This window comes from Canis aureus, chromosome 27 (assembly GCF_053574225.1).
Source record: "Canis aureus isolate CA01 chromosome 27, VMU_Caureus_v.1.0, whole genome shotgun sequence".
NCBI classification, from domain to species: domain Eukaryota; kingdom Metazoa; phylum Chordata; class Mammalia; order Carnivora; family Canidae; genus Canis; species Canis aureus.
Window position 1 is genome coordinate 27,195,798 of NC_135637.1, and position 69,631 is coordinate 27,265,428.

A 69,631-nucleotide genomic window follows, 5' to 3' on the forward strand; every position below is an offset into this window, starting at 1 on the left:
TCTGCCCCTCTCTCTCTCTCTGTGACTATCATAAATAAATACAAATTTTAAAAAAATAAATAAAAGGACAAAGTGTATTAAAACATCCTCAGTTGGACAAATCTGCAAGCCATACATATTGTCTAATGAAAAGAGCATGTTGCAGAATAATTCGTACAATATACTAAATCATGTACCCTAGGTATTTCTAGTTTATTATATTGCTTATATTTTACATATTTATATATTTATATATCTATTTCTGTGTGTATTCATGGAATTACATTGAAAAAATCTGCAAGACACACAGAAACTGGTGACAGTGTTCACTTTGGGGGGCTCAGGAAGCTTCCATGTTATCAATAAGGTTTAGATTTTTTTATAATATGTCCAGATATTCCTTACGTTATTAAGTTAAAGAAAATAACAATAGAGCTTTTCATCACTGCCAACCACTCTTCAGTCCTCAGATTTATAATTCAAGAGGTTCATGGAGCAGATGGAACTAGCTCTGAACAACTGAGAAAGTAGGGCTGCCAGGAAGAGGATATTTAAGTCATTCATATAGAACCATTTCCCTGGAACATTCTGCAGCCTTACAACTACACTAGACAAGAAGAAATTTTTTAAAAAAATATTCTATTTATTTATTTGAGAGAAGCAAGAGGGAGAGGGATCACAGAGAGAGAGGGAAAAGCAGGCTCCCAGCTGAGCAGAGAGCCTGACGTGGGGCTTGATTCCAGAACCCCAGATCATGACCTGAGCTGAAGGCAGACGTTTAACTGACTGAGTCACCCAGACGCCTCAAGAAGAAATTTTTTAATGACCTGGGGAAATGTTCCTGAAATTATTAGTAAACAAAACAGTTTATCATGTATGAGCTCACTTGTGTTTTAAAAAGTTATGTAAAGTAACCTCATGATATGGTGGGATTACAGGTAATTTCTATAACTCTCATGGTACTTTCCTCTGTCTACACTTTCCAGATTTTTCCATGATGACCGTGCCCTGATATTATAATCAGAAAAACACCCAGTGGATGTCATAAACAAGTAGGCTGGCAACAGCAGTCCTCTGCCCAAGGCCACACCCAGCTCCCCGGGCCATTCCCCAGATCTCCTGGAACTGGCATTGTTCCTCCGAGCTAACACTCCACTGCTCATCTGCTTCTACAGCAATTCTGCTAAGTGCTCCTGGCTACTGAGAACTGAGTGGTTTCCCTCAGTTTTTAGGGCCCCAGAGCTGGTCTCTGCATTGACTTCAGACAGGCCTCATGACAACTCTGCAAGATGGCCAGAAGAGTCTAGTTTCCCATGAACAGGCAAGGAAACTGAGGCCCAGCAGAAGGATGTTGCCTGCCCCAGGTTCCACCCCAGCTAGTAAGAGGCATAGATGGGATCAGACTGGGTCTTTAGGACTCCAGGTAGGAATCTTTTCTGCTTTGGTGACAGTGTGAGGGGCATTGTAACAGGTGGAGAGAACTGTCCGAGCAGATGCTTTGAGCTGGGAAAGTGTCATAACTTGTATAAACTACACACCACGTTCAGAAGCAAGTTGCCTTCACAGATTTACAAAAGCTGTTCATCACCTATTAAGTATTCTGTGCTCTCTCTCCATTCAGGCATATGAATTCCTGTGTACTCTGCACTAGTTGGGGTATGCGTGATCATCAACACTTTATTTAGTTGGTTATTTTCTAAAGATCTTATTTAGTTGAGAGAGAGAGAGAGAGTATGAGCAGGAGGGCTGAGGTGGGAAGCAAGGAGTCTGAAACAGGACTCAATCCCAGAACCCCAGGATTATGACCTGAGCCAAAGGCAGATGCTTAACCAACTGAGCCACCCAGGCTCCCATCAACATGTTTTTTTTTTTTTTTAAGATTTTATTTATTTATTCATGAGAGACACAGAGAGAGAGGGAGAGACATAGGCAGTGGGAGAAGCAGGCTTCCTATGGGGACCCCAATGCAGGACTCAATCCCAGGACCCCAGGATCATGACTCGAGCCAAAGGCAGATGCTCAACCAGTGAGCCACCCAGGTGCCCCTCAACATGATTTTAAATTGGTTGCCTCACAGCAGCCAAAATGGATTCCAGCCTTAGCCCACTGAGAAGCAGTCTGAGTGTGGGAACTCCAGCCACATTCTCAGGGCCATGGAAAAGCGGTTTCCTGTATGTGCAGGCAGTTTCCAACACTTATCTCAAGAGCAAAGCCTTTTCCCCAAGTTTTTTCTCTGGGTAGATGTTTAACTGTTGGCCTTTAAAGTCAGACTGACTTGGCTTGGCCACTTGCTACCTGAATGGCTTCAGTCACGTGGTTTAACTTCTCTGACCAGTTTCCTCCAATGCAGAATGGAGCTGATAATAGTGCCTACCTCACTGTGTTGTGAAAAAGAAAAACAAGGCAATGATAAATACAGATTATCTTAGTGCCTGGCACAGAATGAGTGCTCAAAAGATAGTAGTAATTATTATTCCTCCTGGCAACAGCCACCTCAAAAATGGCCCCCAATGATCCACACCTCCTGGTTTTCACCCCTTTGTTTAGTCCCCTCTGACACCAAGAAGGGCTGATCTGTGTAATCAAGAGGATATTGCAGGAATGATGGGGTATGACTTACAAGGCTTGGTCATTATGGTGTTGCCACTTCTTCCTTGCTCTTTAGAATCACTTGCTCTGGGAAAGCCAACTGCCATGTTGTAAGGACACAAGCAATCTAGAGAGCTCCCTGCGGAAGAGGAGGAATGGAGACCTCCTACCAACAGCCAGCACTGACTTGCTGGGCACATAGGACAGCTTGGAAGCAGACCCTCCAGCCCTACTCAAGCCTTCAGATGACTGCAGTCCTGGCTGAAATCTCAACTGTAACTGCATGAGAGATCCTGAGTCCAAACAAGCCAACTGTATCACTCCATAATTCCTGACCAGAGACTGGGAGATAAGAAATGTTTATAGTTGTTTTAGGGGCGCCTGGGTGGTTGAGTGTCTGCCTTTGGCTCAGGTTGTGACCCTGGGATCCTGGGATCGAGTCCTGCATTGGGCTCCTCGCAGGGAGCCTGCTTCTCCCTCTTGCCAATGTCTCTGTCTCTGTGTGTGTGTGTGTCTTATGAGTAGATAGATAAAATCTTTTTAAAAAATGTTTACAGTTGTTTTAAATAGCTATATTTTGGAGTAATCTGTTATAATAAATACAGAGGTAGTAATAGATACCTAATGCACTCCTCTTTCTGCCCTTGACCTTTTCCCACTCCACCCTCTATCCTCACTTTAAGCTGTAATAGGAGGCAGTAATATTCAGAAGAGAGGTGGGCAGGACAGATAGTGCATCTTGGATACTGGCCCAGAACAAAGGACAGAGTGGGGAAAGATCCAGGTCAGAGGGCCTCCATCAGGGAATTGGCCAACCACCCTCAGGCCTGTAGATCTCACCTGCCCTTAGGAGAGGACCTGCTAGTGGCTAGAGGAGCCAGGGCTTGAAGCAAGTCAGGCAGTTAGCTTTCTCCTTCTGGGAAATGAGAGAATACCAAGCCAGTTGCCCAAAGCTTTGGAAAGGATTAAACATGGATTAAATGTAGTTTGGGAGTTAAATGCCAGACTCTTCCCTCAGGCCTGTAGCGGCAGTCAGGAGCCCTTTTCAGATGCTTGATCTCCATCCTCAGAGCCAAGTCTCGTGGGAGGGTAAGCTGCATGCAATCTGAGGCTCAGAGAGGTTGAGCAATTTGTCTGGCATCACACAGCCAGCAAGCGTCAGAGTTGGGAGGCAAATGACATATCTGGCTCAGAGCCCATTGTCCAGGCCCAAGTGTAGGGTAGCTTGACCTAGCCTGAGAGGGGATCTTCCACAGGCAGCCTCAAGAGTTGCTGACTGTGGGTCAAAGCCAAACTTCAATAATGATGAATGTAGCAGAGGAAAGAGCACTGGACAAGGAGTCAGCAGCCCCAGTGTAGCCTCGATTGGGTCACTTCCTCTTTCTCTCTGGGTCTCAGTTTGCTCAGCCTCCAAAAGAGGGCTCAAAGAGCTTTCTCTGGGGCCCCCACCTCCAAATGAGCTGTTAATATTTGTCTTCAAGGACATAAGAGAATGTTTGGCTCTGGGCTAAGCATTAAGTTAATCCCAATATGATACTGTTATTATACCCGTTCGCCAGGTGAGGAAATTGAGGCTTGAACTCATGACCTTATTTGTACAACCCAGATCTGAACCACCCAGTGTGTCAGGAGCAACTGCCCATGATTTATACAGCTGTTAGAGCATTTGGCTTTGGGGTGAGGAGAGACTTCTCAGGTCCAGATGCAGCAGGTGGGTGTATAATCTGGCTTTCAGGTGAGGGGAGATGGGGGGACTCCTGGCCACAGTCTGCCTCCATACCCTCTGGACAAGCAAAAAGAGCCAAAGGCAAGGATACATAAGATCATCACTGGCGATCCCCTCCCCACCCCCGACTCCCTGAATTCAGGAAACTCCTAGAAGCTTCTGCCTAACTCTCAATTTCATATTTTGGAAACTAACAAAGTGCTGGGACAGGAAAAGAAACACTCGAGGATGGTTGCCTGTGCAGGTGAATTATAAAGTTCCCAACAGTTAGCTTCATTATAAATGTTAAAATCCCCCTCTGATTATTCATCCCAAGCCCTAATAAAAGGAGCCTGTTTGCCCCTGTTCAGGGAGGCACAGCTTTGGAAATTATTCCCCGAGATCTTCCTATTTGCTGCAAATAAAAATAATTTTGATTGGGCAACCCAGGTGGCTTAGTGGTTTAGTGCCGCCTTCAGCCGAGGATGTGATGATCCTGGAGACCTGGGATGGAGTCCCACGTCGGGCTCCCTGTGTGGAGCCTGCTTCCCTCTCTGTCTATGTCTCTGCTTGTCTCTCTGTGTCTCTCATGAATAAATAATAAACATCTTTTAAAAATAACTATTATTATTTTTTATTTTTATTAGTTTTTAAAGATTTTATTTACTTATTCACGAGAGACACACAGAGAGAGAGGCAGAGACACAGGCAGAGGGAGAAGCAGGCTCCATGCAGGGAGCCCGATGTGGAACTCGATCCCGAGTTCCCAGGATCAGGCCCCTGGCCGAAGGTGGCGCTAAACCCCTGAGCCACTGGGGCTGCCCAAAAAATAATAATAATAATTTTGAGAGGCAATGTCACCTAGCCTAGTCTCTGCCTGTAGCTCACCAAGGAGCAGGCCCCTTTTGGTCTGATAACAAGATCATGCTGTGTGTATGGGGCCTTGCACACAGTAAGTATTTGTCTTAGTCTGGTTCATCCAGAGCCAGACTCAGAGACCAGGACTCTAGTGCAGGGAGTTTATTCCAGAGGTGATCCCAGAAAACCCAAGTAGGAGAGAGTGGGGAAGTGAGATGGAAGATGGGAGGCAGCTGTCCAGGGAGAGGATTCACACACCAGCTTCACACAGTCTGCGGTCCAGGGCCACTCTGGGGGCCATCAGTCCTGCAGGCACTTCTGGCCCGCTGGGCGCATGGCTCTGGAGGCTGGAGAAGGGCCTCGGGAGTGGTGAGGTTGAGGGGATACGGGCAGGGCACCAGCAGCTTGGGCTGTAATCAAGAACCGCATGTTGGGCTTCGTTCCTGGTTCGAGGCCAAAGGCTTCACGTGTTCTGGGAGCCCAGACTCTTCCTCTCCACCTGACAGAGCCTAGAAGAGGGCAGTGGAAGGCCCGAGGCCGTGCAGCAATTGAGGGACAATCGGGACTGTCTGAGCCTGATGCTTGCTCGGGTCACTGAATCACACATGCCCAGCCCCAGGCAGAGCACACACCTGGGTGGCCTGGCTGAGCCCCGGAATGGTCCTCCCTTGGTCCTGCCTGGGGGGTAACTGGAGTGGATCTGCCTCTCCTGCAGGACCAGACCTTCCCAGCACCCCCACAGACCCACAGACTAGAGATTTAGTCACTGGGGCAAACGCAGGCACCCTCCCCTGCTCCTTCCCTGGTCCCCCAGCCCTCCCAGCTCCTCCCCTTGGTTTCCTACCCCCAGCATCTCTGGCCCATCCTCCTGCAGCCTGCCTCCTAGGACACCTTGCCCCTGCTCTAAAACCCCCCTTGGCTCCTTGCCGCCATCGAGAAAAATTGAAAACCCCTTAGCCTGAAGTGCCAGAGCATTTGGGGTTCTTCTGGAGCTGATTTTACCTGCTTGACTCCCCCTTGCCTCTCCGCCAGCTTTTTCATGGGCTGTTTCCCCTCCCTACAAAGGCTTTCCTTGCATCATCACCCTGCATCTAATATCTGCCTCACTCAAGGCCTATTTCAAATGCCTGGTCTTCTCCCTTTTCTGATTTATTTGCTGGCAGGTGAGTTCCCCCTCCCTGAAGTCCTATCTAGACCTCATTGACGTCTTCTATCTGCCAGCTGTTGTGAGCCTCTCCCAGGTCCCTGCCTCAGGCTCCTTGACAGTCTGGTTCATTTCTCTATATTCCCAGATGAGCACCCAGCATGGTGCTTTGTACACAGAAGATGCTCGATAAGAGATTACCAGGTGCGCCTGGGTGGCTCAGTGGTTGAGTGTCTACCTTTCGCTCAGGGTGTGATCCCGGGGTCCTGAGATCGAGTCCCGCATTGGGCTCCCTGCAGGGAGCCTGTTTCTCCCTCTGGCTATGTCTCTGCCTCTTTCTGTATGTCTCTTATGAATGAATAAACAAAATCTTAAAAAATAAAAGCTTACCAAAGATGTGATGGCAAGGGAGGTTGGCAAAGGCTACCCGTCCTTTCTTAGTTTCTCTACTGCTCTCTAGCACCCCGGGCTTGTCCCCAGCCTTCCCAGGGCCTGCCTACTCCCCAAGCAAGCATTGCCCAGGTTCCCTGCCTCTACCCACCCCTGTCAGAGCTTATGTATCCTGCATCCCATCCCAGGGATGTGTGACTTTTCACCTTGTGAACTCATTCTTGCACTTGCGTTCATTGGCCAATGTGTTACCTTCCTGGGAAGGTGGGGGCTGGGTCACTTAAGGCAAATATGCTCTGAAAGGCCCCCTATGTGGAAGTGCCTTTCTCCATACCTACTGCCCTATTTTCACACTCCCTTTTCTGTTTCCTCTCTTCATTCTTCTTCTCTTCTCTCTCTCTCTTTCTCTCTGTCTTTTTTTTTTTTTTAGAGAGAGCAGATGGGGAGAGGCAGAGGGAGAGAGACAGAGAATTCCAAGCAGATTCCTCACAGAGCATGGACCCTGATGCAAAGCTCCATCCCACGACCCTGAGATCATGACCTGAGCCAAGATCAAGAGTTGGACGCTTAACTGACTATACCATCCAGGGCGCCTCTCCTGTCTTCCCTCCTCCCTCCCTCCTTTTTCTTTCTTTCTTTCTTTCTTTCTTTCTTTCTTTCTTTCTTTCTTTCTTTCTTTCTTTCTTTCTTTTTCTTTCTTTCTTTCTTTCTTTCTTTCTTTCTTTCTTTCTTTCTTTCTTTCTTTCTTTCTTTCTTTCTTTCTTTCTCTTTTTCTTTCCTGTCTTAACATTTATTTAAAACTGGGATGCCTGGGTGGTTCAGTGGTTGAGCATCTGCTTTCGGCTCAGGGCTTGATCCCGGAGTCCTGGGATTGAGTCCTGCATCAGGCTCCCTGTGAGGAGCCTGCTTCTCCCTCTGCCTGTGTCTCTGCCTCTCTCTGTGTGTCTCTCATGAATGAATAAATCTTTTTAAAAATCTTAAAAAAAAAAAAAGAAAACATTTATTAAAAACTGACTGTGTGCCCAGCACTGGCCTGGGCACTAGAGATCGATTGGGTCAGGACAAATGAAGATCGTGTCCTAGACAGGCATACCGTCAGGGCCTCACAGTCAAGCATATCCACAGTTGTGGGCCTTGGTGAGCAGAACTGAGATGGGGGCCCAGAGGCCCTAAGCTAGCTTGTGAGTGGGGCTCTCAGGGCAGAATGTCCAGAGGAGGTGGCAGACCTTGTTTGAAGTCACTTAGCAATGTTAGGCATGTAACGGGAAGGGGGCCTTATGGTAGAGGGAACAACATGTGCAAAGCCGCAGATGTGTGTAGCTGCATGGCTTCTCCCCAAGTGTGAGGGAGACTATGGAGGACTCAGAGCAGAGGATGACCTCTGGCTGCAGATGGGTCACAGGGGCAAGCCTGGGGAAGGGAGTCCAGGCAAGGGACAGAGACCTGACCCAGAGCTAGGACTGGGCACAGAGGATACGTTCGTGTCCTGGGGCTGCTGTAACAAAGTGCCACAAACTGGATGGCTTAAAACAACAGAAATTTATTCTTTCACAGTTCTGCAGGCTGGAGGTCTGAAATCAAGGTGTCAGCGGGGGCATGTTCCCTCTGAGACTCTGGGTAGAATCCTTCACTGCCTCTTCTTGGCTTCTGGAGGTCATTGTCGGCCCTTGGCATTCCTTGGCTTGTTACTGCATCATGCCGACCTTTGCCCATCTTCACGTGGCGTTGTGTCTGTGTGCCTGCATCTACACAGGACATCGCCACTTCTTATGACACCGGCCGGCCGTATTGGATTAGGACCCACCCTAATGACTTCATCTAAACTTGATTACATGTACAAAGACCCTATTTCCAAATAAGATCAGTCATAGGGAACTGGGGGTTAGGACTTCAACATATCATGTAGAGGTTACAATTCATCCCATAACAGAGAGAAACAGGTAGTTCCACTGAATTTCTCCCAGGGGACAGCTGTGACCTTTGCCCTGGCTTTCACCTGTAGGCTCGGGCCCAACTATGGGTGCCTCCAGCCCTCCAGCAGCAGGGAATGTCCTGACCAGTTAAGACCAAACTTTGCACCATGGCACCCTCTGCTGCCCAGGTGTGGCAAGAGCATACTGGCTCCTGCAGGCTGTAAGCAGGAGAGCCCCTTGGAGACTTCATCCATTTTCAACCGTGGAAAGACCTCCGTCCCAAGGCTGAGGTGGCCATCTGGAATAGCTCTGAATGTCTGGAGGCTGCAAGCACCAGCCCTTGGTGTCCGACTGACCTGGGTTTGCAACCTGCCTCTATGGCTGCCTGGCTGGGTGACCCAGGCTGGTCGCTCAGCTTCTCTGTGTTTTGGTCGCCTTCTCAGGAAAGCAAATGTTCCCATATGGCACAGAGCTGAGCACAGAGTGCCAAGCAACTACTCATTGTTAAAATATTAATTATGTTAATAAATGAGTTAATAATTCTAATGTTCTTAAAATGAACCAGGCAGATAGTAAATGCTAATGGAGCAATTTATATTCTTGGCATCTACTCTTTGCCAGATTTATTCTCCTTGGATCCCTAAGGGCTTAGAAGTTCCAATATTAATAATAAATAATTTGATGACATATATTATTATTGACATTTATAGGCCATTAAGAGTCCAAAGAAATAAAATTATGGGGTTCCACAAACCCAAGATATTATCATATTGCACTAAGTGACATCTCTCTTTGATTTATCAAAAGTGTGGGTGGGGGGGAGATTATCTCATGAATTTGGGATCAATAATATCTTAGCTATTCCCTTTCTTTCTTTCTTTCTTTCTTTCTTTCTTTCTTTCTTTTTCTTTCTTTCTCTTAGTTCTCTCCATATGAATCAAAGGCTTCAAAGATGTGCTTATTTCTTGCTGCCAAGATCTTTAGGAGGGTGCAGACACTGGCTCCAGGGAGCTGGTGGGTCCAAAACTCTCCCAGACTGAACAACTATCCTGGTTGCCCAGAACTGAGGAGTTATCTGGGATGTGGGAACTTCCAGCGCAAAAACTGGGACAGTCCTAAGATACTGAGACAGTTGGTCACCCTAACTTCTTCCCACCCTGCTTGGATCAGAAACTCACTCCCAGGAAAAAGACTGATTCAAACCCAGGGAAGGGTTAAGAGCTGACAAATCCAGCTTGAAATCCGGTTCTGGCACCAATTAGATGTGTGACCTCAGGTAAATCCCTTAACTTCTCTGAGCTTTGGTCTATAAAGCTAGGATGTTGTGGATATTCAGATAAGGTGTACAAGTACTTGGCTTGGAGCCTGGTACAGACAGTTCTCCAATAAAATCATTTGGCTCTGCCTTTCATGTCTGGCTGCTGACTCCTAGTTAGAGACCCATGACTCCTGTGCCCCAGAAAGTGCCCTTGTCCCCCTGGAGAGGCCGAGGGAGACAGATGGTTAGAGCTGATGCACCTCACTCTGCTGCAAGGGGTTTGGGGTCCCAGAGAGAAGGTTAGTTTTGGGTCTGATGGGTACCTGTAACGTGACCTCAGGCAAGTCCTTTCTGATCTCTCTCAGAATGTCAATTCCCACAGCGGTAAAATGGGATGGTAACTGTGCCTACCTCAAAGGGTGATTGTGAGGATTAATGAGATTATACAAGGAACCCTCAGCCTGGGCCCAGGGCCTGCTGCTCAATGCTACACCAAGGATTTCCCACCTCCCTGTCACACACACACACACACACACACACACACGCACAGACTCTCTTGTTCTGGCTGCACACTCCATCCTCCCTGGCCCCCGTTCCAGTCCTACCACTTGCTGTGTGATCTTGGCCAAATGACTTGCCCGCTCTGAGCTCCTTTCTTCATCTCTGGCATGAGGAAATATGGCAGTTCTCACATTACTGAATTTTGATGAAGATGAATTGAGATAACCCAGTTAGCCTAATGCTGGACACATAACCAGTGTTCAGTTGGAGTAAGTGACCGGTAGAGCCTCAGGATGATCACACAAACGATCTTCCAGGTCTTGGTAGCTCATGGGAGTCCTTCAGCCACGCAGGGCTGCAGCATGTAAGGGGTGCTCATCACACCGTGCCTGACACCTCCGCTCTGTCCACAGACACACTCAGGCACCCGCCATGCTCTCTTGCGGGCCCTCCCCCCACCATCCTCATCAGTCACCTCCCACCCAGGGCCCCACCAGTCAGCACCACTGAGGCTGATTAACAAAAAACACAACATGAAATTCCTTTACTTCTGAAGTCTCCCCTTTAAGGGGAGGCAGGAAATAGAACATTCTTTTTTGGAGGGAAGGGGATTTAACTCTTTAAAAAGCTATAATTAGTCAAATACGGACCTCAGGCTCTGTGTGCCAGGGGCCCAGTCCCGGCCGCCCGAGCCCCGGCAGCAGCCCCACCTCACCCCGGAGCGGGGTGGCACCAGGAGGGCCCCTGCCCCGCCCCTCCTCTGCGATCCAGCGGGCAGAGGGGGACTGGCGGCCGGCGGGATGTCACCACCTCAGAAAGTCCCGGATGAGCTTCCAGAGCTTAGTGACCCACAGATTAACGCCGAGGTCCATCAGGTACTGGATCTCCGGCGTGAGCATGCGACGGCAGAGCTGCGCGTGCCGCTGCCCGATGCTCTTCTTGAGGTTGTAGCCCAGGATGGACTTGGCGCCCAGCGGCTGCCAGGGCTGCATGGCCGAGTCCTGGATGGCGGCGGCGTCCACGGCCCGGCCCCCGTCGATGCAGATGCGCCGCATGCGCTCGTTGGCGTGCCGCAGGGCGGCCACCTCGCGGGCCATGCGCTCCCGCCCGAAGGCCTCCACCTTGCGCCAGAAGCTGGCGTTGAAGTGACGGTAGAGGCGGGCGTCCAGCACGTTCCAGGCCGTGGCGCGCCGGTACAGGTCCCCCGAGAGGCGCGGCACGGCCGATGCGCGGCGGGCATTGAGCTTGAAGTAGAGCACGTCCTCCAGCTCCCAGCACAGCAGGTCCTTGAGCAGCACCAGGGACTCGTCGAAGTACTCCTGCAGGAGCACCAGGTGGAAGCGGCGCTCCACCTCCAGGATGTGCTCCTGCACCTGCGGGTTGCCGGGGTCCAGGCCGCTGTCGTAGCCCAGGTCGAAGAAGAGCAGGTTGCGGAGGTAGTGGGCGTTGTAGCCGTTGGGGTCATAGTAGCGGTCTGGGTCCTGCAGGAACTCGGCCAGCTTGTCGCGGCCCGAGAGCTTCCACGTGAAGGGCACCACCGAGCCGAAGTAGTGGAAGGAGGACTCGAAGAGGCGGGCGGGGTCGCGGAGCACGGTGATGAAGGTGGCGTTGGGCGGCACCAGGCCCCGGACCTCGTCGTAGTGGAAGCGCATGTGGTTGCAGATGATGTTGAAGCAGGCCCCGGGCCGGTAGTCCTGCACCAGGCTGCGGGCGAAGAAGGCCGGGTAGTCGAAGTCGTTGCGGCCGTTGGGGAAGGCGAACTTGAGCCCGTGCTTCTGGCCAAAGCGGAACAGGATGTTGAGCAGCGTGCTGCTGGCCGTCTTGTGAGTCTTCATGAACACGATGTTGCGCCGGGGCTGGCACCCTCCCGCAGAGCCGTTGGCCGGGGTCAGCGCCTCTGGCTCACCTGGGGCCGGGGAGCAGGGCGCTGTGCCCTCTGGGGTCCTGCTGTGGAGGGAACGTGGGGAGAGTCTCAGGGGCTGCTGGGGCCCTCCGGACTTGGATACCCCAACCAGCACCCTGGTGTCCAAAGATGGGGGTCATTGGCCATGGTGCTAGCAGGGGAGCCAGGACAGGAGGCCCCGATGCTCAGGTGGGTGGTTTGGTCTCTTTGGCCTCACTTTCCTCATCTATGAAATAGGGACAATAACACACCCAATCTGTGGTGTTGGGAGGAGGTCAAAGTGAGACAAGCTCCCTGGTTCTTGTCTCATTCATGGCCACCACATCGTACATTAGCATTAGCTGGGACCGCATGAAATTCTGCAGCTCAGTGTTTGACCAAATATAGTCAATGATCAGTAGTTTCCTCTAGTTCAATTTAATACCATCACCTAAGAGCACAAACCAGGTCAGGCCTGGGCTGAGCAGCCCCATGAGAAGGTGGGAGAGCCTCATGGTTAGGAGCCAGGCTTGGAGGCAGGCAGATCCCGGTCTGAATCTGGGCCCTGTGCCAGCTGAGTTCTCTTGGACAAGTCACCCCCACCTCCCAGCCCCATTGGAGCCTTAGATGAGGATAATCCCAGCCATGTACACAGGCAGCTTTGATCCTCATGCTCCATGAGGCAGGCTCTGTTATTATGCCCACTTCATAGAGGAGGACACTGAGGCCCAGGGTTACACAGTGACCTCTGCCCTCAGCACAATTACTGCAGCACAGCATGATACAGGGTAGTGCACAGGGTGCCCCCTCACCCCAATCCCCACCCCTTGGCCCCCCAGGAGGGCCACTCACGTGGAGGCCAGGCCAGCGTGCAGAGGGGGTACAGCATAGGAGTACAGTACCAGCAGGAAGCTGGTGAAGAGAGCTCCCAGGACCAGCCCCTTGGCCATGGACACCCAGCGCTTCTTCTGCGGCAGCGGCATCTCAGACACCTGTGGGGATCACAGAGCAGGGAAAGCATTAGGAGGCTAGCCCTAGGGAGCCTCTGCTGCTGCCCCAGGCCTGGCGGGGTGGAGGACAGCCTTCAACATTGGGACTGGCCTTTGCCGGCTCTGTGGCCCTCCAGCAAGGTCCACATAGGGACAGAGACAAACACATGAAGAGATATAGCGACAGGGTTGCAGACAGAGACGATGGGCAAAGCCAATGCAGAGAGAGACTGCAGAGTGGGGCAGAAAGAAGGTTCTACTGCTTGGTTCAGTTTTAATTTTTAAGCTAAGGGGTAGAGTGGGTACTTGGGTGTCACTAACTTTATCTGTTTTGGGGCTTCATAATGAAATAGTTTTTTTAAAGGATTTTATTTATTTATTTGAGAGAGAGAGAACGAGCAAGAGGGAGGGGCACAGGGAGAGGGAGTAGCAGACTTTCCACTGAGCAGGAAGCCGGATATAAGACTTGATCCCAGGACCCCGGGATCATGACCTGAGCTGAAGGCAGACGCTTAACCGATGAGCCACCCAGATGCCCCTGAAATCATTTTCTAAGACAGAAGATCCTCTCCCTGTGCCCTGTCCCTCCAGTCCTGGGATCAGGGCCATTTCCAAGGAGGGGTTAGTGGCCTCCCAGGGCCTGAATCTCTCACCTTTCAAAATCTCAAACCCAACCAGCACCACCTGTTCTCTGTGCCCCCCTTCCAAGCTGCCCAGTGAAGGGCTGAGGCTTCTCATCTGTTTTCACTAGTCTCTGTATCCCTGAGTCTGTAGGGAAGGTGGATGGAGAAACTGAGGCTTACAATGAGGAAGAAGAGGGTTCAGGTCACACAGCCAGACCTCTGCCCACAAACCTTCCCTCTCTGATTTCCCAGGTAAATCTGAATTATAGATAAACAATAAAATGTGTGTAATTTTATTTTTTAAGATTTATTTACTTATTTTAGAGAGAGTGGGAGCAAAAGCAAGCAAGCCTGGGGAAGGGTGGAAGGAGAGGAAGAGAGAAACTTGAGCAGACTCCTCGGTGAGCTTGGGAGCCCAGTGCAGAACTCGATCTCAAGATCCTGAGATCATGACCAGAGCTGAAACCAAGAGTTAGTCACTCAGCCGACTATGCCACCCAGGTGTCTTTATCTATTTATTTTTAATTTTATTTATTCATTTGAGAGAGAGAGAGAGAGAGTCCATGAGCATGGGGAGGGGTGGAGAGAGGAAGAGAGAATGTGAAGCAAACTCCATGCTGAGCACGGAGCCCGAGGTGGGGCTCGATCCCACAACCACAAGATCATGACCTGAGCCAAAACCAAGAGTCAGACGCTTAACCAATGAGCCACCCAGGTGGGCTGAGCCACTCAGCCCCAAAATTTAATTTTGATATTGTGCAGGACATACCAAAAACTATTCAATATTTATCTGAGAATTAAACTGGGTGTCCTTTTTTTTTTTTCCAGTTTGTTTTGGGTTTGGGGAGAAGTTTTAGGTCCTAGTCTTTTGGTCTAACTGTGGCAACCCTAACAGCAAGGGCCTGATGGAGGCATGGCATGGGAGCCCAGGAGAGAGCTGGGGCTCGGGGTGCCTTCCTATCTCCCCTTAGCTCTAAGATCAGGGCACAAAATTTTCCACTCTGGTTCTGACATGTGCTGCATTGGGACCTTGGGCCTCTGAGGCTATAAGAAGTCATGCAGGCTGCCCCGTGACCACACAACATGGCACGTCCCCACCATCCCTGGGGGAAGAGGCTAAATAGCCTGACTGGAGGAGGACCCCACATACTTCCCTCTGGGAAAGTTACCCAGCAACACCCACTCTGGGCCCCACTCCACCAGCCAGCACCAGTCCCAAGTCTTCTGCTCATTATCTAGAATTTTCTCATCACAGGTAAGGACATGAAGAAGCAGTCTGCCTAGGAAGAAACTATGCATGAGGGGATTTGGCCTCCTTCATGACAAGGATGTATCCCTGTTAATTCTCAAGTGGGCAAGTCAGAGATAAATGAGAAAGGGAGAGGATGTTTCCAGAGGGCAGTTCCTTCTATCAAAGGGGGAAGGCCGAAGTGCTCCAAATTCCAACTATTCTACAGAAACACTTGGGTACAGTCGCTCATGTAATGGTGTTCATGGCAGCTTGGTCAGAAATTTAAAAAATTAGAAAGGATCTCAGTTTCCATCAGAGAGGCTGTTACACAAACCAAGGCCTATTCCCAGATGGAGTCCTCTGTACCCATTAACAAGACAGAGCTAAGGGGATTGGTTCAAAAACACATCATGATCTATTAATATGAAAAAAGAAAGTTCCAGGGGCACCTGGGTGGCTCAGTGATTGAGCGTCTGCCTTTGGCTCAGGTTGTAATCCTGGGGTCCTAGGATCAAGTTCCACATCGGGCTCCCTACAGGGAGCCTGCTTCTCCCTTAGCCTATGTCTCTGCCTCTCTCTGTGTGTCTCTCATGAATAAATCTGAAGAAGAAGAAGAAGAAGAAGAAGAAGAAGAAGAAGAAGAAGAAGAAGAAGGAGGAGGAGGAGGAGGAGGAGGAGGAGGAGGAGGAGGAGAAGGAGAAGGAGAAGGAGAAAGAAGGAGAAGGAGAAGGAGAAGGAGAAGAAGAAAGTTCCAGAATACTAAGGAACTTCCCCAGATCCATATATGTATACATGTAGGCCCAGAAACAACTGGAAGACAGTATTCTAAATTTTAGCAGTAGTATCCTCTGTATAGCTAGGAAAGGGGTATATAAGGGAATATTTTTCTACATTATGTTCTGTAACAACTGCTTTTTAAAAAGGAGTACGTGGGGATCTCTGGGTGGCTCAGCAGTTTAGCACCTGCCTTTGGCCCAGGGCGTGATCCTGGAGTCCTGGGATCGAGTCCCACGTCAGGCTCCCTGCATGGAGCCTGCTTCTCCTATGTCTCTGCCTCTCTCTCTCTCTGTGTCTCTCATGAATAAATTAATAAAATCTTTAAAAAAATAAAAAGGGAGTATGTATTTTTTAATTTAAAAAGGTAATAAAATATTTAATATATATATTTTTTAAAGATTTTATTTGTTTATTCATGAGAGACACAGAGAGAGAGGCAGAGACACAGGCAGAGGGAGAAGCAGGCTCCATGCAGGGAGCCCGACGTGGGACTGGATCCCGGGTCTCCAGGATCACGCCCTGGGCTGAAGGCAGCACTAAACCGCTGAGCCACCCGGGCTGCCCTATTTAATATATTTACATGATAGGTCATAAAGAATGCAAGGTAGAGCCAGTCTGGTCATGGAGGGGGAAGTGCTGACCTCAGGGTCTGGAGGCCCCAGTTTCTCATCTGTAAAATAGGGAAGCTGAAATCCGCCCCCTCACTGGCTCTTTCAGAGATAGAGTAGGCAAAGCAATGAGCACATAATTATCTCTCAAAAGAGCGTTAGCTGTTTCTCTCCTCAGCATCTAGGACCTGATCCTGGCCTCAGTCTTTGTCACCCTCAGGGTGGGCTCCCCTGAACTAGGAGTGGCTACTGCCCCTTCCCCAGCACAAACAAGCTCCACACATCCAGTGCCCCAACTGGGCTCCTGCCCCCTGGGGGCCCAGTGGAAAACAAGGCAGAGCCCTGGGCCAGGCCAGAGGCTCAAACTTGGACCCAAACCCTGAGTGGGGCCTGAGACCTCAGATTCTCTGACTTTAAAACAGGGAAGGGGTAAAATCCAGGCCCTCCCCAAATCCCCAGGGCCCCCTCCTGCTCCAGTAGCCTCACTCACCAGGGCACTTTCCGGAAATCTGGGAAGCTGACGGCCGAGGTTCTAGGGTAGAGACCCAGCAGCAGGGGGCAGACCAGCTTCCCAGAACCACCACTCAGGCTCCACCTAGCTGGGCCTGGGACAGCGCCCCCATCCCTCCATCAGGGTTTTGCTCATTCATTTTTTTCCCTCTGCCACTTGGGCTTCCTGAAACCATGCCTGCCCTCAGGTTTCACTATATATATATATATATATATATATATATATATATATATATATATATATATATTAGATTTTATTTATTCATGAGAGACACACAGAGAGAGAGAGAGAGAAAGAGAGAGAGAGAGAGAGAGAGAAAGAGAGAGGCAGAGACACAGGCAGAGGAGAAGCAGGCTCCATGTAGGGAGCCCAATGCGGGACTCGATCCTGGGACTCCAGGATCACGCCCTGAGCCAAAGGTGGCGCTAAACCGCTGAGCCACCCGGGCTGCCCTCAGGTTTCACTTTTGAGCCCCTGCTATAAGCCAGGCCTTGGGCAGGGGTTTCTCTAGAGCATCTCACTGTTTCTGCTCAGGTATCCTGGCAGGCTGACCCCACTGTCACCCCTAATTTGCAGACGGGAAAAATGAGTTTCCACGAGGGGATGTGACTTGTCCAGCGTCATTCAGCAAGGCAGGAGGTAGAGCTGGGATTCAAGCCGAAATCTGTTGGCCTCCAATAGGCAGCTTCCAGCTTTGTCCATGGCAGCCCCTCCCTGACATGTCCCAGGCCCTGTCCTAAGCCCGTGGGAAGTGTGTGTGCCATCAAAAGATCCATCACAGGAGTCAACAAGTGGCTAATAGGACTCTGTCCCAGTAGTACAGCAGGGTCTAGCCTCTGTGGGCCAGGGCAGCCAGGATGAAGAGCAGAGAAACACAGGGGACCTAGGTGTCCCGAGGCATTTGGGGCTGGTGGTTCCCTTCCTGCCTGGCCTCTGTGAACTTGAACATGCTGCTCAGCCTCTCAGTCTTAGCCTGCTTATGTGTACAATGAACACACAACATCAAGATCGGGGCAAACAGGGCCCTTGGTGATCACAGGCAGAGTCCCTGGGTAGACCGAGGTCCAGAGATGGGCTGGCTGGCAGCCGGGAGCCTAGCTGAAAGGAATAGTCATGAGACTGAGATTTGAATGAGAGAACGGATGTACACAGGCAGAGATCAATACATATTAATTATTATTATCATCATTATTGAGCAGGGCCCAGTTTCCCAGGCCCAGGCTTGTGGGAGGAGAGATTCCCTCCATGCCCAGCTGCAGGCAAGCCTGAAGGTAACTCATCCCTGAGCTTTCGGAGCCTGGCACCAGATAAATGGTTGATAAATAACCCCCATGACCCTCAGGGCAGAATGTGACCGGGGCTAACACAACTGTGAGAGCCTCGTGTGTGAGTCACACATCTGAGAGCCATCTCGAGCCAGCACCTTGGAGCCAGGGACCTGGATTTGAAACCCAGTTCTGCTGCTTCCTTTCTGTGTGCCCTAGGCAAGGCTGTGTCATTCTCTGGGTCTCAGTTTCTCCTCCAAAACGTTGATGCCAACTCCCCCTCCCTCCATCACAGGGTGCTGTACAGATTTTCTGTGTCTCACAAGGAAAGTTTCCAGTACACAGCTCGTACAGAGCGGACACTCCCGGGACATGGGCTGCCAACATTATTATTATCATCATGACTGCCCTCCTAGGGTCATGGGCCCTTCAAGGTGTGTGTCCACTGGCCCATGATGGAGGCTTGCAGTCAGCTGACAGCACCAGGTCCAAGGCCATGGGGTACCAGGGACAGTTTCAGTGTGGCCTGACCCTCACAGCCTCCAGTCTGGAAGACAGCGCAGCAGGGAGGCTAAGGCTCAGAGAGGGCAGGGCCACCCTCAAGGTCACACAGCATACCAGCAGCAGGCAGAACTAGAACCGGGGTCTTTCCTCCTCTGCCTATGGTGGTGACAGTTCCAGGCACTCAGGGCCGATGGTCCACCCTCCCTAGCCCACCCCATCTATTCTTATCCTTCTTGGATATCATAGCTACATCATGCTCCATCTGTGCTGACAGCTGGCTCCAGGCCAGGCCCAGCAATCCTCCCATTCGGTTGGACCAGCACCCTCTAGAGAACGAAGGAGAAATAGGACTCATCCCCACAGCATGCATGTAGGGAAACCGAGCCCAGGATGGTAAACCTTCTGTCCTGCAGCATCACTGCCAGGCAGGCCTGGGTCTCAGGTGTCCTGCCTCCCCAGGGGCCCCTGGGCAGGGGCGGAGAAAGGCACACTCACCTTGGGCCGTGGCTGGCAGCCCCCTTCCTCTCCCTGTCTGAGCCCCGTCCGATTCTCAGGCTGCCTCTGAGGTCACTGGGAAACAAGAACGCTCCAATGACACCCAGCAGTATTCTGGCTGGCTCCCTCACGCTCCAGCGAGTGTGAATATTCATGAGTTCCCTCCCTGGGGATAGCAGGTGGCATGTGTCTGTACCCTGCAGGTGCTGCCCTGGCCCTCCGCCAGGGGCACCCTCTGGGTGGTCCCTGAGTATCTCTAGACCTCAGCAGCCAGGCAGCTCCTTCATCCAAGGACTCAGCAAGGTTCCGGGTGTCCTTGCACCAAGGACACAAGCAACTGCAGAGCCCTGCAGAGTTCAGGAGAGGCTCAAAGGCCATGGGAATGATGGGGAGGTGAGGGGAGCAGGGAGGCTCATGACTCCTTGAACTGCCCCTCATCTACGTCCCATGGCTCCCCAGGCATTAAGCACCATGATTAGCCCACTCTCCAGGTGAAGAAACCAAGGCTCAGAGAGGTGAACCCACTTGTCCAAGGTCACACAGTTAGCAGGGGACAGTCAGAGCCAGGCAGAAATCCAAATGCAGACTTGCCAAATCCCAGGGCTTAATGACACTGACACATAACCAGAGACCAAGGTTTGTCTTAAACCTGCGGAGCCCTGAGAGCAAGCAACTCACCAAGTCCTCCTGGAACAGAGAACCTGACCCGTTCTGGGAGAATCAGTCTGGTGAGACTTCACCTTCCTCAGCTCCAAGCCCTTCATCAGAGGCAGCACAGATCATGCCTATCCTACCTGCATCCTGTGTGACGGATCGGTGCACAGGACACCGGGGACCAGCTTTGAAGGATGCGGGCCCACTGCAGGTGCCAATTCTTCCCAAGGTCTTGGCAAGAAGAGGTAGTTCTAGGGGCCCTGTCCTAAACCCCAAGAGCTCTGAGGCTCACTTCAAGCACTGAAATCTCTTGCACCCTCCCTCTTAGCTGGGTTCAAGTCTATCTTTGGGTCTGGGTTCGGCTTTGCCATGAACAAAGGATGCCCAGAAAAGCACCCTCACCTCCTTCCCTCAGGCACAGGGGCTCTAGGGAACTAAAGTGTCACCATTGATTAATAGAAATCATTATTGTGTCAGTCCTGTATTTATCCCACACCGAGCACTTTCATAGGTTGAGCAGCTGCCAGCTCCTCCCAGGAAGCAGCAGGCATCTGACACTGCTCGACACTTTGCTCTTTCCTCCATGGCCCTACCCAGCCTGGGAGCAGCCCTCAATGCCCCATGAAATACCAGAGTTTAAATAGCCACAGGGAACACCAAGAGTCTATATCTCTCTGGGTACTGGATTGACCTGGGACACTGAATAGAGTTGTTTTATCTGTTCTGGACTGAGCAAGTTTGAAAACAGATAAATGTATGGGGGTGGGTCAGGGCAGAGCGAGTATCAAACTGCAGAGAGGTGGTTTATGAGTGTGGACTTTTGACCAAACAGGGTCTGGTCGCATGCTCATTATGTGTCAAGCATCACATAGGCTCATAATCCTTGCCACTGGAGGCGCAGTGACCACCCTACTTTATAGAGGAAGCAAAGGCTCAAGGATGCAATGTGACAAGCGCAGTGTCACAAGAGGTTAAGGATCTTGGGCAGGAGAGAATAGAATTCAGACTCTTGAACAAAAGGCAAGGTCGTGCGTGGGGTGGGAAGGCAGGTAAACAAGATCCACGTGAAGCAAAATTTTCTAGAGTAGGAAGCATTGATAGCAGAACCTATGCTCCTAGCCCTGCCAGAGGGTTCTCTTCTCAGGATATCAATAGTGATGTCATCTCTGGCTGTTCTTCCACCCCAGAAAAAAAAATTAATTATAAAAGCAGTACATGATAACTGTAAAAAAAATTCAGACAATTACAGAAAAGTGTAAAAAAAAAAAAAAAAAAAAACGAAAAGAGCTCTATCCCCAGAGCTCATCACCCTTAAAACTTTAGCACAAGCCTCCCCACGTTTTTTTTCTGTCTATACCCATACAGGGGATAGAAGGGGTCTCTTTGGGGTAACACATTTTGTTTTTAACTTGCTCCCCACCCCTCCCACATCAATAGATTGTGGCCATCTTTTTGTGACCACAATGAGTTTTAAATTGATCTGTTCCACAGTTATTTAGGGAGCACCTGCACTGTGCCCAGGACTAGGGTTCATGATTCCTGAGCCAGAGTTCTGGGCTCACAGTCCTGAGGGTGGGAGGACCAAGCCGCTGCAGGTGCGGTGATGGCACGTTGGTGGGACTTGCTGGAACATTAACACCTGATCCAGCCTGGGGGTCAGGAAGAGTGTGCTCAGAGAGGCTTCCTGGGCCTAGGGGTCCCTGGTAGCAAAGGTGCTGTGTGTTTTCTGATTTCCAAAAGCAGTTCTCTTTTCTCCCTGAGTACATGGCTAAACTGCATTTCCCATCCTCCCCTGTGGTTCAGTGTCCTCATGTGACTGGACTCTGACCAGTGGAATGTGAGCAGAATAATAGCTATTGGTGTTAGGTGTGCAGACCTTTTCTGTGGTCTCAAGTATGCTGGATGAATGGGGCCATTTCTAACTATCTGGAGATGGGCAGTGCCCTGAGATGGAAGGAGGCTGGTATTCGCATCACCACTCACCAAACACCCAGTTAAATTTCATGAAAATGACAACTAAACTGCCATTGTGTTAAGCCTTTTGGAATTGGGTCTTCTCTGTTACAGCAACTAGCGTTAACTAATGCACTTGTTACCCTGGAATGATCCAGGCAGAGAAAAAAGCATGTGCAAAGACCCAGGGCAATTGAGAAACTAACAAATGTTCAGCTTGGCTGGAGTTTCCAGTATGTGTGTATGTCAGAGGTTGAGTGTGCAGAGGAGACTAGAGGCACAGCCAGAAAGGGGGCAGGGGCAGGCAGGAGATGGCAGGGTCCTGGGAAGCATGCTAAGGGATCTGCTCTGGATCCTGTGGGCAATGGGGAACCCTGGAAGGTCTTCAGCAGAGAAGTGAGGAGATGGGATTCCCATCAGGCTGCTGGATGGAAAATTGAACTATAGGGGTGGGAAGGACTGGGAGAAGCCAGCAGCCCTTGACAGTGGTTGTTATAGCTGTCCAGGTATGAAATGACCTGGACCAAGAAGGCTGGGTATGAACTGGAACCATCCCAGTTCATAGACATAGACATTTGGTGAGTGAGGTGAGGGTGTGGGGGGGTGGGAAGAACCCCTGTTGGGATGACTGGCTGGCTGGGAATGGAGCTAGTCTCTGAGTGGGGGAGGCTAAGAGAAAGATATGTTTAGTTGGGGGTGGGTAGCCAATGTCAGTTTCAATTTAGGACAAGTTGAGTCTGGGGGATGCGTGGGACGCTTGTAGAATATGCAAAGAGCAATATGATTCCTTACCTGGAGCACAAGAGGGAGATCTTAGGAGAAAGAGATTGGGAGCCATGGGCACAGAAGTAGAAAGTGAGGTCAGAGGAGCAGATGGAATCAGGAGAGAAAGGGGAAGGAAGGAGAAGAGAGCAGGGAGGGTGAGGATCCCCCAAGGAGATAAAGATAAAAGGCCTCTAAAGCCATTGGCTGGGCAGCCCCGATGGCTCAGCGGTTTGGCACCGCCTTCAGCCCGGGGCGTGGTCCTTGAGACCTGGGGTAGAGTGTGAGTCCCACGTTGGGCTCCTGCATGGAGCCTGCTTCTCCCTCTGCCTGTATCTCTGCCTCTGTGTGTGTGTGTGTGTGTGCCTTTCGTGAATAAGTAAATAAAAAATATTTAAAAAAATAAAATAAAATAAAATAAATAAAATAAAATAAAATAATAAAATAAAATAAAATAAAATAAAATAAAATAAATAAAGCCATTGGCTGTAGAACATTTTCTGGAACACCGCTCCCCCAACTGACGGGCATCCATGCTGTTTACTCAGTGTGCACACATAGGAACAGGATTCTGGCAGAGAGTGAAGGGGTGAGAGTGTCCTAGGGCTGTTTCTTATAGCTGGAAGGGAATCTCATGGGGACACTGGAGGAGACTTTTTTTTTCTTAAAGATTTTATTTATTTATTCATGAGAGACACAGAGAGAGAGGCAGAGACACAGGCAGAGGGAGAAACAGGCTCTATGCAGAAAGCCCGAAGCAGGACTTGATCCCAGGTCTCCAGGATCACACCCTGGGCTGAAGGCAGCGCTAAACCACTGAGCCACCTGGGCTGCCCCTGGAGAAGACTTTTAAAAAATACTTTATGTATTAATTTGAAAGACAGAGAGTGAGAGAGAGCACAAGTGGTGGGAAGGGAGAAACAGACTACCATAGACTGATGCAGGGCTTAGTCCCAGGACCCCGGGATCATGACCTGAGTCGAAGGCAGACACTCAACTGAGTCACCCAGGCACCCCTGGAGGAGACCTTAAAGCTGGAGCAAAAAGACTCTGCCTACAGTGCTCAGACTGCACAACTGACAGCAACTGTTACAGTTCTACAGGTGCCCATCCTCAGACCCAGAAATCCCATCTGTGGCAATTTGTTCATAGAAGACAATCTAACAGGAGATGGGTGCAAAAGGGGAAAGAGAAACAACTTAAATGTCCAACAATAGGAGATGGTTAAAAATATCATATGACATTCACTCCATGGTTTATTATATACTCATTTAAATGATGTCCACAATACATAATGAAGTGGAAAAATGTGTATACATACACATACATATGATTTTGTTTTACAAAGAGTCTGTATTACTTAGGGAAAAAATTAAAATGAAAAATAAAGATATTTCCGTTTTTGAAAAACTGCAGTCTTGCTGGAGGAGAGACGTGGCTAGTCTGAACCATATCCCACCCTGCTGGGTGACCATAGCCCTATCTGAGCCTCGGCGTCTTCAGTGGGGAAGAGGCATCAGGGGCCTGGAGCGGAGAAGCTGGGAAATGTGGGCCACACGGTTAAAGGAAAGGATGGGAAAGGTTGGCCCTCCACCCAGGAGGGTTGGGACAGAGACCCGCAGGTCCCAGAAGCCTCCTCACTCTGCCCCCTCTGGAGTGAGGTGCTGGAGTAGAGATAGGGAGGATCACCCAGGGAGGCCCTTCAGCTGAACCCCAACTTGCTGGCTCACAGGACCACCCCTAAACTATCGGCCCCGACACCTTGCTCCTACTGCCTCCTCTGGCTGGGGAATGGCTGCCAGCTGGGTCCCAGGTCTGGCAGCCGACTGAGAAGAGGGCAGTGTTCTTTGGTGATCCAGAAGGCACTTTTTGATCTTGCAGGCTTACCCAACTCTACCCTTTCAAATAGCAGCCATACCTCGGGCCTCAACCGACTTCCCAGTGTCATCTGCTAGCTCACAGACAGATGGGAACACTGAAGCTCAGAAACTAGCAGAGAGGGTCTAACTAGCAAAGTCAGAGCTACAAGCAATCTCTTCCCGCTACACCGCCTTGTCTGGGCAAAATCACCACCAGGGCTCAGTTTCCCAAAGTAGCTTGAGAGGGGCAAAAACCCAGGTTAACCAAGAAGTCAGTCATTTCTTTATTAGCTTCAAATTACTGAGAACACCAGAGGTAGTAAGTGGGAATTGGTAATATCATTCGCTGTACCTTCTAACATGACTGAAATGTTTTTTAAAGGAACATCATGCACTTGTTTGCATGAAAATATGTAACAATATAAAGGTTTTTAAAGGTGCTGAGCCCTTACTATGCACAATGCCCTGGATCTGCCCACCTGCCTCTCCCCTCTAGGAGAGGCTGAGATTTTCTGGCTATGAATTCTGACTCTACAAGTCCCCGGTTGAGTGATCTTGGGCAAGTGACTTCCCTTCTCTGAGCCTCAGCTTCTGAAAAATGGGAATATTTTGCCCTTCTCATGGGCTTGCTGTGAGGATCAGAGGCATGCAGAGCCCTTTGCTCATACCTCATATTGTTATCATGACCCTTCTAGACCCACTTGGCAGGAGAAACAGGATCCACCAGTGCAGACTCCTGGAAGGCAACCCTCCTGATCCAAACCCTCACATTTCCCATGCTCCAGACCCAAGTTCCCTAACACCCAGATTTCACATCGAGGGAAACTGAGGCACAGATAGGCAAGGACTTGCCTAAGGTCCCATGGCAAGTCAGGGCACTGCTGGATCAGGTCTAGGAATGCCCATGCCACCTGGAACTGGCAGGTGGGAAAGGTTTCCTCTGGGACCCCAGTTCTTCCCAACCATCACCCCTCACCTGGTAATTCCTCCAGCCCCCAGCCCACTGATCTCCATGGGCACCTCTGCTCACTCCTGCCCTTTCTGTCTAGAGTAGAATAGGGCTCATAAAGGGCGTTGTTCTTCACCATATTCCTCACCCAGTCAAAATGAAGCAAGAAGCCCTTCACAAGCCGGCTGCCATGCCTGGAATTCCACCATCTGTGCCTCATTCTCCTAGGTTAATCATTGCCTCTCACCAGGGTGACACCCTGAGTCCCTTGGAGCCCAAAGTGGGGACTGCCAAGGACACACTCCTTTCTTCCTGGGTGACAAGATGGCATCAAACCCATGCTCTCAACAGACCCATGCCCTCTGGACAAGGGGACATGCAGGAAGCAGGCAGGCTTCTTTGTCCACAGGGAGCTTCCTTCAGGCAGGGCTCTGCCCAAGTGAGAAGCTCTGAATGAAGCAGCCCGAGGTAGCAGCTGGGAACAGGGCTCTGTTGTCTCTGCTCCCAGGGTAGCAGCCTGCCCACCCCGAGTGTCAGGCAGAGCTGGGAGCTAGGAAGGCAAGTGGGGGAGGGGTCTTGAGCTAGGGGTTTGGGGCAGCACAAGCAGATCCAAGAGCTTAGGACCCCAGAGCAGCAGAGAGGTCTTGAGCAGAGCTCCCATCCTGAGATGCAGGGCTGGGATCTGCATCTGTAGTCAACTCAGCCACCTTTGAATTATGTGTGACCTTGGGCAAGTCACTGAATCGACCTGGTCCTCGGTTTCCCCCTAAGAATAATGGGAATGCCCTCCTTTACAGGACAACTTACAGAGCAGCACTATAGAGGCTGCTCTGGCCCAGGCCTGCCCATGGCCTTACCCTCTCTGGGCCTCAGGTCACCCCTTTGGCAAAGGAAGAGGTTGGATTCTCCCAACTGGACTGTCTTCCTGAGGATTTTCATGGCACCTGTCACCTTGGCAACCCAGGTGATCAGGTGTCAGGCCTGTGGCTCTCTCTCCCTCCCTTCCTCCCTCCCGCTCACTGGTGTGGGTTACTGCAGCCAGATGTGTGATCATCACCTCTCCTGCTCTAGAGGCAGGTGGAAAGAGGGGCACCATTGGGAATAGGCCACAGTGTTGCTCTGTGCTGTGATACTGAGGATGCACACCAAGCTGGACCCCCTCCTGGGCACCCATCCTGGAAACTCAACTGGCTAGATTTCCTAAGGGCCCTTCCCAGATCTCTCTCCTTGGTGGCCCTGCCCCCTGTGTGGTATAGGACAGGGCCTTCTCCAAGCAGAGGGAATCCATCCCTCCCCTGGGCCCCCAGCCCCTGGTCCGATGCCACCCACTCCCCTTCTAGGAGATCCCTGCCCTTCCTCCCTCAGGGCTCAGGCTTCTGTGTCCAAGATTAATCATTAATGGACTTCCAGGTCTAGCCCAGCTCCAGCCCCACCCACTCCATGTCCGAGGACTGGGAAAACCCTGGAGAGGGGGCTGTGAGGAAGAAACCAAGGGCAAGGCACACACCAACGCCCCCTCCCTGCCCCCAGCGGCCCACCCTCCCCGCCCTCCGTCAGCCGCCTGGGGCCCTCAGGCCCTGGAGCAACTGCGGGGCACCCCCAAACCGCTGGGCTGAGTCTGACTCGTGCGGTCCTAGGTCGGAGGTTTGGGCAGTGCGGGCCGCGGCGCCAGGCAGGGCACGGGCAGGCAGTGGGTGCCGGTCCCCAGGACATACCTTGGCCCCGTTGTCCTCGGGCTTGGCGTGGCTGTTTCGGTCCCGGGCCCGCCGCCCGGGCGCTCACTAGGCGGCGGGGCGAGCCCGCCCGGGCCCCCGGCTCCACCGGGCCTGGACCATGCTCCCGCCGCCGCCGCCGCCGCACTCCCTCCGGCCAGGTGCGGCCGCCGGCCCGGCCCGTCCCCCGGTGCTGCGGCCAATAGGCGCCCTGGCCCCGGCCTCCTCCCGGCCCCTCCGCGCCCGCCCGGGGCGCACAGAAGCCGCATTCAGCGTCCCGGAGCGCAGCGCCGCGCCCCCGCCGCCGGCTCAACAAGGCGCGTTTGTCTCGGAAGCGCCAACGGGGCCATTGTCCCACCGCTGGACCCTGAGGCTCGGCTGAGCTGCCAGCCCCGGAAGGGGATTCGAGGGTGCCTGGGAAACGGGGTGGCGTGGTGGTGGTGGTGAGGGCAGCCCAGCCCTGGGCAAAGGGAGGTGGCTAGGAGAGCTGCTGAACTGTCACCGGGGGCTCTGGGGCCCTGAATATCCAGTACGGCCTCCTGCTCCCGGGGCAAGACAAGCTGGAGACGTACATTTCGGGGCCCAAATGTGGGTGAGGGGGATGAAGGGGGGTGCCAGAGTCCCTTGAGGGAAGCTCAGGCAAGCGACCCATCTCCAACCAGTCATGGCACTAGGTGGTCTCGGCTGATCCCATCTCTCCGGAGTGTCCTTACAACTGCAGAATGCAGGTGCCCCACCGAGGCCCGCCTCTCTTCAGACCCCAGCTCCCTTCCTCACCCCAGGGGAGGACCAAAGACTGGCACAAATGCCGCCCTGGTTTGGGAACGCAGCTCCACCTGTGGGCACCTTGAAATCTGCTGGGCACTCAGCAGAGCTTGGGCTGCATCAGAGCCCTGAGGCCCCCGCCATTGCTGGGCAACTCTAGAACGGGGAAAATTCCACACCAGCATGATTGCCAGGGATTTTCCATATCCAATAGGTTCACCCTCCTGTCTTACCCCAGCACCCTTGCCACAGCCCCGGGAGGCCCGAGCACCCAGGAAAGCCCAAGTCATCCCCTCGGGCGACCCCAATCCCATTCCTGCCTCTGGAAGCACCTCTACCCCACCCTCAAGAAATGCCAGAGCTTAATGTAGCTCTCCCCACCCACAGCAAGGCCTGGCCAAGACAGCCATCCTGAGTTCTCTGGTCCCTCACTCCCCAAGGGTGGGCCTGCAGCCACAGCCTGAAAAACTTCTACAGGGGCTAAGCACAATGAGGGGCAGAGGGCCAAGGCCCCCAGGTGCCTAGATTGGGGATACATGGAGCCCAGTTCCAAACCCACACTCTGCCACCTGGGCGCTGTTCCTGACAGCCCTTGGCCCCCTGTGAAGCTATTCAGAAATCCCTGTCTGATCTGGGGAGCTGAGTGACCACCCTGTACCCTGGTTTCTGGCTCTGGCTCTGCTGTGAGGCATTGGCAGTCTGGGCAGAGGCATGTCTCTCCAGGCCTTGGCAAGGGCACTGTCAGGGTTAAGTAGGAAGCTGTGAGGATGGCTCAGCAAAGGTCACAAGTCAGGCTGCTGACAATGCCCATACTGGGGGTTACTACGTGGTTTGGCCCACAAGCCTACAAGGTAAAGCTAGGTACCCTCAACTCCAGCCCCTACAGGTTCCTCAGGCACTGGCTTCCATATTCTGGGCTCACTCCAGCAGCAAGTTATGATGATCATAGTTGCTATTTACAGAGCACCCTACTTACCTGACTCAATTGAGCCTGCATAACATTGTCACTGAACCCTCCGCACCCACCACCCTCCTCCAACCCCTAGAGAGACTCCAGAATTTCTACCTCTCATTTACACAGGAGGAAGCAATGTTCACAGAGGAAAAATACCTGGGCTGGAATGTGAACCAAGGGCAGACTCCACTTCACTGGGTGGCCCTTCTCCAACCCCACGAAGTCTTGTGAACATAGAATTCAACTGGTTCCAAAACTCCAGCAGTTTAATAACAAATGCTTCCCCACCCACACCCCATCACAGCAGCAGAATTACAGGTCCAACCATGGGGTGAGGGGGGTGCTGCAGAAAGCCAGGAGGAACAGGAGCAGCTGGTGAGGGGCTGCTCAGGCCCCTACCCCCCATGTCACTGACTCCTGGGAACATCAGAGGCCTCTCCTCTGCCCAGCCACCAACAGGGAGCTCCATCCAACGGCGGCTGGGGTTCCAGCCAGAGAGCGTAAGAGGAAGCCAGCGCCAGCAGGGGGAGGAAGGGGATGAAAACAGAAGAGGCTCTGGTCCTGCCACCAAGCCCGGGTCCTCTGGCCTGCCTGTGCCAAGTCCAGCTGCCAGGAGCAGGGCCACGGGCCTCACTCATCAAAAGGCTGCCACCACTCACACTGGCCTGATCTTCTTGGCCTTCTTCTGAGATCTCACAGCCTCATCATGGGCTTTCCGCTTCTCTGCCAGTTTCTTGGCCTGTGAGGATGAAGGGGGGATCAAGCTGTGATTGCAGGGTACTTCTCCTCCTCCTCCTCAAAGCCATCCCTTTGTATTTATTTATTTATTTTAAAGGTTTTATTTATTCATGAGACACACAGAGAGAGGCAGAGACATAGGCAGAGGGAGAAGCAGGTTCCCTATGGGGAGCCAGATGCAGGGGGATCTCTATCCCAGGAACTCGGATCCCAGGAACTCGAATCATGATCTGAGCCACCCAGGTGCCCCTAGGCCATCCCTTTTTAAAGGCAGAACTTCCAGAAAAGTTAAATAGGCAGTTTACTAGGAGGATAAACAACTATTTGAATAACCTCAGGCAATAAAACAGGTCTTTACGTTTGCTTTTAAGTCTCTATTATTTTATGGGCTCACAACGAATTAGGAGAATTCCAGGCTCCCAGAGCTGGAGGTAAATGCTCCATTTACCTTCCTCCTTGGGAAAGCTGCATGCCAATCAAACTTTCACCAGGCTGCTGGGGAGGGGTCAACCTGGAACAGCAGTCTTTCCCCTGCGGCCCACCTGGCACTATCTACTACAAAACATTCACAGGCCTTTCAACCTGGCAATTACAAGCCTGCAAATTTACCTTGCAGAGACTTCAGAGGCAGGCAAAGATGTGATGTGCTCAAGGGTGTTTTCTAAGAATGACTCAAAATGAAAAGCAATCTAATCTTATTAGCAGAAAACAAGTCACTTGTATGAGCTCATAGCAAGAAATTCACCCTATGGTTAAATGAAAAACACACTCCCAAACAACCTGTATGTGGCACAATGGCTCCAAAATAATGTATTATACACACAAGAGAAACTGGAGTGCTGTAATTACAGATCATCCCAAAGGCAGGACTGTGAGCCACTTCTACATCATCAATTACAGAATTGTGGCGTGCAGAGAACTTGATTTTTTTATTTTTTTTTATTTTATTTTTTTTACAATGAGCATCTATGACTTTGTAAACGAGAAAAACAAAATGAAAATCTAACCCAAACCTCCCATAGTCCCTCCTGCTTTATACACATCTATTAAGTGGTCATTTGTGAAAGTGGGCACTGAGTCTGCTAGGACAGCTCTGTCCCCAGATTTCAGTAAACTCAGCTGGACAGAGGTGCCTGGGTGGCTCAGCCAGTCAAGCGTCTACCTTTGGCTAAGGTCATGATCTTGGGGTCCTGAGATTGAGTCTTGCGTGGGGCTCCCTGCTCAGGGGGAGCCTGCTTCTCCCCCTTCCTCTGCCTCCCCCCCCCACTCATGCTCGCTTTCTCCCTCAAAAAAAGAAATAAAATATTTTTAAAACAAAGAAAAGAAAGAGCTAAACGTAAGGAGACTGAAGCCCTGAAGAAAGCCCAGGCACGAACTGCTGACACCAATATGCCCACGCAGACCCTCAAGGGTCGAGCCAGACGGGCAACCTAAGAGAAAGGCTAAGAAATGGCCTGGAGGGGGATTGGGGGCAGGGGGGAGAAAGAAATGGCCTGGAGTCTGCACAGAGGAGAGTCAGCTGGCTCCAAAGTTCACCTGTGCAGCCACATCTGGTGGCCACACCTGGAGTCTCAGGCAGGTGGCAGGGGCTCACCTCTCGGATTTTGCGCCTCTTGCCAAACATGATCTTGTTATAAAGGTACTTCTCCCTCTTTTTCATCATCATGATGGCCAGGCGCTTGGCTTCATTCTCCTCCTCCTGGGCTAGCCGCTGCTTGTCCTGCAGCTTCACGGTGCCTGCCATCACTCGGGGCTTCTGCAGACACCAGGAGGACACTTGTGGATGCAGGTCCCCCCACCCCCCAACCCTCACCCCCACCAGTCCCCTGGCTCTTGCCCTCTGGGCAGGGGCTGGCCCCAGAGATGGCCAGTGGGGCTGCTTCCCAGGCTACACCCCAAGTCAGCTTCCCAGTACCTTCTCCTCCATCCTCTGCTCTTCTAGGGCTGTCAGGTGGGCCTCTTCTTCCTTTTCTGAACCAGCTTCTGCATCTTCTTCCTCCTCCTCTTCATTTTCTCCCCCTTCATCACCATCATCACCTTCCTCATCTTCCTCTTCAGATTCATCTGTATTTCCTATAAACAGCCAGTGACTTCTGAATGCCATGGGAGCCTGCTCTCCTCCTTGCAGGGTGGGAGCTGGGGCCAGTTACCACACTCTTCAGCCATGAAGACATTCCAAAGACAGTGCAGGGCTGTCCCAGTTGTGGTTCCCTCTGGCACGTCTCCCCACAGCCCCAACTGTCTCCAGAGGGCACTCCAGGCACCCCCCTTCCTGACCTCTGCCACCTCCTACAAAAATACCAATGACAGCCTCCACAACACTACTGCTTGGTTACTCTGAACATCAAGTTATAAGTGATCGTAGGACACTAATGTTCCTTTCTCCTAAGTCTTAATCCAAAGGTTGGTTTAAAGGGCTCTGTACCCCTGCTGTCCCATTCTCAAGAGCTTGCCACCTTTGTAGCCAAGGGGGGAAACAAGGTGAGGCCAAGGAGTCCAAAGCCAGCCCAGAGGAACCCATCCATTCCATCACCTGGTCCACTCACCTGGGTGCTCTCCCCGCTGCAGGGCCAGCAGCTTCAGCTTCTCAGGAGGGATGTAATCTCCTTCCTTCTCTGACACGAAGGGCGAGAGGTGTGGAGGCAGCTGCACTCCAGGGAAGTAGTCTGCCACGGGGAGGAGGAGCCGGGCATTCACACAGTCAAACACCCACTGAGGCTGCACATAGTACCTGGTGGCAGAGATGAGTCTTGGAAGCAACCCGAACCCCCATGGCATCTGGGGCTTGAGACAGACCTCTGCCCCCAGAAACCCACACAGGTGGACAAAGATGAGCTCCTTAGGGACCTACCTGCCAAGAACAGGGGTCTGCTGCCCAGGCCGGTCGACAATCTGGTGGGTGACGCAGGAGTCTGTGACATCATATGTAGCCCCAATGCACAGAGACTTGTCCCAGGATACATCCCCCCCAAAGCTCCTACAGGCACAGGGGGAGACCACAAGAGTATTCAGCAGCATGAAGTGCCTGCCCCAGGACCCAGTGGTTTACAAAATCACTCTCCTAGGACACACCCATCTCTTCCCCACATCAGGATCGTTATTGGGCCGACACCTCCAGTGTGGGCCCAGCAGAGCCTGCCCTGAGCCAGCGAGAAAGTGGTGCCAGCTGCCCTCTGACAAGTGCTTCCTGTACGCTCAGGTGCGTGCTCAACATTCTCCATGCCCGCTCTGGTCAATCTACACAACAGCCCTGAAGGGTGGATATTGACACCATCCTGACATTACTGCTGGGCATCCATGGGGGACCCAGCCCAGAGTGTGGCAGACACTGTCAGCCTTGTACCTGATTACAAAAGCCAGGGCTTCACGTGGCACCTCGCGGTTCAGGAAGAACTTTAGGCCCTCAAAAAGTTTCTTGTGCTTTTCCTGTGCCTCCAGCTCCTTCCTGCGGTCCTCCTCCTGCACGGTCATCTCCTGCCATGAAGAAACCATGGCACTCTCAGGCCTGCCCACTCCCACACTGGAGGACAGAGGCTGGAGATGATCCCCAACTTCCATCTAGACCCCCCATTCCCAAGCACCCCCCCATCCCGGCACGCAGTCCTCACCCCATCAGCAGGAAATTCATCCATCTCAGCCTCCTCCTCCACAGGCACCACCATGCGAACCAGACTGGCACCGAGGGCCGCCAGTTTCTATGGGAAAGAAAAGGGCTGCTGCTTGCAGGTGGAGGGTCTTGTCTGGGGGCGTGGTCAGGGTGGCGAAGAGGGAGTAGTGACAGTTCTGGGACATCAGGGGGTTTGGGTTCCAAGGGCAAGCCCTAAGCCCACCCATTTAGCCATGCACACCCCCACCCCCAGGCCAGTGACCATCGTCTGAGGGGATGCAGGGCTGGTGCTCTGGAAACTTCTCTCACCTCCATAGAACTCTCCGAGTCCAATGCATAGGTGTCCTCACTGGTCTTCGCCTCTGTTTGGGCCTGACTCTCCAGCTGGGAGGCAGGGGAAAGGTCAGAGGGAGAGGATACCACAGCCCCCGCCTCCACGTGGGGAGAGAAGGGCTATGGCCCCCACATGCTGAGAAGGACCTGGGCTGGGCTGGAGCCCTACCTTGGGTGGGTAGTGCAGGTTGAGCGACTGGTAGAGCCGGAAGTTGACGAAACCCAGCAGAGTGGTGTAGAACTCAGTGAAGGTGGCCATGACCCTGTAGTCAACGTCCGTTGGGTGCTAGGGGGCACAGATGACCCGTTGCCAGTGTGGGCAAGGTATTGGGGAAAGGTGGCACCGACGACCCACATAGGACACGGGTTCCAGCCCACCCAGGGCTCCTCCACAGCGGAACCTGCCCTCAGACCTCCTCTCTGTGAGAAGGGGCTGTATGATGTGTCCCACCACAAGCACTCTGGGGGAGGCTTTGGAGGGTTCCCAAGGGCTAGGGGCATCCTAAGGCCTTGCCAGATCCTCAAGCCACAAAAAGGAAGATCAAAGGAACTGGCTAGCGCTCCCCGCCCTTTCCCCCAGCTCCCCACGCACCCTGCCTACAAGTCCCAGTTCAAGCCAGACTTCGGCCACAGAGGCAGCCTTCCAGGGCTGCTGTGGTCAGAGCTCACCCTGCCCCGAATCACCCCACATTCTTCGTTTAACATCTTCTCTGGGGCTCACCTGTTGGCCTCCCCATGCCTAGCCCCACTGCCAGCCCAGCTGGGAGAGGCGGCCCTGCAGCATGCAGTCTGTCTGCCTCGGTGGACAGAACTTGGCACCCTTAAGCCTTGGCAGGAGCACTGGGACAGACACTCAATTCAGCGACTCCAAGCCCAGGTCCCAGCCAGAATGACACGCACAACTTGAAGACCCAGCACAAGATGGGACAGCTGCCTGGCTCGGCCCCAGGAAGCTCTGGAGGAATGGTGGGAGAAAAGCTGCCTGCTTGGGGCAAAAGCACCCCGCTACCCTCAAGAACTGCCAACCCAGCAAGCAGGGGACATGGAAAGGGTCATCTTTGCCCTTGAGGAGTTGATAAAGCAGAACAGGGGAAGGATCTGGGGGGCCAGACAAAATGCTTTGACTCCTGAGCAGCACTGCTCCCCACAACCAGGGAGGCCAGCCCAGCCCTGCTGACCCCTCAGGCCCTGGATGGCACCATATGCCGAACAATGTCAAAACTGGTGGTGATCACAACATCCCTTTTATGCTGGGCGTGCCTATGACTTTGAGCTGCTTCTCCATTCTGCCCTTAGGCAGTATGTGAGGGCGCAGGAACCCAGAGGTGCGCCACCTATCCTCCCATTCACCCTCCATCCCTCCACCCCTCCAAGAGCATCTGCCAGGGAAGCACCTGAGGACTAACTCCACTCCGTTCTCCAAAGCGCAGAGCAGGTTCCCTTCACCCACCCACCCTCAATCCCACCCTACTACTTGCCTGGGTCCTACTTTGAGGAGCCCAGCACTAGCTGCTCAGGGGAAGAAGGCACATCAGGGCCTCAGTTATGACCCAGGACTGGTCCCCCATCCTCCTGCTGGGAGGAAGTGGTGACAGTGAGCTGGCCAGGGAGGAAGGAGGAATGGGCGGCCTGTTCCCTTCCCCCAGGGACAGCTGTGTGGAGGCTGGCCTCTACAGGGCCCTATTCACCACACAGAGGACATACAAAGACCAGTCTGAGCAGTGTGGGGGTGGGACATCAGAGAGAAGGAAAAAGAGGGAGGGCTAGAGAGGAAGGAGGCATGGCAAGAAGACAGGAAGGAAGGAGGAGAAGAGGAGGGACTAGCCGGGGAAGAGGGGATTGTTGAGGGCCAAGTTGCCTCTCACCCACGGACTGCAGCCTGCCCCCACACATCTCCACTGCCCTGTGGTCAGAGCAGGTTCTGGCCTTGGAATCCCGCCAGCCCAGAAAGAAGGGGAGGGGGCCCAGACCCCCAGCTCAGCCTGGAGCACCTGAAAACCTGGTCAGCAAACAGACTGTCCAGCCAGGCCGGCACATTTGCTGGTCAAGGCACAGGCAGGGAACCGGGCCAAATGCAGGCCCACAGGATGACAAGTTAGGCAGGAGAGCCTGGCCAAGACCACGTGGAGGATTAGAGGCTAATACTGCCCCATGAGGAGGCAAAATCAGGATTTCTTTCTGTGAATCCCTGCCAAAAATACTAGTCTAAAACAAGATAAATAGGAAGAAGTACCATGTGCTAAAAGCTTCTCATGTGCTCACCCTCCCCCACCTCCTCCACTCTCCCAGCCCTGGAGGGGAGTCAGGAGAAGCTGAGGAGTTCAGCAAAACAATGTGGCTAAGGTCTGGCAGCCACTAGTGGCAGGGGGTACAACGACCCCATGGATCTGAGGGTAGGACTGGGCTCTGCCACTGTCCAAGCTTTGACAGCTGCTCCCTGTTCACTCAGCAATTCCAAAGGGCCAAGCACCAGGCACTTTGAAAGATTTTTTTCCCTTAAATCCTCAGAACAAGGCTTAGAAAGGCACATTACTGGCTGAGGCACAGAGAGGTGCAGAAACATGTCCGAGGTCACCCAGCTGGGAAGACTGGAGACAGGCTGGCTCCAGCTCTTACTACGATGCTGTGTGCTACATTCCTCACCCCCCACATCCCACCCCCGGCTGCACTCGGGAACCCAGCACATGCTGGACTATACAGGACAACAAAATCCCCCCTCCGCCCAAGTCCTGTCTACAAGCCAGAGAAGGAGCAACGGCCCAGCACAAGACCCCACCTTCCCTTCCCCACAGGCATACTCACATCATGGGAGAAGGCATAGGGCGTGATCCACACAATGGGCTGCCCCAGCACCTCAGCCTGGTAGTAAATGCCTTTGATGGACAGGAAGACCTGAGGGGAGGGGATGGTATGGTGAAAGGCACTGGGAGGCAGGGATGGTAGCAGAGCAGACCCCCTGCCCCCAGGCAGCCCTGGGCTCACCTTGCGCAGGGCACGGGCAGCAATGACGTAGTGCAGGAACTCCACTGTGAGCCGGCGGCACAGCTGAATGGTCTGTACATGGCACTTGCCAGTCCGTGGGAAGGTGGAGAAGAGGAAACACATGGAGAGGGCATCATCCAGGTCCCGCAGAGCATCTATGAATGTGGGGTACCTGCAGGGCCAGGAGGGCAGTGCTCACAGGCTCAGTCAGCCTAGGCTCCAAGGGGGGCCCTGAACTCCTTGTCCATTCTGTCAGTCACTCCAGTGGCCCCATTCCTAAGCAGGCCTAGCCACTACCACCTCCTGACCACAGAGTTAGGCAATGCCCAGGGGCCTGGCAGTGCCAGCTTCCCCACAGCCTTGGGAGGAAGCACAGAATGAGGACCCACTTCAGAGCCCACTTAGCTCTGAGGATCAGAGAAATCCCAATGAGGGTCCTAAAGACACTCACTGCACATCAAGGACTCAGTCTGGACCTACTTCTCTTTGTGATCAAAGAGCGTAGATTGAGTCAGTGTCTAACTCTTTTTCAAAGTGGTAACCATAGTCCAAAGCAAATATATCTGGATGTCCAAAACAGAAAGCAGAAAAATGTGACCTAGTGGGTCAAGGTGGAGGATGGGGACTGGAATACACTCAACTGCACTTATGGCTGGGCCCAACCACAGGTCACCACAGTGAGTTACATCTTGTCCCTCATCACTCAGGCCTCTGTCTAGTTTGCAGAACCAATTAGAACCAGATGGCAGGGAAGTCTGGGTGGCTCAGTGGTTAAGCGCCTGCCTTTGGCTCAGGTTGTGGTCCCAGGATCCGGGATAAAGTCCCGCATCGGGCTCCCCAGGAGGAGTCTGCTTCTCCCTCTGCCTGTGTCTCTGCCTCTCTCTCAGTCTCTGTGTCTCATGAATAAATAAATAAGTCTTAAAAAAAAAAAAAAAAGAACCAGATGGCAAAAATATTGGAATTTTTTCAGTCCTGGGCTAGGAAAAGCCAGAGCAAGAAAGCACTTCCAGGATTCCTGTGGCAAATGGGTAAGCTGACGAGAACAACCAACCCTCGGCAGGACCGACTACTTCATGGCTGCCCTGCTGAGGGATGAGGGCCCAGGTCATGGAGGAGACACTGGGGTATGTGTAATAATACTTGGATTTCAGCCCCAGCTGTGACCCAGGATGGGTCACTTGGCCTCACCCAAGCCCAGTGATTTCACTTGGAAAATGACTGCTGGGCCAAACAGTTGGTTTCAAACTGGGCTCGTGTAACTCCCTGGAAATGCCTAGGGACAAGTAGACAGACAGAGCTTCAGGTCTCCATCCCCTAGCCAGGACAATTTTGGGAGCCCCTGGCATGCAAAATGCCCTCCAGAAAGCTTTCTTTTACAGAAGTGTTCTGCTGCTTCAAAAAGGGACTCTGAAAGCCACGAGACCAGAGATGGCCTGGTCCTTCCAGCCCTAGGTGGTGTCACTCCCTGCAATGTGTCAGGAGGAATCTGCCAGTCTTCAAATCATACTGAGATGGAAGAAAGCCTGCAGGGACCTCTCCAAAGACCACAAGAGGAGAGGCATCTGGCTTTCTGGTGGGCAGGCAACCTCAATCTGGTGCCTCAAAGTTTCCTCTGTCTCATGTACAAACCCACCAACCCAGCCAGGACCTTTGTAGAAACAGCACCAACTATTTCTGAGCCATCTGCCTTTTTTTTTTTTTAACGATGGCTAAGGAGATGGAGGTGACACAGATTTGGAACACCATAACCACACTGCCACCTGGTGTGGGCATGAATCCAGACACTTGGCTTTTTTTCTCGTGCAAGTTTTGCATTTGCTCCACACAACAGCTGTGTGCCCCAGGCATGACAGGAGCTATCGTTTCTCTCTAAGAGGAGAGCTTGCTCAGAGCAGGAACTGTTCCCAGGCCGCCCAGCTTGCAGGCTGCAGAGCTGTGGTGAGAACACCACATGTCGGACTCCTCTGCTGGGGTTCTCTCCATGCTAGCCCATGGCAGGCCCGACTTAGTGCAGCCAAGTCCATCCAGCCTGGAGCAAGTGTTTCTAGGCTGTCAGCCCCCAAGAGAAGATGGACATTCATTAGCCCAGGATTTCTGAACCTTACCACTACTGACAATTTGGGCTGATTGTCCTGTGAGGCAGGGACTATCCTGTGTACTATAGGGTGTTTAGCAGCATCCCTGGTCTTTACCCATTAAACACCAGTAGGACTCCTTCCCCTGCTCCATATCCAGTCATGAGAACCACAAATGTCTCTAGGTATTGCCAAATGTCTCCTGGGGACCAAACTATTACTGGTTAAGAACCACTGACTTAGCCAATGGATGAGTAGGACCGCTGAGAAGACTGGGCAAGAATACTCAAGGTCAGAGGCACCCATGTCTGCACATCTGCTCATGTGCCTGGGGTGCAATCCCAGAACTTTGGCTCTCGATCACCACAGGGCCTTTGCACCTGCTGTTTCCTTTATTTCCCTTGGCTAGTTCAAACGTCTGCCCCCCCAGACACCTACTCTGACAAGCCTACAAGTAACGTATGTCCTCTCGGTCCCTTCATGCAGTTAGCATCCCATATGGTGCATGCTGTGACTTGGTTTTTTTTTGTTTGTTTGTTTAAAATTTTTAATTTATTCATGATACATAGAGAGAGGCCGAGACACAGGCAGAGGGAGAAGCAGGCTCCATGCAGGGAACCGGATGTGGGACTCGATCCCGGGACTCCAGGATCATGCCCTAGGCTGAAGGCAGGCACTAAACCACTGAGCCACCCAGGGATCCCCACTTGCTGTGACTTGTAATTATTCTAGCAATTTGTTTGGTTTTTTGGTCTGCTTCCTCCAAAAGGATGCCAGCAACTTGAGCAGGGTCCTGGTCTTAGTCCCAGTTTTATGACTGAGTTCCCAACTCACCGCTCCTTGACAATGTGGTCAAGTTTGTAGTTGGGCTTGTTGTCCTTTAGACGCTCCACAGTGTTCCACTCACTCTTCCCATATGCCTTCCGGAGCTTCCGGACAAACACCTGGGAAAGAGGAGGAGATCATTGACACTGGGGCCAAGGGCCTCTTCCACTAAAGTGGGATACATGGAACGGGAGGACTCTCAAGGCCTCCTGAAGCTGATCACAGCTATCTGATTGTGCCATCTGATCCCCTCAGCCCAGGATGTAAAAAACAGTGAACTACAAAAAATTTCAAAACTGACCCACACAGATGAGCAGAGCCAGACCGCTATACCATTGTCATGGATAACCAGAGATAACCATTCAGATGCGCTGACTCCACACGTTTACATGAAAACATGTTTTCAGCCCTATTTTCCAACAGAGGCCAAGTGACCCCTTGGCAGGGCAGCTCAGCGCCAGGAAAGCTGGCCTTCATTTTCAGCACCAGTCTGTACAGGCATGAAATAAGCCACGGGCCCAGGTATGGGCCCAGAATGTCCTCCGAATCAATTGATTTCTTCCCTATAAGTCTTTTGGTCAGGCTTACCCTTGGCACTCTTCAGAGGCTCTAAGGCTACGTCTGCTGAATAGTCACAACAGCCATGACCCACAACGGGCCCACTTCCAATGCAGTGAGTTTACGTAGCTAAAAAACCCAGAAGCAAAACAGAGCCAGCCATCTACCTCATGGACTTGGGTAAGAGGGCCAGCAGCAGGTGCTGGCCAGTCTCCTGTAGCCACCAAGTGGCACCTCAAGCCCCCCCCCCTCCCCCCCCCGCCCCAGCCACCAGCCCAGGGCTCAGCCTGGCCCTGCCACTCTACAAAGGCTTCAGTAACAGCAGTCTACTTTCAATTACCAGCATTTGGTCTAATGAGGTTTCTACTTTCCCTGCGGGATTTAAGCATTTAATAGTTTCCATTTATGGAATGGAAAGCTTGGTCTCCTGGGAGCAATTCCAGAAAGAATTTGAAAAGGAGCAGTTTCTTTGGGCAGAGAAGAATACACCCAAGAGTCCTTGAAATAGTACCATCTTTGCTTCAGAGGCAATAAATTTATTTTCCAAAGGACCAGGGGAAAGGTACAACAGGTAAAAAGCATTAATCATTTGCCAGATTCCGTGCAAATGATTTCCACACGTGATCTCAGTTAATCCTCAAGACATTCCTTTGAGGTAGAATTACCTCACCCTTCTACAGGCTTGCTCAGAGAGGTCAAACAATCTGCCCAAGGTCACAGTTGGTGGGTCACAGAGCAGTAATGGACCCCATCCAGACCGCAGAATCCAGGCCTCACCTTGTACTCCCGGAACTTGTTGACAATGGGTTCATGGAGGAGGAACTTGATGTCTTTAAGAAGGTAAAAAGTTCGGGCTGCTGTAGAGCCTTTGTTAACCTTCTTCTTATGTTTGGGTTCATGAGGATAAATTCCCTTCAGGATGCACAGCCGCCTGGAAGATAAAGGCCATTCCTTTTGTCAGTAAACGTGCTGAGCACTGGCCACAGCAGGCCTGTAAAACAGCAGTGAACAGGTAAAACAGGGGCCCTACCCTTGGAGAATTCATGTTCCTGTCCAGGATCTGACAATCATAAGCCCCGAAAATCACCTAATGCAGACTGTCACATGTACCAGAAAGGAAACAATCAGGATGTTGACAGAGGCCAGATGGCAAGTACCTCTTTTAGCAGAGGGAGTCAAGAAAGGCCTTGCTGAGAAACCAACATTTCAGACATATAAAAAGTTGAGGGAAAAGCATCCTAGAAGGACAAAGGCTGTAAGGGTGGAAGTGCTGGGTGACTAAAAGTGAGCCACACAGCAGGGCTCAAGGATGTGGGAAACTGTGGACTGGACTCTAAGAGGAGCTGAGGACCCCTAGCTGCAGGATCAGGGGTCACTTCTGCCAGAAGGGAAGGGATGGGTGACAAAGACCCAGCCAGAGAATAGCAATGCATTGTACCAGTAGGCCTATTCTGATGACCCAGAGTGGCATGACCCATTCTCCAGCTTCCCTACAGACCCACACCTGGCAAAGCACAGCTCATTAAAGCAAAGCCAGACAAGAAAGAGGAGGGCTATCAGGATTCTAGACAGAGTTTGTGGTAGCACAGGTAAGATAGGAAGGCAGCTGAGTTTTCACCATCACAGAGTGTGACTCACTGTCCAGGCACCCCCACTCGGTTCCTCTATTCCAATCTCCTCCAGCCTCACCTGAAGTCAGCCAGGCTCAGCTGCAGCTTCTTCCGGGCTTTGTTTCGGGTGATGTAGTTGGTGGCAGAGCCTCGTTCATACTTGGGGAGAAAAAAAAAATAGCTGACCATTAGCAACAATTGCAGTGAGGACAATCTCTGGGCATGCCTCATGCCAGAGGCAACTATCACTGTGGCCAAGTAACCAAGAGGCTTCTGGGGCAGGAAATGCTATAGGAAGGGAGTCCACCTGCCTGAACAAGCTCTCCTGCACTGTCCTTACAGTAATCAGTGTAAAGGACACATACATCTGCATGATCCTGGGGGCCATGAAGTTGCTATGGATCAGGTGTTACGCTTGGTGGTAGCTCTAAGTACTGGCTGTTGTGATTAATGATTTCCACACATTATTTCATTTACTCCTCACAACCCCATGGCATCGGTGCCATTAAAATTCTCATTTTACTGAGAAGAAACAGGCTCAGCAAAATAACCTATCCAAGTCACATAGTTTTTTAAGGGCTGGGATTCAAACATAGGTCCGAGTCCTGAGCCTCAGGGCCTAATCCCCTAAGCCAGTTTTTTCAACTTTTTCATTATGACCAACACCTACCACTAGAAGCCTTTTTAGACGCTCCCCCTTAATCGTCCCCTCTCACAACCCCATGAAATGTTAATACTACAAACATACCAGACCTATAATGTAATGTGGTCTTTTCTGTTTGTTTAATTTACAGAAGAGAGAGCACGTGCACACACACAGAAGGAGAGGCAAAGAAGAGACTATTCAGCAGACCCCCCCCGAGTGTGGAGCCCCGACATGGGGCTAGATCCCATGACCCTGAGATCATGACCTGAGCCGAAGAGTCAGAAGCTTAATCGACTGAGCCATCCAAATACCCGTGTAATGTGGTCTTTTTAAAGGGCCATAAACCATTGAAATATCTAAGTCCCCTTCAACTAATTTTTGTTCCCTTATGAGTGATATCCAGTTGAAAATGCATGCTCTAAGCCAAAGCCTCTTCCTTCCACCATTCATTCATTTAACAGAAAATAAGAGGACCTCTACTGTGTTCCAAGTATTAAGCTAGATGCTATGAGGGCAATGAAGACAGAAGGCCTGGTCTCTACCTACCCGCAAGGAGCATACCATCTGATGCAACCATGTGGATGTCTGTAGTGCCAAGATGCTGCCTCATGGTCGCATCTCTGTATCAATGATAAAGAGTAGCAGTGCATTGTACCAGGAATGTCTTTCCAAACAAGATCATCCTCTGCAGTAAGACAGCAGGTACCTTGACGGCCAGTCCAGCTCTAAAGAGAGAAACCTATAGCCCCTTGAAAGTATGTTTTTTTTTTTTTAACGTTCTTAGTTTATTAATCCTCTTGAAAAATCTGCACGATCACCACAGATAAAGCCACTGCAGAATCTTTACTCCTTCTGTTGTCCAATCTCCAGCTCACTTTTTGCCAGCACCAACGTTGGCTTTTGGCTTTTGCAGTCGCCCTGACTTTCTTCATTCTGTTTTTGTGTTCTTTGAGCTGTTTTCTTGAAGTCTTTTTCTTCTCATACAAGCCATGTTTTGCAAGTCTATGTTTGGGTTCATTTTTCTTTGCATAATCCAAGGAATCATAAATCATGCCAAAGCCAGTTGTCTTGCCACCACCAAAATGGGTTCTGAATCCAAATACAAATATGACATCTGGTGTGGTCTTGTACATTTTGGCTAGTTTTTCCCAAATTTCTGTCTTAGGTACTGTTGCCTTCCCGGAGAGAAGAACATCAATGACCATCTGTTTCCGCTGAAGCAGTTGGTTGGTCATGAACTTCCTGGTCTGGATAGTTACTGTGTAGTTCATGATGGCGGCCGAGCTTCAAGCCGAAAGTATGTTTATAACCCTTCGCTGTCTTACTGCTACCTGTCACAAAATACACCATTTATTCTTTCCTCCAGACATTGTTTACTGGAGATACAAAGATGAGCTTCAGTCTGTCTCAGAAAGCTAACTGTTCATTAAAAGTGTTTCCCATAGCCTTACATCACATATGTGTCTGTCATCATGCTTATTATTTTAAACATCAAGTGGTTAAGTAGTTCTCAACTGGGATGGTTTTACTCCCTGGCTGTGTATGGGATGGAGGGAAGGGAATTAGGCATTTTGGATTGTTGAGTGCCATTGGCATCTAGTGTGTAAGAGGTCAAGATGTTACTAAACACCCTATGATGCACAGGACAGCACTCTACAACAAAGCATTATCTGGCTCAAAATGCTTGTGAAACCCAGCATTAAAAACTGTCATGGGGACGCCTGGGTGGCTTAGCGGTTTAGTGCCTGCCTTCAGCCCAGGGTGTGATCCTGGAGACCTGGGATCGAGTCCCAAGTCGGGCTCCCTGCATGAAGCCTGCTTCTCCCTCTGCCTGTGTCTCTGCCTCTCTTTCTCTCTATATTTCTTATGAATAAATAAATAAAAATCTTAAAAACAAAACAAAACAAAAAAAAACAAAAAAAAACCTGTCATGATCTGAGGTGCCTGGGTGACTCAGTCAGTTAATCATCTGCCTTTGACTTGGGTCATGATCCAGGGTCCTGGGACAGAGCCCCATGCCAGGCTCCCTCCTCGGCAGGGAGCCTGCTTCTTCCTCTACCTCCCTGCTCATGCTCTCTCTCAAATAAGTAAAATCTTAAAAAAAAAAAAAAAAAAAAAAACAACCCTGTCGTGGTTTGTATACATAGCTGCATCCATGCTGCAAGGGAAGATTATCCATCTTATTTATTTATTTTAGAGGGTTTTATTTATTTATTCATGAGAGACACAGAGTGAGAGGCAGAGACATAGGTGGAGGAAGAAGCAGGCTCCTTGCAGGGAGCCGGTTGTGGGACTCAGTCCTGGAACTCCAGGATCATGCCCTGAGGCCGAAGGCAGATGCTCAATGGCTGGGCCACCCAGGCATCCCTCCATCTTATATATTTGTAATTCCAGACACTAGCACTTACTGGTTGTTCAACAGCGTGCTGGGTTAAACATAAACAACAGAAACTTACAATCTGAAGGAAACACGAGGCAACTGCATCTTCCTCACTTTCACCCCTTCCCCAATCTTTTCATACCACTAAGGTGATCCTCCATAGAGCAACAAACAAATCTTTGAAAAAACGACCATGGTACTTCCCCTTTAGTTGAAGCTCTCTGCACTTGGAATAAAAACCAAGCTCCTGACGGTGGCTCCCAGGCCTTCCACATCTGGTCCCTGTCTAACCTTAACCTCAACAAATGCCATTCTTCCCTTGGTTTACCATACCCCAACCACCTTGATGTCCTTCTAATTTTCTGCACACAGAAAGCCTTTCCCACCTAACAGTCTTGCTAGGGAGTTTTCCGTCAGGTTTGCTCGCTAAGAACTCCCAGGCCCCAGAACCCATCTGAGATCTTCTGATCTTTCGGATTTCAGCCCAAACGTTGAGTTAGAGAGACCTTCCAACACGACACTAACCGACGTAAGTATTCTTCTATATTCTCCGCTCTTCTCTTTCATATCACATTTAACAATCTGTGATCGTTTCATTTGGTTGTTCAGTGTTAACCCTCTTTCCTCGCTAGAAAGTGAGCTCGGGGAAGGCAGGGGCCACATCTGACTGTTTATGTTTCCCTCCCCAGCATCCAGGGCAGGTTTAACAGGGAAGGGAATAACGAGTTTTGGAGATCATCAACTTGACGGAATAGTAAAGTTTACGTAACGTTTATTATTGTTTCAGTAAACAGTTGTCTTCCGGCCCGGTCTGCATTTGGAGTGAAGCTTTCCTTCGCAACTCCCAACATTTACAGCCCTACTCCAAGGTTCTTTCCCGGACTTCATCGGACGAGTACTGCCACCCTCGCCCATCCTCGCACCCTTTCTCATAGTTGCCTCTCATCGCATAGGTCACAGCCGTTTCTGAACACCTGAGGGGCCACGGCCGGGAAAGGTCCAGTCCCCTGGCTCCCTCGCTCCCATCTCCCGCCCGGCCCCCCTCTCCCCAGCGCCACCCCGCCGGGGATACCGCCTCATTCACCTTCTTCTTCTCCAGGCCTCCCATAGCTCCACGTTGAAGGGTCTACCAGCGCCGCGCGGACTGACAGCGCCACTTCCTCTCGCACGTGCCCTGCCTAGGGCCCCGAGGCCCCCACGCCGCGGGCCTTGCGGGCTGCCCGATGATGTGCCTGAACGAGTCTTGGGAAATATTTGGCTTTCCTCCTCGAAAACTTACAACTGAGCTTTCTGAAAAAGATCACCGAGGCCTCTCTTTAGAGTTCTTTCTCGTCTGTGAACATATGACAGTCAGTTTTCATGTTTAAACGAACACAGATATTCAGGCGTTCCTATAACCATCCTGGGGACGCTCGCTTGATTTTTAATAGAACCCCGTTGCATGTTGGGATGCAGGGGGGCGGAAGGCTTGGCGACAGCGCAGTACCTTCTGGGATGCAGACGACAGCCTCGCTGGGAGGTGCGCGAGCGCCGGTCGTGTTGTCACGGTAACGGTTGCTAGGCACCGTGGGAACGAGGCTCCTCCCGAGGAAAAGCGGCCGCCGGGGGCGCTGACTGAGGCTGGGTTGTGTTTTCCGGGGGCGGCCGGGGGCTTTGCCTTTGGTTCATTGGCTCTTAGGGGGATGAAGCAGATCAAAAGCAGAATTTTTTCCTCAGAGAAGCATAGTAACCCTAGAGGCCACTTTTCTGTCGCGAGCCTTAGCGGTGAAGTGACAAATGACAAAAGGCGAAGCAGAGCTATAGAACTCTGGTATATATATATTTTAAAGATTTTATTTATTTATTCATGAGAGAGAGAGAGAGAGAGAGAGAGAGAGAGAGAGAAAGACCTAGGCCGAGAGAAGCAGCTTCCCCAGAGGCGCCTGACGCCCTGAGCTGAAGGCGGACGCTCAACCACTGAGCCGCCCAGGCGTCCCTGTGGTATATTTTAAATGTACATTCAGCATGTTTGAGCTTTACTTTCCATATTGTGTTCCTCAAAGGATAATTATGAGGATTATACAAATCTTCACCCCACCTTTGGATGGTGTGTGATGTGGAGACCAAAGGCGAAAGAAATACAGGAAAAAACCTAAATTTCCGTATAATGTACAGCCCATTGACAAGTACTTGGGACAGACAGGGTGACCTTCCTCCAGGAACTCAGCTGCCTCAACGTTAACATTTTGCTAGAGGCAAAAAGGCAACCTTAGGGACGCCTGGGTGGCTCAGCGGTTGAGCATCTGCCTTTCACTCAGGGCCTGATCCTGGAGACCCCAACAGCTCACATCATTTTGCTGTCCCAACATGCAGCCTGGGTCTTCCTCATCTGGACTCCTAGCTTGGGTGCAAACTTGCTAAGTGCTTTCTCTTCTCTTCCTTTACTTTCATTTAAGGGCTTTTCAAGGAGTATGGTCTTACTGGAACACTTTCACGTCGATTGCTCAGGCTGCAATCTTCTACCTTGTGGCAGCTCTATGGGGAGGAAAAGCCTGCCTCTTGGCTGGAAGTTTGTCCCCTGGCCCGAATGGTAACAAGACCCAGAAACTTGATGTCCTCTCTTCATTTCTGTCCTTATACAAAATTGTCTTGGTCGGGGGCGGGGGGGGGGGGGAGGCATGGGACAGCCACCTAAGTCACTAGGCCAGCTGCCAATCTTAAGATTCTCCTGTGAGGTTTCCTCATTGGTCTAATGAGGTCCCCTCCACATCTCTGATTAAGCCACTTGTGGCTGTGAGACCTGCACTCGGAGCCAGCCAAAACCAGTACCTGATTGAATTCAACCCAGGACCATTTCCTAGGGAAGTTAGCTGTAAGAACCACCTGCGTTAGAATGTTACTTAGATCATGATGGATTTCTACCTTAAGTGTTTTCCATCAATGTCCCCTTCTAACTACTTAAATGACAAATTTGGTAATTTTCCCTTGTAAAACTTTTGTGGTGTTTTCCTTGGGTTAAAAAGGGAAGGTTCGGGATCCCTGGGTGGCGCAGCGGTTTAGCGCCTGCCTTTGGCCCAGGGCGCGATCCTGGAGACCTGGGATCGAATCCCATGTCGGGCTCCCGGTGCATGGAGCCTGCTTCTCCCTCTGCCTATGTCTCTGCCTCTTTCTCTGTGTGACTATCATAAATAAATAAAAATTAAAAAAAAAAAAAAGGGAAGGTTCTTCATGGCAAGGCAAAGCATGGCACGATATCTCAGTTCATACACCAGCACCCATTTGAAGTCTAGAATGACTAGTATTCTAGTATTCCCTCCTACAGGGCAGGGTGGTGATCATAGCGATTTCATTGAAGGACACCTCACGTCACTTTGACACCCGGAACCTCTGATACAGCTTGTGTGGCAAGCCACTCAGAAACCAGGGGGTGATTTTCTTGGCAATTGACCTCTCCAGTTCCCAAGGACTCTCCCTTGGAATGCTTTTTAACCCACTGGAAACGCAATGCTTGGGTGGCTCAGCAGTTAAGTGTCTGCCTTCAGCTCAGCCCATGATCCTGGAGTCCCTGGATCGAGTCCCATATTAGAATGAGAACAGAGCTCCATGCCCTTGAAAGCCCCAATATCAGAGTGTAAACAGAACTTGAGAAATTCCACCACCCCTTCTGAAAATCCCCTAGACCAGCCTATAAAAAAACCAGCTGTAACCCACTTCGGGGTCCAAGTCCCTGCTTCGCTGTGTTGGGTATACTTGGACCCAAGCTCAAGCTTGTTAATAAACCCTGGTGCGCTTGCATTGGTGTCGGCTCCGTGGTGGTTTCTTGGATTTGCAATCTTGGGCACAACAGGATCATGGTCTGAGCCAAGGGCAGATGCCTAACTGACTGAGCCATCCAGGTACTCCTTAGTTTATGATTTTAAAGATCTCAAAAACCTGTATTTGTCAGAAGCCCTTTTCATGAAATCTCCTTAAAGATGAAATGTGTTTCTCAAGAGATTAAAACAATGACTGTAAATAAGAAAAGACTCAAAAATGAACATGGTTAAAGATCTGATAAGAGAATTCCTTGTAACATAACTGACAAGGAAATCCACTTATTTCTGTGACACCTAACCCTTCAATAATCAAAAGAATATCAAATGATGGCCTTATATCAAAATGTATTAAAAATTTTAGGAACTGGGATCCCTGGGTGGCGCAGAGGTTTGGCGCCTGCCTTTGGCCCAGGGCGCGATCCTGGAGACCCGGGATCGAATCCCACGTCGGGCTCCTGGTGCATGGAGCCTGCTTCTCCCTCTGCCTGTGTCTCTGCCTCTCTCTCTCTCTCTCTCTGTGACTATCATAAAAAAAATTTTTTTTTAGGAACTACATATGATCTCTGAAATAGTTATAGCATTTACCTAAACACTATAACCTAAAGTTTATCATTTGTTTAACAGTACTTCTGGAGTAACTGAACATACCAAATAAAAAGGCCTGATTAGTAAAAAAAGACTTCACTTACAATTTAAATCTCGAGGGAGTTTGTTTAAAACCCTCAGAAAGTTGTTATTTTTTTTTAATTTATTTGAGAGAGAGAAAGAATATGAATAGGGGGGAGTGGCAGAGGGAGAAGGAGAGGGACAAGCAGACTCCCTGCTGAGCAGGGCAGGTCCCCATCTGAGCAGCCAGATGGAGGGCAGGATGCCAGGACCTTGAGATCCTGACCTGAGCCAGGGTCAGATGTTAACCAGACTGAGTCACCCAGGCGCCACCCCCTCCGAAAGTTTTAAAGCACATTCCTATACAGTATCACTGATCATTGCAAAACTTAAAACTTAATATTTTATTTAACCAAAGTAGCAATAAGAGATTCCAAAGAGCAAATAAGTAGGCTTATATAGTTGTTAGCAAAACTTAGCTCCTTTAATATTGAGAAGTTTTAACTATCTTAAGTAATCAAAGACTTGATAAAGACCAAACATAGAAACTTTGGTTTCCTAGGCAGACAAAAGAGAAAAAAAACTTTGTATTTTCTTATTAGGAGCAGACCAACAATCCAAGGAAACTTGTCTTTTTACAATTGTATAAGAACTGTAATCTTAAAAAAAAATTGTAATCTTATACCAAAAATACTTTAAAAATCCATTCATTTCAGGCAGCCCTGGTGGCGAGGAGGTTTAGCGCCGCCTGCAGCCGGGGGGTGTGATCCTGGAGTCCCAGGATCAAGTCCTGCGTGGAGCCTGCTTCTCCCTCTGTCTGTGTCTGCCTCTCTCTCTCTCTCTCTCTCTGTGTGTGTCTCTATGAATAAATAAATAAAATCTTTAAAAAAAATCCATTCATTTCAAACTTAGTCCCAACTATATATAAAATTCCTTTCCAGTGATTTCCCTTCTTAAACTTTCTACAACTTTTTAAATCAGATTTTTACCTAAACCTTACCCTGCGACCCGCCGCCCGTCAGTCTTAATGACATTTAGCAGAAGAATTTTTTTTTAAATTTTATTTATTTATGTATGATAGTCACAGAGAGAGAGAGAGGCAGAGACACAGGCAGAGGGAGAAGCAGGCCACCCAGGGATCCCCAGAATTCTTTTAGATCTGAAATTTATGAATACATTTTACAATTTTAAAAACATTTTTCCAGGGGCAGCCTGGGTGGCTCAGTGGTTTAGCGCCGCCTTCAGGCCAAGGCGTGATCCTGGTGTCCCTGAACCGAGTCCCACATCGGGCTCCCTGCATGGAGCCTGCTTCTCCCTCTGCCAGTGTCTCTGCCTTTCTCTCTCTCTCTCTCTCTCTCTGTTTCTCATGAATAAATAAATAAAATCTTAAAATAAAAACATTTTTCCACAGTACAATCTTTTTTTTTTTTTTTTTTTTTTTTTTTTTAAATTTTTATTTATTTATGATAGTCACAGAGAGAGAGAGAGAGGCAGAGACACAGGCAGAGGGAGAAGCAGGCTCCATGCACCGGGAGCCCGACGTGGGATTCGATCCCGGGTCTCCAGGATCGTGCCCCGGGCCAAAGGCAGGCGCCAAACCGCTGCGCCACCCAGGGATCCCCACAGTACAATCTTTTAATAAAGCTCAAAGCATGTTTACCAACAGACCCAATATCTTTAGTTTCTTTGTAATAAGAAGCCAAAAGTAGATAAACTTTATGTTCAATAATCAATGTATCATTATCTTATTTATTTGGAAAAGACTTAGTTGTCCACTTGATGTGGTTGGGAGTGATGGGATTCAGAGAGGGCAGCCAAGAAAGAATTCTAAAGATATCTTTGGTGCAAAAAGGTGGTTTTATTAAAGCACAGGGACAGGACCCCTGGGCACAAGGAGCTCTGCCCTAGAATTGTGCAGAGCAACTAATTATATACTACAGAGTTGCTGGAGGTAAAGACAAGGGAAGTTTACAAAAGAACTTTCATATGCTAAAGAAGACCCACAGGATACTAGGGGTTGTTTTTCCTTCTAGCGAAGCATTAACATTAAGACAGTTGGGAGTTTCCTGGAGAAGTTCATACTCTGACTGCCTCAAATATTTGTCAACGGGCTGCAGGTTATAAGGAAATTTTATTTTATCTACATTTCCTTGTCTTTGTTCCCTACATTACAATGAATTCAGTTTATCATCCAAGCAAACTTTAGTTTCAGGTTACCAAAGACTTTGAAAACTATCTTAATCACTCATGACAGGGATGCCGGGTGGCTCAGCGGTTGTGCGTCTGCCTTTTGCTCAGGGTGTGATCCTGGGGTTTGGGATCAAGTCCCACACTGGGGTTCTTGCAAGCAGCCTACTTCTCCCTCTGCCTATGTCTCTGCCTCTCTCTGTGTCTCTTATGAATAAATAAATACAATCTTAAAAGAAAAATTACTCATGAGAAATTTGTGAGACAGACAAAATCAGCCATCATTTTAAGCCATTTTTTTTTCTTTTGGTGACAAATAGCAACAGAAATCATAATGATGTAGTTTTGGAATATAGGTGAGGTTTGATGGGATGAGGTTTGGCGCCGATGATCAAGAAAGAATTCTTGAGGGCAGCCCAGGTGGCTCAGCGGTTTAGCACCTGCTTTCAGCCCAGGGCGTGATCATGGAGACCTGGGATCGAGTCCTACGTGGGGCTCCTTGCATGGAGCCTGCTTCTCCCTCTGCTTCTCCCTCTGCCTGTGCCTGTGCCTGTGCCTCTCTCTCTGTGTCTCATGAATAAATAAATAAAATTAAAAAAAAATTCTTGAGATGTCTTTGATGCAAAATGGTGGTTTTATTAAAGCATGGAGATAGGACCCATGTGTAGAAACAGCTGCACTGGAGTTGTGAGCAGGGATTGATTATATACTTTTAAGTTAGGAGGGCACAGAGAAAGGAAGTTTCCAAAAGGATTTTCATATGTGAAAGACATACAGGATCCTAGAGGTCTGGCTATTGTCAGGCTAAGGTTCCTTTTTGCCTCTAGGAAGGCATTAACCTTAACGCAGTTTTGAGTTCCTGGAAGAGTGTCATACTCTGCCTTTCGCAAGAATTTGTTAATTGGCTGCAAATTGTAAGGAAATTTAATTTTACTTGCATTTCTTTTTACCTTTGTTCTCATCATGTCTACTCGTGGAATGTATTCTTCACCATTGTGGTGAAGAGTCCAGTCTCTGCAGGTAGACACACTTGGCTTTAGGAATAAGGCACCTTACCTCACTGTACCACTCTTCCTCAATTATAAAATGGATACACCAACTACATAGAGTAGTTGCCAAAATAAATATTGTTAAATTATTTTTTAAAACAGACAATTGTGATCCAGCCACTTTGAAAGATAGTTCGGCAGTTTTGTTTCAAAACTGAATGTAGTCTTTTTTTTGTTTTTTGTTTGTTTGTTTTGTTTTTCAAAACTGAATGTGGTCTTAAGATTCAATCCAATAATGACACTTTGGGCAACTTATGTGAATACTAAATATATATACAAAACCTGCTGTGAATATTTAGAGCAACTTTATTCATAATTGCTAAAAGTTAAAAGGAACCAAGATAATCTTCAATAGGTGAATGGATAAACACACTATGGTGAATGGATAAACACACTATCCATAAAGAAATGAGTTATCAAGCCATGAAAAGAGTGGATAAATCTTAAATGCACATTGCTAAGTGAAAGAAGCCAGTCAGCAAAACCTACATATTTTAAAATTTCAATTTTAATGCATTCTGGAAAAGGAAAACTATAGACAATTAAAAGACCAGTTAGTTAAAAAAAAATCGATGGTTGATAGTTCAGTGGTGGGGGGAGAGAGGGTTGACTAGATGAAGCACATGGAGTTTTTTAGGGTGGTGAAACTATGCTGTGTGATACTGTACTGGAGGGGTATGTCACCATGCATTTGTCAAAACCCACAGTATGGTAGAACACAAAGAGTGAATCTTAATGTGTGCAAATTAACACAAAAAGAATTACTTAGGAGGTCAGTGGAATCCCAGGATGGAATGCAGATTGTGATAAAACAATCTTAACAGTTCAATAAATGTATGAAACAGCCTTGCTGAAGAGGATGGGAGGTAAAGATGATGAGAGAAGTAACATGTCAAAAAATCAATTGACCATATGTGCGAGGGTTTACTTTTCGTCTCTTGGTTCTAGCTCATTGGTCTGTATGTATATCCTAGTGCCAAACTGATGAGGGAGCAGAGAGAGCTGAGGACAAAGCCCAAGCGGACCTCCTCTACCCCCTACTAGGATATAGGATTCAGGATTGGTGTGACTCCCTCAGGCACTCCTGGCTGCCCTAAAACTAAGAGAAGGGAAAACAAATAGTTAAATAGAGATCACAGTCCTGCAAGACAAGATTCTCCATCAGTTTGCAAATGTCTTAGTGATTTACAAGGGAAAAGCATTCTTATTAATAAATAACCTAACTTCCAGAAAGAAACTCTTAGCTATCTTAAGTTAATGCTTTACTAGAGGGAAAAAACAACATCAACTTGACTAAGGCAAAACCTCCAGTATCTTGTAGATCCTTTTTAGCATATAAAAATTCTTTTGAGGGACACTAGGGAGTCTCAGTCTGTTAAGAGTCTGCTTTCGGTTCAAGTCATGATTCTGGGATCCTAGGATTAAGCCCAGTATTGGGCTCCCTGCTCAATGGGGTGCCTGCTTCTCCCTCTCTCTCTGCCTCTCTGCCCATTTGTGCTTTTTCTCTCTCAAGTTAATAAATAAAATATTTTTTAAAAAGGAATAGAATGGATAGTAGAAGAGGGACAGGAGGAGTACCAGTGGCAGCCAGAAAACAGCTGAAGCAATGGGGGTTGTAATTTATTCTACTAACTTCTCTGTTTTATTTTTCTTAAGATTTATTTATTTATTTGAGAAAAAGAGAGAGAGAGAAGGAGAAGCAGAGGGAAAAGGAGAGAGTTTTGTTTTTTTTTTTTTTTTTTTTTTTTTTTTTATTCATGAGAAACACACACACACACAGAGGCAGAGACATAGGCAGAGAAAGAAGCAGACTCCATGCAGGGAGCCTGATGTGGGACTCAATCCTGGAACTCCAGGATCATGCCCTGGGCTGAAGGCATGGGGCTCAACCCCTGAGCCACCCAGGTATCCCAAAGGGAGAGAGTCTTAAGCAGACCCTGAGCTGAGTGCAGAGCCCAACGCAAGGACTCAATCTCACAATCCTGAGATTATGACCTGAGCCAAAACCAAGAGTTGTCCACTTAACCAACTGTACCACCCAGGCCCCCCTTAACTTCCCTGTTTTAAAGTTCCACTCAGAAAGAGAGGCCCGTGGAGCTATTCCTTGAACCTGTGTGGAAAAGCCAATATATATAGTGCAAAGAGTGGACTGTATTGGCTAGAAGACGTGCCTCTTAGATCTCCTACTATGGCAGCATAATTATCTGACTGCCCCAGCTGTGCTATGAAATCCATCACATGTTAGTGCCAAGATGACACTTCCCATGGGGCTGCTCTTAGCCAATGATTGTGCATAGCAAGGATATTGAGGCAGACTTATTCCTTAGAGCCACAGGCTCCTCTATTTGATGACTGTTTCGTGTGCATCTCAGCTATTGATAGTGATACTGTCAGCTAAGAATGCCTGGGGCACTCCCCTGGGCCTGGATGACTTGTGGCAAGGCCCTACAGTCATTTCCCTGACTGAAGCCAATATTGTGCTGGACTGGCCCTTGTGTTTCTTATTATGATTGCAAGACATCAGCAATAACCATCAAGCAACTTAAGAAAAAATATTTATTACTCCCAGATTCTAAAGGGTGCATGACATGCCCAGGGCCACACAGTAAGGTCACAGGTAGAAAGAGAGCATGCACCGGGGGTTTTGCCCTTGTTGGGATCAAGGGTCAGCTGCCTAGAGTTTCAAGGGCTCCCTCTTCATTGGCAAATTCAAAACATAAGAACAGAAATTAGGGCATAGGAAGAGAAAAGCACTCAATGGGCAGTTATGCAGGCTATCCAGGGCTTTCTGAAAGGGGAAACTACAGGAATGGGGGCTGCCTGTCTCCTTATCTGTTTAGCTAGTAACCGTATCACACAGTTGGCAATATATTTATTCGAGATGGTTGTCCTCGAAATGGATGCCTCGGCAATCAAAAGCTTAATGTCAGGCACTTGCATTACAATTTTTAAAAAGCTAGTTGTCAGGGGTGCCTCGGAGCTCAGCTGAGCGTCTGCCTTCGGCTCAGGTCATGATCCCAGCCAGGATCCTAGGATGGAGCCCCACATGGGAGCTCTATGTTCAGCAGGGGGCCTGCTTTTCCCTCTCCCTCTGCCTGCCACTCTGCCTACTTGTGCTCTCTCTCTCTCTCTGTCAAATAAATAAATAAATAAAAAATTTTAAAAAGTTGGTTGTCAGACACTTACCTACAGTGACTGCTTTGAGGGCTCACTATCAGTCTTGCTAAAACTTTCTTAGAGCTGTACAGCAGCCTACAACCACCCTTATCTCTTTCCTTCCCTCTCTCCCTGCACCACAGTCTGATGGGTCCTCTGGCCTCTTCTGGGTCCCTCCATCTTTATATGCACAAAATTCTCCCCAATCAATCCTATGCACCCCTAATCTCCTTTTGGCATCTAATCTTGGAAAACCTGGACTAACATGGCCAGTCATAAATTCATAGCTTGATGATGATTCACAAAGCAAGCATACTCATAGAACCAGCACCCAGATAAGGAAACAGAACACGACCAACACACTGAAAAGCCCTCCCAAGTGTACACCCTTTTAGTTCCTATTCCTCACTGAGAATCTCTAATTTCACTTCCCAAATCATATCTTAGTTTTCGAACTTTGTGTCAATTTCATAACATCTTTTGGTAAGAACTAGGAGGAGTCCAAGGTGTTAACCCACTCGCATATACATATGTAAACTGCAGAAATATGAGGTTTCTGGGTCAAGCGAAAGAATTTTTACTTGATACCCACAACCAGATTAACAGCCAGAGTAGCATTGCAGCATTGGTTCCCTGCACCTAGACCCTCAGACAATTCAGTGAGAGCTGATGGAAGTTGTTTTTTTATTTTTTTATTTTTTTATTTTTTATTTTTTAAGATTTTACTTCTTTATTCATGAGAGACACACAGAGAGAGAGAGGCAGAGACACAGGCAGAGGGAGAAGCAGGCTCCATGCAGGGAGCCCGACGTGGGACTTGATCCCCCGTCTCCAGGATCAGGCCCTGGGCCGAAGGTGGCACTAAATCGCTGAGCCACCAGCGCTGCCGTGATGGAAGCTTTCTATGTGAGTGGTGGGTTATATGTCATAAATGAGGGATGGAGAAATGGAGTTTCTCCATTTCTATATGTAGGAGAAAAGCAGCTGCTTCTCTTGAAAGAGAAAAAACTCTGCTTATTGGAGCCTGAATGGAAAGGATCCTAGGTATTTACCCTAATCTGATGGAATGTAAATACATCCCTGTAAGTGCTGGATACACCCCAGTATCTGGCTTTTATGATGTAGAGATGTTTGGGATGTCTGGGCTTTATTTCTTTTGAAATACATGGGGAGATAGCACTCTAGTTTTCCTGGAACTTTGGGAGCTTAAACCAGGGGCCTAGTTGGACCGTATCCATTTGGCCCTCAGGGAGATAAGAGAAGTTTTATTTTGCTTTTGGATAACACCAATTAACTAGGCAAATGGCTACACACTGAAGTCTCATGGCATCTGAAAAATTAAATGTTTTAAGGTAAAGTGAAAGCAAGCATTGCCTACGTTTATATCATCATATACATTTCCACATCTCAGGAGACTAGTTTTTCTTTCTTTCTTTCTTTCTTTCTTTCTTTCTTTCTTTCTTTCTTTCTTTCTTCTTTCTTTCTTTCTTTCTTTCTTTCTTTCTTTCTTTCTTTCTTTCTTCTTTCTTTCTATTTTTTTTTATTTATTTATGATAGTCACACAGAGAGAGAGAGAGGCAGAGACATAGGCAGAGGGAGAAGCAGGGTCCATGCACCGGAAGCCTGACGTGGGATTCAATCCCGGGTCTCCAGGATCGCACCCTGGGCCAAAGGCAGGCACCAAACCGCTGCACCACCCAGGGATCCCACTTTCTTTCTTTCTTGAGAGAGTGTATGGTGGGGGGCAGAGGGGTGCAGGGGGAGAGGGCAAATCTTAAGCAGGCTCCACTCTTAGTGCAGAGCCTGATACAGGGCTCAATCCCATGATCCTGAGATTCTGACCTGAGTCAGAATCAAGAGTCAGATGCTTAAGCAAGTGAGCCACCCATGTGCCCCAAGATTAGGGTTTTCTACAGAAGCACCAAGACATCCATGGAGGTTTTATTTCCTTACACAATGTTATCTTTTTCATCTGGCTTCTTTCATTCAGCATTATGTTTATGAAACTCATCCTTATTGTTGTGTATTTATTCATGCTGTACAGAAAATGCCATACTTAATCCATTTTATTTTTTGGTGAAGATCAGATAGTCCAAAAGTTAACCAACTGTGAAGATAGGGAATAGTGCATACTTCTAACATCAGTCACAAGTTCATGAGTTCCCAAGATCATCCTCAGGTTTGATAATTCACTAGAAGGACTTTCAGAACTCAGTGAAAGCTGTTATACTCAGGTTTATAATTTATTACAGACAAAGGATGCAGATTAAAATCAGCCAAGGGAAGAAACACATAGGGCAGAGTCTAGGCAAGTACCAAATGGGGTGCTTCCAAGCATCCTCTTCATGTAGACTCAAGACACTGTTAGTACATGGATGTGATGGCTTATATATTTTGATTTACTTTTTCTTTGTTTTTTTTTTAATATTTTATTTATCCATTCATAGACACACACACAGAGAGGCAGAGACACAGGCAGATGGAGAAGCAGGCTCCACGCAGGGAGCCCCACGCGGGACTTGATTCCGAGTCTTCAGGATCACACACCAGGCTGCAGGCGGCGCCAACCCACTGCGCCACCAGGGCTGCCCTGATTTACGTTTTCTAATTTTTGTTCTATCTTCGCTTTTCTAGGTTTCTCCCCCTCCCCCACCACTCCTTTTTGTTTTCTTTGGATTAAATTCTCCCTGCACTAATTCTGTTTTACCCTCTACTAGTTTCTGTACTCTGTTTCTATTCTTTTAACAATTACCTCCAAATTTTAATTTATACATTTGACTTAGCAGATCCTAAAGTTAATCTTTATTTTATTCTCCTCAGGAACAGTACAAGATCTTAACATACTTTAACTCCAATCTGAACCCTCTAGACTTATATACAATTGTTGTACTTTTTCTTTAAAAAATATTTTATTTATTTATTTGAGAGAGAGAGATTGAGAGAGAGAGAAGGAGCAGGGGAAGGGGCAGAGGGAGAAGCAGACTTCCCGCTGAGCAGGGAGCCTGACCTGGGACTCCATCCTAGGACTCCAGGATCATGACCTGAGCAAAAGGCAGATGCTTAACTGATTGAGCCACTCAGGCACCTCTGCTGTACTTTATTTTCATCTTCTTTTTATGCCCTTTATATTAGACATTGGTATTTTTTTTTTTTGACATTGGTATTGTTTAATGTAGTCAATATTTGTTTATTCTCAAGCTTGACATTTTCTTTACTCTCATTCTTTCTCACATCTTAGACTTTCCTTCTAAAATCATTTCCCTTCTCCTGGAGGTATATTAGTAAGGTTCTGATGCAGGTAAGCTCTTGTTTTTTGGAGTCTTAAAATGTCTTCATTTTACTTAATTTTTGTTTTTGAGTGAGATACACTGGATATAGGCTTCTAGGTGGCAAGTATAGTCTCTTAACACAATAAGATATTAATCTAGTGTGTTCTGGCTTCCTTTGTTACTATTGAGAAATTATCTGACAGTAGAATTATTGTTTCTTTGTAGAAAATGTGTCTTTTTCTAGCTTTTTTTTTTTTTTTAAGATTTTATTTATTCATGAGAGACAGAGAGAGAGAGGAAGAGACATAGGCAGAGGGAGAAGCAGGCTCCCTGTGAGGAGCCCGATGTGGGACTTCATCCCGGGATCCAGGAATCATCCCAGCACCCTGGGATCATGACCTGAGCTGAAGGCAGATGCTCAGCCACTGAGCCACCAGACATCCCCTTTTTCTAGCTTCTTTTAGGATATTCTCTTTATCGTTTTTAGCTTCAGTATAATGTATGTAAGTTTGGATTTGTTTTTATTTACCTGGCTTGAGATTCACTGGTATTCCTCATTCTGAGGATTTTTATCTTTCTTCAATTCTGGAAAATTCTCAGCCATTATCTTTTCAAATATTGCTTCTTCTTTATTCTCACCATTTTTTTCTCTTGTAGTTTTCATTAGACTTATGTTGTTGTTGTTGTTGTTGTTGTTGTTTTAAGTAGGCTCCATGGTGGGCATGGGCCCCAATGTGGGGCTTGAACTCACTCATTAGACTTATGTTGGATGCTCTTACTCTATCATACATACCTTTTAATTGCTCACATTTTTGGAAAAATTTACTTTATTTAACTTGCAAAGAGAATCATAAAATTAATATGGATGGACTGATTGAGATATGATTGAGGTGAACTAACTATAATATTTTATAAACTATCAAAAATTATACTAAGATTTTTGTTTCTAAGGACAGTTGGGGCACCTGGATGGCTCAATCGGTTAAGCATCTGCCTTCGGCTCAGATCATGATCCCAGGGTTCAGGGATCGAACCCCACATGGGGTTCCTTGTTCAGCAAGGAGTCTGCTTCTCCTTCTCCTCTTCCTTTTGCCCCCCTCCACTTGTTCTTTCTCAAATAAATAAGTAAAATCTTTCTTTCTTTTTTTTTTTTTTAGATTTTTTAAGTAAAATCTTTCTAAAAAATAAGGACACTTAAAATCATTGAGTCCTTGTGAAATTGGTTATAATATGGTTCTACAACATCACTTTTTTTTTTTTTTACCTAGTCTCCCAAAAGATTCCCACACTCTGTAAATTGCATACAATCAGTAGACCCTCCAGAACATAGAATTACTTGGGAACACCTGAAAAACTACCTTCAAAGTCCACAAAAATGATGAGGTGATCATTTTAAGGAAACTTCTCCTTTTTATTTTATTTTTATTTTTTTTAACTTCTCCCTTTTAAAAAATATATTTTATTTTTTGGAAAGTTTTAGTTTTACATAAAAAAATGAGTAGATAGGGATGCCTGTATGGTACAGTAGGTTAAGCAACCCACTTTTGGTTTCAGCTCAGGTCATGATTTCAGGGTTTTAAGATCAAACCCTGAGTCAGGCTCTGTGCTCAATGTGGAGTCTACTGGAGATTCTCTCTCCTTCCCTCTCTGTCCCTCCCACTGTGCTCTCTCTCTATCTAAAATAAATAAATAAATCTTTTAAAAAATTGAGTAGAGGGGTGCCTGGGTGGCTCAGTTGGTTAAGCATCTGCCTTTGGCTCAGGTCATGATCCCAGGGTCCTGGGATCTTGCGAGGCCCACTTTGGGTTCCCTGCTCAACAGAGAGTGTGCTTCTCCCTTTCTCTCTGCCCCTCTCTCCAATTCATGCCTTCGTTCTCTCTGAAATAAGTAAATAAAATCTTTTTTAAAATTGAGTAGTATAGATACTTCCCATATACTCCATAGTCAGTTTTTCTTATTACTAATATCTAACATTAGTATGCTGTGTTTATTACAATTAATGAACCAATATCAATACTTTATTGTTAACTATAGTCCACATATGATATGGATTTTCTTAGTTTTTAACCTAATATTCTTTTTTTTTTCCCTCCTGTTCCAGGATACCATGTTTCATTGGTTGTCATGTCTCCTTAGACTCCTCTTGGCTGTGATAGTTTCTCAGATCTTCCTTATTTTTGATGACCTTAATGGTGTTAAGGATAATGGTCAAGTATTTTGTAGAATATACCTACTTTGAAGTTTGGTGTTTTTTCCATGGTTAAACTGGGGACTGGGGGAGGAAGCACACAGATGGAAAATGCCATTATCATCACATCCTATCAAGGGTATGGACTACCAACATGATCTATCACTGTTCACGTTGACTTTGACCATTCGGCTGAGGCAGTGTTTGTCAGATTTCTCCACTGTAAAGTTGCTCTTCCTCCTGCCCCCTTTCCATACTCTACTTTTTGGAAGGAAGTCACTGTACATAGTCCATACTTCAGGAGTAGGGAGTTATGCTTCCCCTCCATAAGGGCAGAACATCTATACACATTATTTGGAATTCTTCTGCAAAGAATATTTGTCTATTTGTCTTGGTCTGTTCAGACTGCTATAACAAAATACTATCAACTAGGTGGCTTATAAACAACAGAAATTTATTTCTCACAATTCTGGAGGCTAGAAAGTCCATGATCAAGGTGCGAGCAGATTTGGTATCTGGTGAGGACCTGCTTTCTGGTTCATAGACAGTTATCTTCACACTGTTCTCACATGGAGTAAGGGAGCTCCCTGGGTTTTTTTTGTTGTTGTTGTTTTGTAAGGGGACTAATTCCATTTATGAGGGCTGCTAATCACTTCCCAAAGTCTCCACCTTCAAATACCATCACATTGGGGATTACATTTCAATACTGATTTTTGAGGAGACAAACATTTAGTCAATGGCACCATTTATTTATTCAATCATATCACTATGAACGCAATGATAATGTTTCACTTTGGATTATATTCTAATACTTCTTTATTTTTTTACTCAAATTGTTCCAGTTTTGGCATTAGGGGATTCTTTTCACTGGCTTCCATATCCCTTTGGCATAGTCCATCAGTGTGAAAGCATATGCACACTTCTTTACTTTTTCGTACTATAAGATGTTCCAGGCTTTTTGAATAATTCTTGCCCCAGTCCTAGAATCAGCCATTTTTCTAGGGACCCCGTAGTCCCTTTTACTAGAGAATGGTATTATAAACCAAAATCTGGGTGCTAGGTAATCTTATTGCTACTGGGATGTCTTCACTTCTAGGCTTTTGCAGCTGACAATAAAAAATATGTGTGTATACTGTTAACCTTAAAAGTAAAAATGCCAATTATTTTACCAGCAAAGGATGGGTTTATTTGGGAAGAGCTGAGAATTGCAATCCAGGACAAGCAAGCTACAGCAAAACCATGGTGGGTCAGAAGAACAAATGAAATACTTTTTTATAGAGAAAAGGGGGATTTGGAAGGGCTGAACTCATTGGAGTAGACTGGGAGTTCTAAGTATAGTGGTTTCTCATTGGCTGAGCTGTGATTGTTTCTTAATGGCTAGGTGGTGTTTGCCAGGGAAGGAGAAAATCTTCCTTTCTTCTGCTGATGTGTATACCTACAAAGTCTTCCTCTTACCGGGTCTGCAGAGAACAAGTGGTAGTCTATGAGAGCTCCCCCTGCTGGCCTCCTGATGCCATTGTAAACAAGGTTTCCATTTATTAATTTTCATAATACTGCTCTGTTGTATACACACTTATCTATAAATATTCTATATATCATTATCCTTGTCTACATTAAGCTAAACATGAGGTCATAGAGATGTCTCTAGCTCTAATCCATTATCATTAGATAGAGAATGATAGATCATTCTAGCTTCCTCTTGCATATCTGTAAATTCACACTTCAGCTGTGAGAAACCTGCCTTCATAATCTGCAATCTGTTTACTTAATTGTCCAGTTCCAGTACACATGTCTAGTAGTATCAGAATTCATTCATACCTTTATGATATACAGCTTAGAGTACAGTGCTTATGTGCAGATCTTTCTGCCAGTATTCTTACAGATCCCACTCATTTTCAAAGTTTCTTAGGTCAGCATCCTATCTTCCACTACTTCTGTTGCTTTATACACTGGTAATACAGATTGGATTGCTTGTCATGTTCTGCATTCTATCCTGGGATCTCCTGATCTCCTCAATTATTTTTTTAAATTTGCATGCATTAAGTTCACTTTATGTGCTGTCAAGTTCTATTAGTCTCTACAAATACATAGTATTATATATTCACCATATTACTATCATACAGAATAGTTTCACCATTCTAAAAAAAAACCTTTTCTTTTTTTTTTTAAGATTTTATTTATTGGGGCACCTGGGTAGCTTGGTGGTTGAGCATCTGCCTTTGGCTCAGGGTGTGATCCCGGGGTCCTGGGATTGGGTCCCGCATCAGGCTCACTGCAAGGAGTCTGCTTCTCCCTCTGCCTATGTCTCTGCCTCTGTGTGTGTGTGTGTCTCATGCATAAATAAAATCTTTAAAAAAAATATTTTATTTATTTATTTGAGAGGGAGAGAGCACAGAGTGAGAGTGAGAGGGAGATGTGGGCAGAGAGCATGAAACGGGGCTTGACCCCAGGACCCTGAGATCATGACCTCAGCTGAAGGCAGACATTTAATGACTGAGTGATGTAGGTGCCCCTAATCCCCTATTTTTGCTCTACCTATTCAACCCCTTTACCCAACCTTCTTCCTTGCAACCTCTGACAACTACTGATCTTACTATCCCTATCGTTTGTCTTTTCCAGAATGTCATATAATTGCAATCATATAGTAAGTAGACTTAGCAGACTCACTTCTTTCTTCACTCATCAATATGCATTTAAGTTTTATTCATGTCTCCTTGTGGCTTGATTTCCCATTTCTTTTTTGTTTGTTTATACCATATTTTCATTATATATACATCATATTTTATATATATCTCAGAATTTGTTTTTCCATTCACTCATTAAATAATATCTTGGTTGCTTGCAGGTTTTGGTAATTATGAATAAAGTTGTTATAAACTTTTATATACAGATTTTTGTATGGATCTCCAGTTGGGTAAATAGCTAGGAGTATGATCGCAGAATCTGACAGTAAAACTATGTTTTGCTTTGAAAGAAACTGCCAAACTGTCTTCCCAAGTGACTGTCCTATATTGCATTCCCACCAACAATGAATGGCAGTTCCTGTTCACCTGCATACTCACCAGCATTTGGTGGTGTCAGTGTTTTGAATTTTGACCATTCTTTCATTTATTCATTTATTTATATTGTATTTATTTTATTGAGAGAGAGCTTGCACATGTGGTCAGGAGAGGGGTAGATTGAGAGGGAAGGAGAGAATCCCAGTGCAGGCCTCAACTTTAGGACCCTGAGATCATGATCTTGCCAAAATCAAGAGTTGGATGCTTAACCAACGAGCCAGCCAGGCACCCTTTTTAAAAATTTTTTAAAATTTTATTTGTTTGTTTATTTATTTCTTAAAATAGGCTCCAAGCCCAGGGTTGATCCAGTGCATGGCTTGAATTTACAACCCTGAGATCAAGACCTGAGCTGAGTTCAAGAGCTGGACACCCAACGAACTAAGTCACCCAGGTGCCCTGATTTTGACTATTCTAACAAGTTTATAGTGGTATCATGATTGTTTTAATTTCCTAATGACATATGATGTGGAGTATCTTTTCATATGCTTATTTGTCATTTATATATCATCTTTGATGAGGTGTCTATTCAGGTCTTTTGCCCATTTTTTAATTGGGTTGCTTGTTTTCTTATTGCTGAGTTTTAAGAATTCTTTGCATATTTTGGATAACAAGGTTGTGTGTGTGTTTTTTAAGTTATTTATTTATTTACTTACTTATTTATTTATTTGGAGAGAGAGAGAGAGAGTGCACAACCAGGCAGAGTGGCAAGGAAGACGGAGAGGGAGAAGCAGGCTCTGAGCAGGGAGCCTGATGCAGGGCTTGATCCCAGGACCCTGGGATTATGACCTGAACTGAAGGCAGATGCTCAATCGACTGAGCCACTCAGGTGCCCCAGGATAACAGCTTTTATCTTGTGTTTTGCAAATATTTTCTCCCAGTCGGTGGCTTGTCTTATCATTCTCTTGATTGTGTCCTCAGCAGAGCAATTTTTAATTTTAATGAAGCTCAGATTATCAATTATTTCTTTCACAGACCATGACTTTGACATTGTGTAGAAAAGTCATAACTTCTTCTAGAAGCTTTAAGTTTTATAGCCTTGTATCTTATGTTTAGTTCTCAATTTTTCATGATAAGTATAAGGTATATGTCTAAATAAATTTTTTTTTGCATATGGACATTTTATTGTTCCAGCATATTTGTTGGAATAAGTATCCTTTCTCCATTGTCAATTTCTTTGCTCCCTTATCAAGATATCAATGGACAGTTTTTGTATGGGTCTATTTCTAGAGTCTCTATTCTGTTCCATCTGTCAACCTGTGGATTTTTTCACCAGTTCTACACCATCTTGATTACTGTAGCTTCATGTAAATCTTGAAATTAGGTAGTGTCAGTCCTCCAACTTTGTTCTTTTTCAGTATTTTGTTGATTACTCTAAGTCTTTTGCCTCTCCATATAAGCTTTAGAATCAATTTATCAACACCCACAAAATAGCTTACTGGGATTTTGACTGGGGTCATTGGAATATCTAGATCATGTTATCACCATGATATCTTAACAACATTGAGCCTTCCAGTCTATGGACACAAAATATCCCTCTGTTTATTTAGATTTTTCTTGATTTCTTTTATCAGAATTTTAGAGTTTTCTGCATATAGATCCTATTTTTCTTTAGGTAGGCTCCACACTCAATATGGGGCTTGACCTCATGACCCCGAGGGCAAGAATTGCATGTTCCACTGACTGAGCTAGTTGGGTGCCCTGATTCCATACATATTTTGTTTATGCTCACATTGTTTTAGCTCTCTGCCTTTTGGAATTCTTTGAGGCCTAGGTTTGAAGTACATTCGTAAAGAGCTACCATTTCCTTCTGCCACATACTGAGATGGCTTTTCAAGCCTGTTTCTTACAAGAAATGGGACTGTAATACCGTACTCATAGGTTTCTCATTAGGATCAAACAAGGATGCTTGTGAAATGCTTAGAACAGTGGCTGGCATATGGTTTAAGCTCATTCCATTTTAGCTCTTATTAATGACTATCAAAATCCAGGAAAGAATGCTACAGGGAAAAGCTAAATGTCCACTTAGCAAGTTTCTAATTTCTAAAGGTCAGGATTCCAGCTTAGTAAGAGAAAAGAGTCTTGCACATGACACAAGACTATGAGACTATCTTAATCCATGCCATGCTGGCATACAGCAGACAACGTGAATAATCCTGTCTGAAAGTCTTTCCTTCTTTCCCCTGAACCTCCCTCTATCTTCAAGGGTTTGTTGTCCTGACCAGGACCCCTGGAGGGAACACTGGATTCCTGCTGGCAGATCCCAAGAGAACTTCTCAGACAGATCCTTGGAACTGTCTTGAATCTGTAGGGTCCTCTGTGGAGCAGAGCAACTGTAGAGGGCTGACCACATGAACAGAAAGGTTATTAAAGCATTTGGCTAAAAGCTGGGGTTGGGTGAAATGTTAACCAAACAGTGCTTTGATAGGCTCAACGTATTGTAGGACTGCATTAGAGGGGTCAACTTCAGATCTGGATAGCAAAGTGGACCCAGAGTCCTATTCCCTTGGAAACTACAAAGATAGTGTGTAATATTGAATCCAGAAACTTCTTTTTTTAAAAGATTTTTAAAACAATGTATTCATGAGGGACGCCTGGGTGGCTCAGCAGTTGGGCGCCTGCCTTCAGCCTAAGGTATGATACTGGAGCCCTGGCAATTAGCCATAATATGACTGCAGTAAAAATCTCATTAGAGATTTTAGGTGTTTCAGAGATTAGAGGTGTTTTAAGATGATAACATTTTCACAGGTTGATCTGGAAGGGAGCTCAGTTAGAATGATCTTCTCCAACCCTCTTATCTCACACAGGAGAAACTATTTCAAACTCAGAGAGGTTAGGTGACCTGGACAAGGTACACAGCACCACCAGGCTTAACTCTTGGGCATTGATTTTCCTGTGAGGTTAGGCAGATGAGGAATCCTTTGTTCCCTTTTCTACTTACAGAGATTTTTTTTAATTTTAATTTTTTTTTTTAAGATTACTTTCCTAGTCCTAACAAGTGGCCCTGCTACCCAGGGGCTCCTGTCTTAAATGATTAAATCCCGTTCTTTGTTTTGTTTTGTCTCCCAGGCTTCCCGCTTTCTGGTTGGTTGAGAAACTGGCCTGTCTGGTCCGGGTCCAGCCCCACCCACCCCCAACTCCGGGCGGGCTGGCTGAGAACAGCTGACACCAGCAGTAGCTCACGTGACTAGTAGGGCTCTCAGTTCCGCTCCCTGTCCCAGACCAGGGTGGGTACTTGCAGGGACTCCTTCTGTGGGGGGCACCAGGTAGGCACCCCAGCCCTGCCCGTCCACTGCTGGGACGGTGAGGGGGATACCACACAGGCGCAATTGGACAGACTTGGGCAGATCAGATGTCAGGTCTTCTGTGCTTGCCCAGGGCTCTTCAGGCGGCGGGGACAGAATGTAGCTGCCCTCAAGAGGTCTCACAGCATTCCTACTTGCCCTCCCCCTCCCCCAGCTCCCTACCTCCAGGAAGATTGCTCAGCCCTTCCTTCCTCTGTTCTTTGGCCTTCCTTTCACCTCAGCTACAGATCTTTTTCCCCTTTCTCTCTGCTGATTTAGCAGCATCCTGCTGGGGGTGTGGAGGGATTAATCAGTGACAGGAAGCTGCCTCTTTCAGAGCAGTGACTTCGCTGTGGTTAGGAAAGCCTCTGCAAGACCAGCCCTAGAAGTCTGTGGTGCTTCACCCCTCTGCTCCTGCCATGGGGCACCTTGGGGTCCTCCTCTTCCTGCTTGGGGGCCTGGGAACTCTCGCTGATATCTGCGGTGAGTAACCAAATCTACTCTGTGCCTCTTTCCTCCTGGGTCCTTGGGGGGAGGGAGGCTGTTTTGTCCGAACCTCTCATGAGGTAGCTGGAGAAACTGAGGCTCGGATGTGTGGGAGGATCCGATTTAACTGCCCCTTTGGGCTTCCACAGCAGTTGGGACTTAGCTGGACTTCAATGTTTGACACACTGTATTGAGATTAATTACAGTTGACCCTCGAACAACATGCGTTAGGTCTGCTGACCCTCCATGCAGCCAAAAATCTATCTATAACTTTCAACTCCCCCAAAACTTTTTTTTTTTTTTTAAGATTTTATTTATTTATTCACGAGAGACACCGAGAGACAGGCAGAGACATAGGCAGAGGGAGAAGCAGGCTCCTCACAGGGAACCAGATGCAGGACCAGATCCCAGGACTGGGATCACCCTGTAGATGCTCAACCGCTGAACCACCCAGCTGTCCCTCAACTCCCCCAAACTTAGCTACTAATAGCCTACCATTGACTGAAAGCCTTACTAATAAGATCAACAGTCAATTAACACATATTTTGTAAATGTATTATATACTGTATTCTTAGGATAAAGTCAGTTGGAAAAAAGAAAATGTTAAGAAAATCACAAGGGGGATCCCTGGGTGGCTCAGTAGTTTGGCGCCTGCCTTTGGCCCAGGGCGCGATCCTGGAGTCCTGGATCGAATCCCGTGTCGGGCTCCCGGTGTGGAGCCTGCTTCTCCCTCCTCCTGTGTCTCTGCCTCTCTCTCTATCATAAATAAATAAATAAATCTGAAAAAAAAAAAAAAAAGAAAATCACAAGGGAAAGAAAATAGATTTGGGGCACCTGGGTGACTCAGCTAAGCGTCTGCCTTCGGCTCAGGTCGGGATCCCAAGGTCCTGGGATCAAGCCCTGTGACCCTCTCTCAAATAAATAAATGAAATCTTATTTTTTAAAAAAGAAAATACATTAAAAAATTTTAGAGAGTTTATTTATTTGAGAGTGAGAGAGTACAAGTGAGGTGAGGGGCAGAGGGAGAAGCAGACTTAGTGAGCAGGAAGCTCGATGCAGGGCTCAATGCGGTGCTCCATCCAGGGACTCCATCCCTGGATTTACTCATTAATACACGTTGACTGAGGCTTCTCGTGCCGGTATAGCATTGGGGCTTGGGGAAAGAACAAGGCAGGTGCCATCCCTGTCCTAGTAGACTGTTCTAGTAAAAGGAACAGATAGAAGAAGTCAAGAGGCAAATCGGTACTGTTTGGGGACTATGGTGAGTGCCAAAGGAAGTGAACCAGGCACGGAGGTTGAGAGCTGGGGGCCACTGATTTAGGCAGAGAATTTGAGGAAGGATTTCCAAGGGCCAGGTGTGATAGGGGGATTGAGACCCAGAGGAGGCAAAGAAGCTGGCAAGAAAAGGAGTGGGGTACCTGAGAGAACATAAGTGGCAGGTCATGGCAAGGAATTTGTATTGTATTGTACACAGAGGAGCCTAGCTGCTTCGGCTCTGTGTCCCAGGGCCCCCCTCAGGGGCCTCTTGGGACCTCTTGGGACCGTCTGGGAGTCTGAACACAGACCTGGTGCTCTTTGTGCACTGGAGATAGGCAGAAAGCAGAAAGCAGGCAGGGAAGCCTCTGTGCTCTGGGGCTACCCACCTCTCTTCCCTCCTTGTGTTCTGCCCGCAGCCTTACACTGTATAATATGTTTTCACCCCCTGGATCTCTTGTGATCTTTGGAGAAACCAAGAGGCAGGTTCAGGTGACAGATGAGTCAGTGAAGGGTTGGAGGAGCCAGGCGACCTGCTAAGGCACTCCGGCTTTCCAGGACTTTGCTGGACTCAGTTCTCATAGCTCCAGGCCACAGTCTTCCCTGGGCATCGGGAGCCCCACCCACTGTTCCATACATGCAACCAGACCCCTCAGCTCTTGGCTCTTAGTTCCTGTACAGACAGTCCCTAGGAGAGACCTGAAACCCAGTCTTCAC

At 48.3% G+C, this 69,631-nt stretch overlaps 3 protein-coding genes, 1 long non-coding RNA gene and 1 pseudogene across 8 annotated transcripts in view; 2 read left to right on the forward strand and 3 right to left on the reverse strand.

Moving 5' to 3' along the window:
- Positions 1–3,120, forward strand: part of LOC144299526 (uncharacterized) — a 7,930-nt gene extending 4,810 nt beyond the window's left edge. The window contains exon 2 of the long non-coding RNA XR_013366231.1: positions 2,645–3,120. This is a non-coding gene — a long non-coding RNA (uncharacterized LOC144299526). The remainder of the gene's footprint in view (positions 1–2,644) is intronic.
- Positions 3,121–10,853: 7,733 nt separating this feature from the next.
- GAL3ST1 (galactose-3-O-sulfotransferase 1) lies at positions 10,854–27,297 on the reverse strand. 4 transcript variants are annotated; one of them, XM_077874330.1, is made up of 4 exons: positions 27,115–27,297; positions 19,223–19,297; positions 13,072–13,211; positions 10,854–12,281 (listed from the first exon to the last, which is right to left on the reverse strand). In XM_077874330.1, the coding sequence occupies exons 3-4, from the start codon at positions 13,200–13,202 to the stop codon at positions 11,141–11,143; spliced, it is 1,272 nt and encodes a 423-aa protein (XP_077730456.1). In that variant the 5' UTR covers positions 13,203–13,211; positions 19,223–19,297; positions 27,115–27,297; the 3' UTR covers positions 10,854–11,140. The 4 variants fall into 4 exon arrangements, with proteins under 4 accessions (XP_077730456.1, XP_077730453.1, XP_077730454.1 ...); XM_077874327.1 differs by having other exon boundaries at positions 10,854–12,284; positions 27,115–27,296; XM_077874328.1 differs by lacking the exon at positions 19,223–19,297 and having other exon boundaries at positions 10,854–12,284; positions 27,115–27,296.
- A 1,782-nt stretch (positions 27,298–29,079) lies between these two features.
- On the reverse strand, positions 29,080–45,825 carry PES1 (pescadillo ribosomal biogenesis factor 1). Of its 2 annotated transcripts, none has more exons than XM_077874324.1 (15): positions 45,670–45,825; positions 41,639–41,718; positions 40,727–40,880; positions 39,401–39,510; positions 36,492–36,663; positions 36,312–36,401; positions 33,679–33,795; positions 33,486–33,560; positions 33,178–33,264; positions 32,913–33,043; positions 32,421–32,546; positions 32,116–32,300; positions 31,485–31,642; positions 31,164–31,325; positions 29,080–29,570 (listed from the first exon to the last, which is right to left on the reverse strand). In XM_077874324.1, exons 1-15 carry the CDS (start codon positions 45,691–45,693, stop codon positions 29,487–29,489), a joined length of 1,755 nt encoding a protein of 584 aa, XP_077730450.1. In that variant the 5' UTR covers positions 45,694–45,825; the 3' UTR covers positions 29,080–29,486. The 2 variants fall into 2 exon arrangements, with proteins under 2 accessions (XP_077730450.1, XP_077730451.1); XM_077874325.1 differs by lacking the exon at positions 45,670–45,825 and adding an exon at positions 42,752–42,775.
- On the reverse strand, positions 43,062–43,491 carry LOC144299046 (small ribosomal subunit protein eS24 pseudogene; annotated as a pseudogene).
- Positions 45,826–66,999: 21,174 nt separating the features above from the next.
- TCN2 (transcobalamin 2) overlaps positions 67,000–69,631 on the forward strand; it is a 16,613-nt gene continuing 13,981 nt past the window's right edge. Inside the window, exons 1-2 of the mRNA XM_077874326.1 lie at positions 67,000–67,156; positions 67,512–67,657. Coding sequence (XP_077730452.1) covers positions 67,594–67,657 — 64 coding nt within the window. The 5' untranslated portion in view covers positions 67,000–67,156; positions 67,512–67,593. The remainder of the gene's footprint in view (positions 67,157–67,511; positions 67,658–69,631) is intronic.

What these genes read in the sequence shown, in the direction of transcription:
- PES1 (XM_077874324.1), bottom strand. Translation starts at nt 45,693, where the DNA reads ATGGGAGGCCTGGAGAAGAAGAAG. An exon ending in ACAAGTTCCGGGAGTACAAG is followed by an intron (nt 39,511 to 40,726) that starts GTGAGGCCTGGA and finishes CCTCTTTCCCAG; the next exon opens with GTGTTTGTCCGGAAGCTCCG. An exon ending in CCTATGCCTTCTCCCATGAT is followed by an intron (nt 33,796 to 36,311) that starts GTGAGTATGCCT and finishes TGTGCCCCCTAG; the next exon opens with CACCCAACGGACGTTGACTA.
- GAL3ST1 (XM_077874328.1), bottom strand. Translation starts at nt 13,202, where the DNA reads ATGCCGCTGCCGCAGAAGAAGCGCTGGGTGTCCATGGCCAAGGGGCTG. An exon ending in CACGCTGGCCTGGCCTCCAC is followed by an intron (nt 12,285 to 13,071) that starts GTGAGTGGCCCT and finishes TTCCCTCCACAG; the next exon opens with CAGGACCCCAGAGGGCACAG.